This window comes from Sorex fumeus, unplaced genomic scaffold (genome assembly GCF_029834395.1).
Source record: "Sorex fumeus unplaced genomic scaffold, SorFum_2.1 ptg000054l, whole genome shotgun sequence".
NCBI lineage: Eukaryota > Metazoa > Chordata > Mammalia > Eulipotyphla > Soricidae > Sorex > Sorex fumeus.
In genome coordinates this window covers 41,102,107-41,156,125 of record NW_026606111.1, presented here as the reverse complement: position 1 = coordinate 41,156,125, position 54,019 = coordinate 41,102,107, and the positions used below count along the sequence as shown (strand labels likewise).

General features: G+C 37.7%; 1 protein-coding gene and 2 non-coding genes across 5 annotated transcripts; all 3 read right to left on the bottom strand.

The window, feature by feature from the left end:
• Positions 1 to 5,890: 5,890 nt before the first annotated feature.
• On the bottom strand, positions 5,891 to 44,498 carry HSF2 (heat shock transcription factor 2). Of its 3 annotated transcripts, none has more exons than XM_056124976.1 (13): positions 44,244 to 44,498; positions 27,472 to 27,580; positions 27,200 to 27,327; positions 25,940 to 26,064; positions 22,822 to 22,897; positions 20,416 to 20,477; positions 19,759 to 19,846; positions 16,857 to 17,005; positions 15,911 to 16,144; positions 15,172 to 15,277; positions 10,562 to 10,615; positions 7,685 to 7,769; positions 5,891 to 6,903 (listed from the first exon to the last, which is right to left on the bottom strand). In XM_056124976.1, exons 1-13 carry the CDS (start codon positions 44,334 to 44,336, stop codon positions 6,605 to 6,607), a joined length of 1,608 nt encoding a protein of 535 aa, XP_055980951.1. In that variant the 5' UTR covers positions 44,337 to 44,498; the 3' UTR covers positions 5,891 to 6,604. The 3 variants fall into 3 exon arrangements, with proteins under 3 accessions (XP_055980951.1, XP_055980952.1, XP_055980953.1); XM_056124977.1 differs by lacking the exon at positions 44,244 to 44,498 and adding an exon at positions 42,425 to 42,539; XM_056124978.1 differs by lacking the exon at positions 10,562 to 10,615.
• Positions 38,881 to 39,014, bottom strand: LOC130033906 (U4 spliceosomal RNA). The gene has a single exon (XR_008794010.1). It is a non-coding gene; the product is annotated as a U4 spliceosomal RNA (small nuclear RNA).
• A 2,281-nt stretch (positions 44,499 to 46,779) lies between the features above and the next one.
• Positions 46,780 to 46,941, bottom strand: LOC130033800 (U1 spliceosomal RNA). Its single transcript, XR_008793983.1, has one exon. It is a non-coding gene; the product is annotated as a U1 spliceosomal RNA (small nuclear RNA).
• Positions 46,942 to 54,019: the final 7,078 nt, after the last annotated feature.

The window sequence follows — 54,019 nt, the reverse complement described above, 5'->3', positions numbered from 1 at the left end:
ATTTCATGAACTGTCAAGTTTAAATACTTTATTCAGTAAATCATTTAAAAGTCTTAAGTTCTGAGCCAGAGAAATTGTACGGTGGACCCTGGCAGTCTTCTGAACACTGTCAGTAGTGATTCCTGAGCAGAGCCAGGAATTGAGCATTACAGAGTATGGCCTGAAAACCTACATGTACACCAAGTTTTGGACCTAGCGAAATAGCTTCACATGAGGCCAAAACAGGTTTGACACTCAGCACCCTGTGTGCTCCCATGAGTCTACCAGAAATGACCCCTGAGTGCAGAGCCAGAAGTAGTAAGCCCGGAACACTGCCAGATGTGGAACAGGACAGAAAATAGTCTGAGTGGGGCTAGAGTGACAGTGTAGTCGTTAGGGCATTTGGTTTGCATATGGCCGACCCAGTTTCAATCCCTGGCACCTCCATATGACCTCTGATCCCTGCCAGGTGTAATCCCTGAGTGCACAGCCATCAGTAAGCTCTGAGGATTGCTGGGTGTGTAGCCCTAGAAAAAACCAATATATATATATATATATATATATATATATATATATATATTGTTTCTTTGTTTTTCTAAATTTCTGGAGGAAGTAATACAAGCACAATGTTCTTAACGCATGGGTATTTGTCCCGGAGAAACAACATTCAGGCAAACACCTTATTACTGCTTCATTATTTTAGCTTAAACTGGAAACATTCTTTGGATGATTGATGACTGAAATAATCACCTCTGTAAACAAAGTAATAGAGCTTCATTTCAAAAGTTTTCTGAGTGTAAACCCAGAGTTGCAGTCACCAAATTATTCAGATAAACTGCCACCACCTTCCAGAGTTTAGGCTTCAGTTCTATACATTTATAGAAAGTAGGTCACATGAGAAACTGGACATTATTCTGCATCACAGGCATTGTTTTCTAATCGGTTAAGGTGAGTTACATTGGAATTCGTAAGCTTTGTGGGTAATAAAGTATTATTCTCATTTTTATCCTAGAGTGGTGGTATCCAACCACTGCTCTCTGGACTGGTGCTTGTTGCAGGTGTGAAAAGATTGGAAAACACTGGTCTGCCATCTTGGTTAGAAAACTGCCTGTGGGGCAGTTCTGCAGATGTAAACTGATTGAATACTGCTGTCCTAGAGTCATGAGCTGTTAGGTCTTCACTAATTAACCTCAGAAGCTGTAGCACAGCACCAAGGGGTTGCAGATGCTGACAAATTGGTGTATTAGGCCTTTAATAGACTTTCTAGTCTTTTCCCATCTCCAGTGTCCAGAGCTAATTTTCTCAGCCTACTTAAAAAACACTGGCACATCCATGTCATGATATTTTACTTAACAATGGATGAGCGTATTGGTGCAACACCTTGAATTGATTTCTAAGGATTATACTGGTTTTAAGAAAATGATAAAACTTACACCACATAAAAATTAACAAAATGGGTTAAAGAATTAAAATTTAAAGAGAAAGCCTTAGAAGAAAATAGAGGTTCTTGATATGGGTCCTGATGAAGACTTGCATATGAAATCAAAGGCACAAGCAGCAACAAAACTACACCGAGTTAAAAATTTTTTGCACCAATATTTAAAAGTGAAGGTACTCTGCAAAATGGGAAAAATATTTGCAAGACATGTCTGATATGTGATCAACAACTCCATAGCAAATATACTTTTAAAAGGGCAAGGTAGGTGGACACAGGGATGCTAAGTAATGCCCTCATAGAAACCTTTGACAGATGCAGTTTCTGTAGGCCCAATGTCAGGGCACTTGTCTTCAGCTCTTTTAACTCTTTTTATTTTTGTATTTTCTATTGCTTCACCGTGAGGTAAAGTAACAAAGATTTCTTGTTTGAGTTTCGATCATAGTCATCCAACACCCATCCCTTCACCAGTGCACATAATCTCCCACCAAAATCCCCAGTATTCTGCCCCTCCCCCCATTCCACACCTCCCCCTGCTTGTGTGGCAATTTGCACAATACTCTCTTTAGTTACCTTTGGTATTTCGAGACCAGACCCACCACCACTCATACCTGCCGAAAAGGCAATGCTAGACAATGCGTTTTGTATTGTTTGTTTTGGATGCAATATATTGTTGCGGTCATGCACTCTAGGAATTCAAAAATTTTAATAGGGTCTGAAGAGACTGTTGGAGCAAGTTGCTTGCGGCTGAGGTTTGTGTCTCTGGATCCTGGCTGTGTGGGAACTTAAGTAGACGGTGGCCGGTGTTACATCTCAGAGTCTCATGGGATGGGGTGAGATGGGGTGGGGTGGGGGAAGAAGTGCCCACTCCTCCCCACGGCTTGTTCTTGGAGCTTATCGCTGACATCTAGAAAATGGTGGTCGCTGGAGTTCCTAGTGGGTAGGCGGAAGGACGGCACCTACCGCCGTCTGGAGCAGCCCAGTGGAAACGACCTATTGCAAAGTCCAGGGCCATCTCTATGTCTGTATCGAGTTGCTCAGGTCCGAGGTTCCTTTGTGTGTCGCAGCTCTTTCAACTCTTATGGGCTAATCTACATTAAAATTTTACCTTCAAGCTGTTGTTCCTTTACCACCACTTTGTTCCAGATGTAGATAATGAAGAAGGAAACTTTGCTTAGGCAAAATGCCAAAGCTACATGCTCCAAATTTGATATAAAAGAGTTTTCTGGGGTACTTGCTTCAGTGGTATTTTCATTCTTTTTGTGTTTACTGCTCACTAGTGCTAACTAGCAAGAAACTATTCAGACACCGAAAAATCATTTCTAACAGCTGTCAAGGTGGACAACAGAATCATACACTGATATTCTCAGGCAAAAGAAGGGTCACTTTTAATCTTTCTGCATGCAGACTTCCCAAACTGGGATGGGTGCATAAACACAGCTCTTTTCTGATGCTTTTTTGGTGCGACAACTGACAGCTCTGAGGGCTTACTCCTGGCTCAGTGCTCAGGGACCATACACAATGCTAGGTATCTATCCCTGACCTGCCACATGCAAGTTAACCTCTGTATTCTCTCCATCCCCTGATGCTTTGGAAGAATGACTTACAGGCTCACAGCCAAACCAATCTATACTATTTGGACCTTCCTACCAAATATAAGGTAGAGAGGATTGTAAGGGAATCTAGCTGCAACATGTCACCCCACTGATGGCCAGAGTTGATTTGCCTGATTTGACTGGTTAGGTTGGTATCCCCTTCCTCATTGCTCCATGTGCTTCCTCACCAAGCTGTGCACTCCAAGAGACAGCGCTCCCTCCCCACCACCACCGAGTTGAAGCTGTTCTTTAGTCAAGAAGCTGCACTCCCCTGCCTGAATCTCCAAACAAGTTCTAAAAAAATTGAAACTGAATTGTAATATGATGCAACAATCTCACTTTGGGGAACATATCCAAAGAAAATGAAAACAAACAGAAAAATACCCACTTTCTAGGTTCAAAACGTACAACGTTTTTAAAAACGCAAACGGAAGCAAATAGCCACTGTTGTGCATATATGCATACAGTTGTGAGTTGCTTAATGATGGGGATGTTATAAGACCGTCATTATAAGCAATTTCATTGTGCTCATGTCAGAATGTCTAAACACAATTACAGAAACTTAGATGGTACAGCTTTACTACATTCCTACACTTTCTGATCTATCCTATTGATATCACCATTGTATATGCAGTCTACTTGCTGACAGAAACTTAGTGATACTGACTGTAAAATGAAATAGTCATAAAAAAAGCAAGAAACTGACACCTGCATGAGCTTGGAAGTGATTATTCTACATGAAGCAAGTGAAAGATAAATAATAGATGGTTTAGCTTATTGTAGAAACTTAAATAACCCTCACTCCTAATTAGGGTTCTTAATTACATGGAGGAAAAAAAATTTCATTTTATTGTAGTTCTGTCATGACTAAGGTAAGAGTGATAATTTCATGATATTTAAATTAACCATAATACTGTGTACATATATTGTGTACTATAGCAATTCGTAGTTTATTTCTCAATAAGATGGAGTCAATCCCAAAGGCAATACTACTGTACAGAAATGAAAAATATTAGTGGTACACAGAGTTAGGATGGAAAAAGAGGGATACTTGTGGAGAGCAGAATGCTTAGTTTTAAAACTTACTGTCAAATAAGAACTGGGAGCTGAAAGAAGGTAGGGTGATATGCATGATACCCTTAAAGTAATAGGACTGCAAACCTCAAAGTCTAAAATGAAAAAAAAATGAGATGAAAAGTGTCTGCCATAGAGGGCAGGCTTGGGGGTGGGGGGGTGGGTACAGGAGGAAAACTGAGGACATTGATGGCAGGAAATGTACACTGGTGAAGGGATGGGTGTTGAAACATTGTATGACTGAAATTCAATCATAAACAACTGTGTATCTCATGGTGATTTAATTGAAAAAATAAATCATTTTCCAGAGTGATTTTTGTCACTTTATATTCACACCACTGACATGTGAACAATTTTCTTTGCATGCTCTCTAGCATTTGAAAAAAAATGAGATGAAAAAAGGCAGACACTTTTCATCTCATTTCTCTTTTATTTCAGCCACACAGGAATGTTGTATTTAGTTGGATTTCCCAGACGACTAACGATATTAAGTATATTTATATGCTAATTTGCTATCCATGTCTTTGAAACACTTTTTTGTACTTTATATTTTGATTTCTTCATATAATCTAGATATTTCTATCTGATATGTGGTTTGCAAATATTTCCTGTTTGTAGCTGCCTTTTCATCCTTTTTACAGGGTCTTTTTGTTTATACTTTGGGTCGCAACTGGTGGTGCTCATGGCTTATAACTTCTGGCTCTGTGCTCTACGATCATATCTGGTGGTGCTCACGATACCGTATGTGTTTCAGGGTATCTACCTGGGTCAGCTGCATGCAAATTCTCCAGTCCCTTAACAGGGTCTTTTGCAGAGAAAAAGCATTTCACTTGGATCAGCTTCAGCTTCCCAGTTTTAAAATTTTGTTTTTTGGGCCAGAGATAGCTCAACTGGCTTTTTTCTTAATCCCCCCGTATCCTTCACTTCCAGGTTTTTTTGTGCCATACTTAGCCAGTACCTTAGGGCTTACTCTTTGGTTCTGTATTCTGGGATTACTCATGATAATGTTTAAAGGATCCTATGTACTGTACTACCTTTCCACCCCCAAAAAGATCTTTTTTTTCTTTTTGGGTCACACCCAGCGATGCTCAGGAGTTATTCCTGGCTTTGCACTCAGGAATTACTCCTGGAGGTGCTTGGGAGCCCATCTGGGATGCTGGGGATGGAACCCAGGACAGCCGCGTGCAAGGAAAACACTAACTGCTGTACTATTGTTCCAGCCCCCCCCCCCCAAATTTTTATGATGAGAGAAAGAACATGGCCAAGAAGAAAGAAATCCTGGTAATTCCTCATTAAATAGTTCTATAAAACAGTCAGATATTAACTGTGTAGCTTCCAGCCTTCTGCCTGAAATTATAATTCTCTTAAGTGAATCAAAACAAACAAAAAAAGCAGGTGCCTGAAACTTGTATTAGGTCTCTAGAACCCTCCTAAACAACTGTTCTAAAAAGAGCAGATTTTAATATTTCTCTTATCTTTAATGCACCTTCACGTGGCATTTGGTTCTATAATATTCCTACCTCATTTGGAACAATGAGAGGCATACTTTTCTGAGTTCTTTATTAGATAAACACAGAAAGTCAGTGTAATTTTAAACAAAGAAGTTTAAAACATCAAGTTTTAGAGACATATTCCTACCTTATTGCAACACACAGTTTATCTTTTAATATTAGGCACAAAGATCTTGGTGTGACTCACAGTGAGAATAAGGGCTAACATACAGTTTACAGTTAAGTATCTACTTTCAATGAAAAAAAATTGTTACATGACGGTGTCATCTCCAAAGAAAGCACTTAACAGACACTAGTACGCAACAATCATTATATTTATTTTACTAAATAGTATGGTTCAAACATACAAACAAAGAAACAAACCAGAAAACTAACACTTAAAACTAGTCCAACAAGGTGGATATGATGATGCCACTTACCAACTCTTTTCCATGTTTACAGACCTGGAACCTAGCAGACAGCAAGCACTCATGTATACTTTGCCTTTCCTTCTGAACATGAATTAACTTTTCTGACCCAAGACAAATGAAGTTTTACAAGTTACAGGCACTTTATGTTCCCAGTTTTAAAAGTAAGCCAAGTGAAAAATCTAATTGAAAGTAAATGGAACAGAAAAAGCTTTAGGAGTTCTACCATTAGGTCTAGTAACTTAACACCCAATGCAAACAGCATTAAACAAGTAAAACAGAAGTTTAACTGGGGTTAATAGGCATATATGTAAAAAATCCAAATTTAGTACAACTAGGGAAAAATGGTCATTTGAATTCAACTCAAAGATATGCCAATAGTGTGCATTAAATCCTGTATACCTATGCAGCTGAATAACATCTGAGAGCTTTTCAATAGTATGTGGTTAGTGAAAAAAGCAAAAGGTGCTTTCAATTCCACAGTATCTGGTTAAATAAAACAAAGCAATTTACCAAAAAAAAAAAAAGTACCAAATGATACTTCAAAATAAATAGTTCATCATTTTGATGAATATATACATTTAAAGTCCACTTCCTGAGGATCTAGCTATCTAAAAGTGGCATATCACTATCCAGCTGTGCAGGGGCAAGTTCACATAAATAAAACAGTGTGGCTTCACTAGCTTCTGCTTCAGTCAATGGCTCCAGACGAACAAGCTTACTTTGGGTGGGTTCTGGATCCAGGCTGCCATCCAGAAGCTCATCAACTTCTATGGGTTTATCTACAGAGGACATAACTTCTGATGATGCTGTATTCCCCTGTTCAACAGTGGTGGCAGGGTTAGGGTTCCCATCCAAGAACGCGAGAAGTGGAAAGGCAGTATACTGGATAAGCTGTTTGTCTATAATAAAGATTAGAAAAATGTTATTTTATCACTAGCTCCAAAGTTTAAGCTGAAGGCAGAAAAATAAAAATAAATGTGTATTACGTGGCCAAACAAAAAGATATACTTTGTCAGGAAATTTTAAAATGGGCAAGACAAAAAATTTAACCATTTACTCAACAATTAAGAAATGAGAATCCTTTCAGTTCTAATGCAACATAAGAAATAAAAATGAAAGCTTTTAGTAACGATTATATCATCAATGTAATTTTTTCTACATACTAAGCTTTTAGATATTATGCACAAAACTGAAAACAATACAGTCTGTGTTTAATTAAATTCTCTATGTTGTGAACAAGTTCTTAAAACTCTGATTATTAAGTGACTTCTTTCTTCATCAATGTTTCAAACAATGCCAACTAAATAATTTTCTTCCAGATCAGCATATGGTTAATACTTGGTTCACTAGTAGTTTCTATGTCACAGTCACGGTCCTCCCATTGTTTATCAATTTTCTCGAGCGGGCCCAGTAACATCTCCATAGTGAGACTTGTTGTTACTGTGTTTGGCATATTGAATACGCCATGGGTAGCTTGCCAGGCTTTTGCCGTGTGGGCAAGATACTCTCAGTAGCTTGCTGGGCTCTCCGAGAGGGGCGGAGGAATTGAACCTGGCTCGGCCGGGCCAGCTGCGCACAAGGCAAACACCCTACTGCTGTGCTATGGTTCCACCCCAGTTTCTATGTAGAACTCAATTTTTTAAAACAGGCTACAAAAACTGATACTACGTTTATACCTACCCGTTTTGGATTTAGATTTTCTTCCCTCTTCTGAAACTGGCTGTACTACATTGTTCTTAGCAGTTTCTAATCCTTTATTTTCACACTAAAAGAAAAAAATCATACAAAAATACATTTCATTCTGTGTTATAAAAAAAATAGGAAAAATCAAAACCTATATAATATGTGAATAAAATTAAAACCTGTGCAGTATATAGCAAGTTAATAGATTCTATCATACTACTTCTGCTTAAAAGTTTTGGCATACTACCTGAGAAACATGGGAAGAGAGAATTTAAGGAAAGATGGACTGAAAAAAGACATTTTAACAGACATAACAAGACTAGTTAAAAAACCAAATAAACAAACACCTATTGCTGTCATCAAGTGGATGAAACAAAGAACCTGAACTAGGATGATAGTAAATATGAAAAGGAGGGGTAATTCCAAAAGTAGAACAGACAGAATTTGTTAATGGTAAAAGATAGGAAGGACCACAGATAGCTGCTTTCAACTCTAATTTCAAGAGAAATTCATTAAAACAAACTCATTTCAAACAGTTTTCATTAAAAATGCTTTACATACTCTCTTCACTCATGAACAATATGTGAACATATATAAAGTAGCTCAGGATGACATAGGGACAGCCTTAAATTTATTTATCCCTATATCTGGAAGCCTCAAGGTTGAGGTGGTATTTCTTCATTTCCTTTTTGTGGTTCTTCCAATCTGTTATTTAAACTGTTTCTTTCAACGACTGTCTTCTCTCCTTATATATTGACTGTAAGGGGATTAAATCTTTAATGTTGTTCTTCAGTTCTCTTTTCAGCGATGTTCAATCTGAGATGCAGAAGTTCACAGTATTTCCAGAAATGCTGTATGTCTGATATTTGATGCTACTTAATTTTATATGGTGTAAACCAAAAAAAAAAACTAATTCCCCTCATATTCATATGAAACTGTAACTTTCCTTGATTCAAAGATGAACCCAAATATAGTAAAATCTAAACCTTTTGTAAAATGTATATAAAATAGTTTCACAATTATGAATGCATAATAAACACTGAAACAATCCTACTTTTACTTTTATACTTCCTAATACAGGTGCTTTCAAAGATGCCACCGTTATTCTAAAACATATGAAAACCAGGATAAAAGGGTTTCATGTCTTATGTAAATTCCTATTCTTCAGTAATGGCCTTAAAAATAAGTGCTGTACAGAGAAAGGAGCATTATAAGGCATCCCAATTAGAAAAGCGTTGTATGTCAGATGAGCAAGAACTATTCTAAACTGTAAGACATCACTTTCAAATTTAATTTTTTCAAATTTAATTTTTATTTAGTATAGAAAAACAACAGGCAATTTACTGTTTATTATTTCTGAAAACGATTTAAGCTAATATCTAGACTAAGCAAACAGCACATTCTCTAAATCAATGTATGGTAGGAGTTCATTTAACTTAAGGTCTAACATTTAATATTCTCATATTTATTGAGGTTCAAGTGATCTACAGAATCTTGTGATATAAATTAGGCAAGTAATGGTTCATAGGCCAGATTTAGCTACCTTGTTCTCATAAAATTTTATTATGAGCATAGTCAAGCTCATTCTTTCATGTACTGTTAATGGATGCTTTTGCATTGCAATTACAATTAATTATTGTTAACAGAGAACCTACAGCTTGCAGATAAAAAATTACTAACCAGCTTTCACTAACTGCCAACATCTGGTATAATTTATTCAAATACTGAATTTATAATCCATCTTCCAGTTCATAATTTAATATTCTCTATTAAAAAACAAGTTCTGGGCCCACAATGGCTGTGCTCAGGGCTACTCATTCACTCTACATTCAGGGATCACTACTCCTGGCATGGTGGCACTATAAAACCAGATCAGCAGTGTGCAAGGCCAATACTTTATCAGCTGTTCTATTGCTCCAGTACCTCTTTCAACTCTCAAATTACCAAAGCTACAATTGAAATTGCAGAAAATAAAAATACAGTCAGGCTACATTAATGAAAATCAGAAAAATTCAAACCTCTTATTCTGATTAGTCATTTATTTGCTACGTATTCATATTTAGATGGCTGATTCAATTTGAACAAATTTCTGAGGGTTTGATTTTGAACAAATTTCTGAGGGTTTGATAATTTTCATATTTAACGAAAAACAAGGATTACTCAGCAATTTGGTACAAACATAAGATAAAGGGAGTACAATACATTACTGTTCAAATTATAGTGTAAAAAATATTTCTACACATTTGCTAGAACTTCAAATTGTACTTGTTACTTAGTAAAAAAGTCAATAATTTCTTTTTAATACCAGCTAATCCCAACTGAATTTTCTACACGTTTAACAATAAAACAATTACTGCAAAAGAGAATCCAAAAATCTGTATTTCATTTCTTTTTCAATAATTATTTTTACCTATAGTTACAAATTTCTAAGCATTTGCTGTTTACTAACAAAATAAAAGAAATTAAGAGTTACGACTATGGATACCAGTACATTTTTGATAAAAAAAAATTTCAGCTTATATAAGTGGATAAGAGTACAAAATAAACACAATAAACATGAATAAATCAATTTTTATAATTCATCTCAGTGATATACCTGAACACGCCAAGTTCAGCCAGGTGTGCTCTCAGTATTTGAAGGGCTGGTTTCATATTGGCAGGTAATCGTCAAATGCCAGTAGAATTGGGTTATTTGTTCATCCCATACCCAAAATGTACTTTGTTAACCTAGAACCTTATACTATCTTGATCACACAAATTAGGTGAGAATATAAAATGCTTTTCATAACTGGGAGTGATACTGCTCTCAACTTACTAGATTTTTTTTCATTCTTACAGCTATGGGTCCTGAATTTAATATGAATTAAAACTTACTTTTGTATTATTGATGTAATCTGTGGGATTCATCTGCACAGAACTAGTGAAAAGCTGAAAGACCAAACGAGAAAGATGATAAGTTCAAAAAATATTAAAAAAAAATAATTAACTGTGTGTTCAAAAATGTTATACAGCCATGTTGGGTGAAGATATGTAGTTCCTACACTAAGAAGTTTCCATACAATAAAACAAGTTTGGAAGAGAAAAGCAGGAAAACAAAGTAAAACAAACAATAGCAGAGCCCATAAACTTATATATAAGAATTTCTCTAACTGTGATTGTGACTGTCTCATATAAGACAAATGGTGGTTTATCCATCTCCTGTATGCCTTCATTTTTTTTAGCCTTAAATGTCTCTGGCCATTAGTGGCACCTAAGGCTGAGTTTCTTGTCCTATCACTAACCTCCTCCAAGTATTTCACAATAAATTTATAGAATCAGCTCCATGATAGTGACTCCTGGAGTAGTGCTCAAGCAGAGCCCTGGGAGGAGATGGTGTTGGTATTTTACTTTTCAATTACAAGGGACATCAAAAAAATGTTAAGACCACAGCTTACTGAATTTCGTAATTCTAATTAGTTACAGATAAAACTTTTTTTCAAGTCATAAGATTCAGTCATTCACTTCACAAAAATTTATTGAACATCCAAGAAATAACTAACATCATAAAGAGTACAGGATGAAGACACTATTCCTGCTCTCCAGGAGCTTACAATCTAAAAGACAAGAACAACATTAAATAGCAACATATGATCAAATACAATCCAGTATTTTTTAACACAGTGGGATTCAAAAGTATTGAGGAGTTTCAAGAAAAAGATAAGAAAGGAAATAGAAAGACAAATGTATTCATATGTAGTATGAAACAAAAAGCCTAGGTGTATTGTTTATCTGTCCCTACAGAACTGTTAGGACTTGGAAAGGAGAGAACAGAGGGAAAATAAAATCATGATTGGGTTAGCATAAGAAAAGAAGGAAGGAGTGTCTGGTAATTTTCAGAAATAGATGACTCTACAAGTCCAAATAACATGAAGTTGTGTTAAATAGTAAATTATACATACATATATATATATGTAAGATTCAAAAAGTAGAGCAAGACCAGTTAGTAGACAGGTCTGCATTCTGACAGCAATGAGGTTTGATGATTCTAGGATAATTAAGCATATCAAATGGTTACAGCATGAAATGCAAAGAGGGTCAGAGTATTTACCTCTTTTATTACTTATTCCTCTCTATCTTCTATGTTCAGAGTAAACCTACATTCATGGTAACTTTTCCTTCCATTTCATCAACTCTTCCCTTTTGCAAACCACCTACTGATAGAAGCAGCAGAAGAGACTGAGTTTTTTAAGAACAGATACATGACCGCCAATCTTTACAAGTTCAACTAGATTCCACTACAGATTTTTTCCTAATAAGAATGGCGTCAGAGGAAGGCCAGTAGTTCCTTATCACTCCTTTTTTGCTGCATTTGCCCATCCACTGACTCAGAGACATCTTCATGGATAGTAGACACAATGGTGAGGTAGAAAAAAAACAGTTAACATGAAAGGAATTAACACAATTTATTTCTAAAGTCAAGTCTCTTCTGCTGATTCAGTATTGAATGCCACAGGGAGAATCATGAACTTCCTTGGCAAACTTATTCCTAGTTTTGCCAGCCCTGCCATCTTTTTTTTGCTTTTTGGGTCATACCCAGCAATTCTCAGGGATTACTCCTGGCTCTACAATCAGGAATTACTCCTGGCAGTGCTGGGGGACCATACGGAATGCTGGGGAACAAAACTGGGTCAGCCGCATGTAAGGCAAATGCCCTACCCGTTGCACTATTGCTTCGGCTGCGATTCCTGCCATCTTAAGAGAATAATGCAACCTATAGATAGATTTTTAAAGTTTATGACAAACACCATTAATTCAAACATGGAAAAAAATAAAGGTCTTAAATAAGAAAGGAAACAAGAAATGGGGAACACTTATAAATGTTGTTTTTGAAAATACACAGAACTTGGGTGAATAATGAGACAGTTTAGAAAACCAAGATGACTGTGATCACTAACCTAGATATGCAAAGAAATCTGATAAACCATTAAAAAATTAAGAAAGTTTAATGCCTTAACTCATAATACTAAAAGGAAGAGAAGAGTTCAAGCAACTTTTACTTTAAATAGAATTAGGAGCAAGAGAAGCACATTTGATAATACAAGTCAAAATACAAGTTCCCTTCATAAAAAAAAAATAGAAAAAGAAACTGAAAAATAAAAGATGTTGCAACTGGTATCTTGAAGAAGATATACAAGTAATAGAAAAATACTCTGAGAGAAAACAGAAAGGGGTACAAGAAAAAAAAACCAAGGTTTATGGCTTTAAAAAATCTCCCAATTAAAAACAATTGTGAGAAATCAAGTGTTAATAATAAAAATTAATAGTGTTAATTACAATTCTAATAACAGCTCTTTCAATTAGGATTTAGCCACATTTAACAGATGGTGAAACTAAGAAAAAGGGGATAACTTTACCAAGGTTAATATCATAGCTGGTAAGTAACACGAGCCAATAATGAAATCCAAGGCTGTCTGATTCAAAACAAATCTTCACTTGCCCAGTGGCCTAATTGGGAGGGAAAAAAGGCAGCATACAAATGTATGGATAAACAAAGGTAGTATATGCTACACAGGCTTAGAGTGAGTAAACAAAAAACATAAGCTCTCAGAAGAGATAATATAGTGAAAAACAGACATAACTACATATTTAGAGTTTTGTAGAGAAAGGATTGGAGACACCAAATGATAGGTGAGCAGATCAACACTTTCAAATTTTTTTTTTTTAAATGTGAAAGGACTACAGATGGTGGTGCTCAAGATCTACTCTTAGCTCTGCGCTCAGGGGTCAGTCATGGTACTGCTTGGAAGATGATGTATGGTGCCAGGGACTGAACAAGAAGTATACCAAATGCATGGAAAGCATCAGCATCTGAACCTCTGTACTTAAGCTCTGGAACCCTCAATATTTTAAGTCAAGAGAGTAGGGTTGGAGAGCACAAAAGGCTAGAGCATCTGACAACTCCTAGGAGAGCAGCCCCCAAGCATCATCAGATGTGGCCCCAAATAACGGGCAAATGGGAAAGATTAAGATACAAAAATAGTGAGGCTGAGGGCAGGTATGTAAATTTGGCTTTACAGACACAATAGTTCTTCGAATAGGACAGGATGTAAACTTTCATAGACTGTAAGAATTCCACAGATAGGGTAAATGAACATGCTGGCTGAAGAGGTCTTGTACACTAGCAAGTATTACAAATGTGTCCAAACTGAACTAAAATAAGGAACAGTTTGTAGAGGGTCAGCACAGTGGGATTTTATTTTCTTTTATTAATCTAAGAGATTGAATGGTCACTGGATTCATAAGGGGGATAGAGACTGATATAATTAAGCACTGCAGTCACCTTTGTTAACAAGTTGGTGATTAACCCTTGGCTAAATTCTCTTAAAATGGTAATATAGGGGCTGGAGCAATAGTACAGCAGGCAGGGCGTTTGCCTTGCATGTGGCCTACCCGGATTCGATTCCTAGCATCCCATGTGGTCCCCCAAGCACCGTCAGGAGTGATTTCTGAGCGCAGAGCCAGGAGTAACCCCTGTGCATCGCCAGGTGTGACCCAAAAAGCCAAATAAATGGTTAACATAAGTAAAAATGGAAGAAAATCTTCAAAGAAGGTGAAATCCATCCTGTTAAAACACAGATCATTTGGAAAGATATGTGACACTCAAAAAAAAACTGATAAAAAATCAGAGGGTAAGGTGGTAAAATTAATATGATTAAAGAATAAGGAAAAAAATGTTTTACCCTCATTGAGAAGATCTTAGGAAAACCCAAATGTAAAATTTTTTGATGTGAAAAAAGGCAATACGGGGCAAAAAAGTAAGAAAGCTTTTCAGGATAGAGAGAAACATTCACAACAGAAAATCTAAAGAGTGAGATCACCTGAATAATTTACCTGGGTGGGACTCATATGGCCATATATGAAGCTTAGATTAGGGAAGAAGGATTGGTACAAATAAGAAGAGCGAGAAAGCTGGTTAGTGCCAACAATGTAGTAGAGTCAGGGTTGATTGTTGGAGTCAAGTTTCTAAGAGGTAGTGGTGAGAACTAGAGGAAAATCTTAGTACTGAGGATATAAATTTCTGAAACTTAACAAATTTCATAATAAAAAATAAATGAACAGAAAATATTTATTCTCAAGGTATTAAAAAATCACCATTCTGATTCCTGGCTAATAAGTTTCTCTACTACTAATTTTTGCCAATTTCTGTTCAGTGATAATTTGTTCTAGACTAAATCACCACAGAAACATGACTAAACAAAACCTGAATTAAATATTTAATTTGATAATGTTATGGGGGGATTGGCTAAACTGCTATTCAGAGACTGGTAGTGATCAATCTCCTTCACTGTATAAAGTCCATCTGTTTAATTCTTTCTGATAAGCAATACCATTCTGAGAAAAAAAAAGCAAATATAGTACAGAATGTAACAAAATGATGTACGATTTTATAAGTATACATAAAACACATAAACTGCCAGTAGAGCAAAATTATTAAAAGTACCTACATCAACCAGAAGATCTGGGTCTATGCTAAACTGTCTTCCTGACAGCATGGCCTGGAAATCCTCTAAACTGCAATCAATACTGTCAAGGTAATCCAATAGTTCAACCCTAAGGAAAAAAAAAAAGATTTAAAAACAACAACATTAGGTCTTTCTTTTTTTATGTTTAAAATCACAGTGCGATGATCCAGATAGGCAAAATATTCTTAACAAGTACTGAATCCTGACCAATAAACAGTATTAGAAGATTCTATGTGATGTTTTAATTTCTGAAATTATGGTTAACTAAGAACTTACCATCTTTTACTTTGCCATCAGATCATTCACACAGAAGTAACAGAGAAAATATACTTAAATATTTACATTAACAAGGTAAATATTAACCTTGTCTGTACCATAAATTAGAAGATGCTGAACTTTTTATTACTAACCATTACAATTTCTGGTTTTCTTAAGCTATAATTAAGTTCCTTAATAAAGATTATTCCATGGTTTTGAGAAAAACACTAATAAATAATCACCTTCTTTGCTGACATTAAAATGCCCATTTAATTAAAGATATTTGAGGAATTATCCAAAATATTATCAATATTGTTCTTATGCTGATTGAAACCTCCTCAAAATAACACTGTGAAGCTTAGTCCAACTATACCAGAAAGGTTGTCTACATAGGTTAATCTGAAAGATCTGAGAAACACAACAGGTAAACAAAATAAGCAAGTAAATTTAGATAAGTACTCACTTTCCCAAAAGATTGATGTTATCATTTAAAATAGAATCCATCATAGTAACAGGGTCATCTGTGGTCAAACCAGATGTGCCATTGAGCTGTACAGCACTAGACATGAGAGGGTTGGTTCCATCACTGCTTGAATTTAGGGATTCTCTGGCAGCTTCATTTTGCTCTCCACTCTGAATGACAGGTGCATACTCATCTTCATTGTCATCTTCAACAATGACAATATCAGGATACGGGCTACAATTATGTTGGCAATATGAGAAAGAAACCAATTACATTTTCAGACCAATAAACTTAATTTGTTCACTCATTCTCCATAGAAAGTTTCCTCAAACCAGATAATTCCTCAAATTTAGTACCAGAAGTATTAAATTCTGTAAATTTCTTAAGAATGTAGAATATTCACAAATATGGATATTTCATATGATAAAAACTAAAAGAAAAACTCAATTAAAAAGTTATCCACCTCCTTCCTAAATAATTTGGTTTCATTTTCAATTTACTCCATATATGTTAGGTAATAGTTTTCAAATAACAAACTTGTGGGCTCTCAGAAAGAGAGCTCAATGCACTGAGCTTCACATGCTTTACCTGAAGGTCTTGGTTCACTCCCGAGCATTGCATGGTCCCCTGGGCACTAAGCTGGGAGCTAAAAGTAGCTCTGGAGCACCACCAGAATTACCCCACTTCCCCCCCCCCCAAAAAAAAGAACAAAATATTTTTTAATTTAGCATTTTTTTTTTTCTTCAGGAGTGGGGAGGGAGTTGGGCTGTATTCAGTGGCTCTCATATGCTGTTCCTGGCTCTGTGTTCAGGTCTGTGATCATGCTCAGGAAACTATACATATGTAATGCCAGCCACAAGCAAGGCAAGTGCTTTATTAGCCTTTATTATTCTCTGGCCCCCAATTTATCTCCGACAAAATAACAAATTTTATTTCATAATCTTACTTGGAGGGATCAGAGATAACATCCTCATGAGATTCTGGAATAACTGAAATATTATCCTCATCTGCATTATCATCAGTTACATCATAAATAATGATGTCGTCTGAAATACGTTCCCTTGGTTTTAAGCCTTCAGTTCGACTGTGTGGAACCTAAAAGATAAAATCTAAATTAAAAAAATTGAAACTGTATTACAAAAAGAAGAATTTTTAACAAGGGTAAGTGGACACTGTTTACTAATGCTGGAGACAAATCATAAAATTGTTTCTATGTTTATAGGACATGTACAGTAACTGATATTAGTAGTACCAATTCATAGAGGTAAAAATATAGTATCTGCTTTTTTTTTTTTACTGAAAGGGACCTTAAAAATGACATGTTTTGCATCTCCCTGATGATTAGTGATGCAGAGCATTTTTCATGTGTCTTTTAGCCGTTTTTGCAAACCATAATGCCCAAAAGGACAGGGGCTGTATAGGGAGAGGGAAAGGTAGGAGACGGGGAGAGAAAAGCTGGAGAGGGAAGGACAGAGAAAGGGAGAAAAGGAGAGAAGGAGAGAGAGGGAGAGGGAGGGAGAGAGAGGGAGAAAGAGTACCTGCCAGAGATGAGCTAGGGGGAGGGTGGCAGAAGGGAAACTGGGAACAATGGTGGTAGGAAATGCACATTGGTGGAGGGATGGGTGTTGGAACACTATGACTGACCATGAACAGCTTTGTAACTCTGTATCTCATGGTGATTCAACATATAAATAAAAATTAAAAAAAATAAAGAAAACTTAGACAAATGCTAAAAAAAAAAAAGAAAAATGCTTGCCAAATGTCCACTTAAGCGTGCTCATAATTTCAATTAGCTAATTAATATTTGTTTAGGTTCATAGTTTTCCTACAAATGAAACACTTCTAGTCAAGATTATAATCACCTCTTGGTGCATCCTGTAGAGCCACGTTGGCTCATAGCTTGTAATTATTTATGCTAAGAATCAGCAATCAGAAGTTGAAAATTTTAACAACCCTGGGAGGGGGAAACAAAAAAGACATGCCCACAACCCCAAGTGCTTTTGTGGAAGAATCTTTACACTTTGTAATAGTTAAACCAAGAGGGTAAACATGTCCTAGAACTTAATTTCAAAGTTAATGAGACAGCTACTTGTTCTGGTAGGAATTTACTTGGTGGAGGGTAATCTGAGTCATACCCGGCTGTGCTCAGAGGGCTTATTACTAACTTTGTGCTCAAGGCTTGCTTCTGTTTTTTTCTTTTCTTCTTTTTTTTCCTGTTTCAACCACCTACCCTCCACCAGAGGTTCACTACTCCCCTCCTTGAACAGGAGATAAGTTTCTATTTACCTGTGTCTTATTTTAGCCGTGATTTGTCATTTTCTTTACACAAGTCATTCACCTGTTCCGGTAAGCTGATTCACATCTATCTTGATTATTTTTGAGGTTCACTTGCAAATGGAACGTTTCTCACTTTCTCTTCTATTTCACTGTTTGCATATAGGAATGCCATGATTTCTTTGTGTCAATTATGTAGCCTGTCACTTTACTATTAAGTTTATTGTTCCTAGGAGGCTTATTTATTAATATTTTTGTAGAGCTTTTGGCATTTTCAAAGTATAATGTATCAAGTCATCTGCAAATTGTGCTATACTGATTTTTTCTTCAATTTGATTACCTTTATATCTCTTTCTTGCCTTAAAATGCTATGGCTAGGACTTCTAATACTATAATATTCCAGTATGTCTGAAAGAATAGTTGGAAGAAAATCACCAGATATCATGAATAACTTTGACTTGCCTAAAACCAAAAATATCTGTATTTTAATAATGAATCTGAAGCAGTATTTGGAAATACAAAAAAAAATAAGTAGCAGTGATAATTTTTAAATACGATGGGCTGGACTAATTTGCTACTGGATATAGTTTTACAAATTATCCAAAGAGACTGCTCTGTAATAGAAGGTGACAGGGTCAGAAAGATAGGACAGAGTGGTGAAGGAAGATGCTTGACTTGCATGTGGGTGACAATGGTTCAATTGCCAGCACCACATATGATCCCCAAATACCACCAGAAGTGATCCCTGAGCATAAAGTCGGAGTAAATCCTGAGTAGAGCTGGGTGTCCTGTTCCTCCTTCCACTAAAAGTGGAGGTAAGAATGTTTCTTTAAATTGGTATAGCACAAGCATAGCCTACTTTATAATTATAATTAAAGTCAGAAAGAACAAAATAACCAATTAAAAATAAACAAATGCCATAATATTTGACTAATACAAGCTGAAATCAATTAAACGTGTTAATAAATCTGAAAAGGCCAAATAAAAAAGTCACTGCGAAATACATAAAAATATGAAATTATATTTATATGTAGTTTAAAACATGTAAAACAATAAATTTAGCTGATGGAATTCACACACATAAAATGGCCGAGGAAATGATAACTACTGATTCAGCAGGGTGAACATCTCTAGGTCAAAGGGAGACAGAAGGAAAAACAAATTTGAGGAAATGTGAGACTAACATCTGAGGTTTGTTTTTGTTTTTCTCAGTGTTCTAAACTTGCTTAATTTACTCCTTGGGGTGCATAGGTACAGTTCCAGCTTAGTGCTTGAGGGACCATGGTGGTGTGGATTAAATGAGGGGCTCCTGCATGCACAGTATGCGCCTCGGCTCTCACAATGCTCTCTTGCCATCCTTTTTTTTCTAATGAGAAAACCAATTACTGCTTTAGATCATTACATAAGTTTTTTGGGTGTACATCACTGAAAGCAACATGAGGGAATCATGTATGTACACGGCTATTTCTTTAATTATCTAAAGTAAATAAAAAACATGAATTAATAAACTGAAGATGAATGCAATATCTAGTCACTACACTTCTTGAGTTAGAAATATTGCCATAAAATATTACTTTGTGGTGGTGATTGTCAGCTGGTTCTTTTACTATGTGCTGAAACAGATTCTTCTTTTGTGCTCCATTAGTGTTTAGAAGCAAAGGTCTGAAAATCAGAACATATAAAAGTTTAAGTGAAGCAAACAAGTAAATACACTAAATTGCTTAACACAAACTCACTTTAATAATAATTTTAAAAAATCTCAGTATAAAATAACTTGAAGAGTTATTTCATTTTAGGGACAGACACTTGGATATGAGTGAATTTTAGACTTTAAAAGAGGATTAGATACTAGAAAGAGCAAGTAAAAAAAAATGCTTTTGCACCATAGGACAGTGAGGAAATTAGGAAAAAGAGAGCAAAGAAAAGGAATTTCACTCATTTGAGACTTCTAATGCTACATTTAATTATGAGTGTAAATTAAAAGTGGATTCTTTAAGTAAATGGTATGTCTATAAAGTGACTATTTATGTTACTCTTATCTTTCAAAATCATCAGTCGGATGACAGCAGTAAAAACAGTATCACTCTTGAAATATACGAAATATAATTTCATAAGAGAGGAATGTTTATCTGGAACAAAAGACATACTCTCACAAAGAAAGACCATTCATGGTTAAATACTACAATGTTTGGTTGTCTACACTTAGCCACAAGTATCTTTATAAAACATACCTTTTACGTTTTAGACTCACAAGTTGATTATTCTGAACCAAAGTAACAATAAACTGAACAATCTAAAAAGAAAATATAAATTACAAATTTCCATCATAAACTTCTATTACTTCAATCCAAATTACCAACTCTTCAAAATACTATTAAATTCTCTACTATTTCATTATTCATCACATATTAACATATTTAGCATTTAAGATATTTTCTTAGGGTTGTTATCTAAAAAAACATCAGTTTTCAGCTGAGAAGTAACCTGTGGTAATATGTTGGTGCTTACACCCAAGAAGATCCACTCAACAACCCACTCACTATTCATCTATCAAACATTCAGTTCTGTAGTGTTGGTGATAAATACAAACCATGACTGAATATATATTCAAAATTTTTAAAATTCTTTCAAAATTATGATAATGCTTAAGGAACAACATTTCTTATACCAGGAAATACAAGGAACAGGCAAACAAAACAACATTTCAATTTAGAAAGTTTACTGGTTGTTCTAGAAAACTGACTGAAGTACTATTAAAGCTTCTGGCTGACAAGTTTTTAAATCTTCAAAACCTGATTACATTTAGAAAAAAAAAAAGGCAATATACGGGCCAAGACAAGAAATGTCTTGTCACGTCATATTGTCATGACAGTGACATTATTTTTAAAAGTATAGGCTATGGATCAGCATCACAGGATTAAGAAACTTTCAGACATAAAAATACTCAAACCCCTCACTCTAGCTTATAATACTGCTTGTCTCTACAAATGATACTGATGTAAATGAGAGAACAGGTTATGCTGTGAAATGATACTATCAATTTCCTAATAGAGCTAAAAAAGTGAGAATCACATGGTAACAGCATTGCCACTGAATGGTTTTCTAAGTTCCATGTAAGTTGCATGAAAAGCAATTATATAATTAAAATAGTAAAACTATTAAAAACATTGTATAGCTTTAATATTGTATATTCTCCTACTAAATAATTTACCTTATGACCATTAATAAACATTTCTATAGATAAAAATATTTTTTCTCAGTTAACATTAGAGTTGCATATTAATTCTATGAAAATATATTTTCTCCGTCTTGACTGTAGTCCAAAGGCTGTTAGCCACCGTTCATCTCTATGTCTGGTTAACTATACTAAGATTCTGTCTGTCATAATTATTTTTAGCTAAAGGTTACTCAGCATGAACAAGTTTAAGCTGTCTCCTAGTCACCCTCCCAACAAAAAAAACCTGTTCCTTAAACTTAACAGTCAAGTTTACTCATGAGCAAAAAATAGCTACCTAACACTCCATATCAACAAATGAAAGCTGATGTGAAAAGGGAAACTATAGAGAGACAATATAACAGATTTTAAATTCTCTAAAATTTCCAGCATAGGGACAAAAATCAAAGATTTACTTTACAACTATAATAACTGCTTTTCTGCAGAGAAAATAGTATATGCTAATAACTGATTTGAAAATATCAGTCATTCAAAACATACTCACACAGTAAGGCAGTTTTCAGCTGTCCCCCCCGCCCCGCTTTTTCTTTTTTTCAACAGTGCAGGGGACAATCCCAGGGTACCTGACCAAGTGTCAAATCTTAAGTTACAAAAGTTAAGAAATTGGCAGCTCATGTGTTTAATTCCTTCACTCACATGTAGAATAAAGAAACAAAGTGAGGGTACAGACAATCCTCAACAAGGACAAACCCTGAGAGACTGCCAAAAGAATGGCAAACTAAGGCAACAGGGTTGGGGCTGGAGTACCATGGGACAATAGGAGAAGTATGCTAACACTCTGGGGAGGGGTATGCTGTAATTGCACTCTAAGCATAAACCAATAATATTAATACTACCATAAACCAAAACTGATTGTATACACACACACACACACACACACACACACACACACACGGTAGTAATTATTCGCGAAAGTATAAACTATCTATTAGAGAGCCAGGAGAGAGAGCTCAATGGGCTAAGTATATGCTTTGTATGAAATGCATCCAAGTATGATGACCAGCACACATGGTCACCTAAGCACAACAAGTACATGGCCCCTACAACAAGAATCTGAACACATCCCAAACAATGGACAAAATAGGCCATTACTTGAAACATCAGACACTAATTGGGAGCAGAAAAGAACGTATTTAGCTGAACTGCTTTATATTAAATATTTTTGTATAATAGAGCACAAATATATATACACGTGTATCTATGTAGATATATATACACTGATAAATATATATATGTATATAAAAACACATTGTTTCATTGATATTGTTTTACTTTTTTGTAAGAAACGTAAAATGTATGCAATATATAAGAAATTTAGATTATCTACCTGTTCAATAAAGACATTTTTGGGATCACAAACAGCACATAATGAATATTACACTCATAAAAGAAAAAAGCTTACCTTTCGAATAACTTGTTGCTGTTGTGCGTGTTTTGCTCGTAATTCTGATACCTCTTTCCAAAGAGACTCATTCTCACTGTATTGAATTTATTTAAAAAAATGACAAAAAATTATGACAGAAAGGAAAATCTCAGTTCTTTAATTTTTGGGCCACACCCAGTTGTGCTTGAGACTTGCTCCAAGCAGTGCCAAGGGTACCATGCAGTGCCCAAGACTGAAATCTGAGCTTACTTCATGTAGACTATGTGCTCATTTCTTGGAAATCTTCTCTCCAGACCAAGATCTCCGTATCATTAATTAGAAATACCTAGGGCATAGCACTCAGGGGCACACAGCATGTGCCAGGACCAGAGATGAAATCCTGGCAATACATACCCCTCTTTCGAGTACCACTGGGATGGTGCTGGAGGCCCCAATCACTGCTGGCAGGACCAGAAGCCCCTCTGCACCAAAAGGTTCAAGCTGCTCAACAACCTTGGGATCTAGCACTGAACTATCAAGCTTCATCAGCCAAGTATTGCCTCCCTCCTCCCCCTCCCACCCTCTCAGTTAAACACTGCTTGAGAACTCCTACCCTACAAAAAGAATACTAGAGAACTGAAAACTATTCTAGTTTTTATTATATAATTTCATGGCACTAAAAACTTTAATTCAGTTACACTGGAACTACAGTACTTAGTACAATATCATTCCTTAATTATATCTTATATGTGTGTGTGTGTATATATATATGTACATATGTAAATGCATATATATAGAGTATAAAAATATATATACAAAAAACTTAAGACTCATACATCAATAGGCAATTTATTGATTCATTATATTTTGTTTTTTTGGGGCCAATCCTGGCAGTGCTCAGTGTTTACTCCTGGCAGGGCTCAGGAGACCTAAGGGGTGCTATGGATTAAACTTAGGTCTGTCATGTGCAAGGCACTACCCACTGTATTATCACTCTGGCTCATTTCATTACTTCTTGTTTAAAAAATAACCTAACCTTTCAACTGTTGGTACCAAGAGAATTCCTTAATTCCTTATATTTTGGAAACAAGTCTCAAAGGTGAGTGCCAAATTATTAGGAACAGCTATGCTACAAGTAATGTGTTAAAAAGAATTTTATATGTGTTTTTACTTAAACTTTCCTAAAATACAGCAAGAAAAAAAACCCATTTTATTTCAGTTTTACAGATGATGATACAAAGACTCAAGAGAACTAATGAGACCTTGTCCATGATCACACACAGATAACCTGTTTACTGTTGAAGTTAAATTATAGTTTGTCAGATTCTAAATATGATAAACCAAAAACCATCTATTAGTAGTATTTCTTCCCCCCTTTTAACCATTTTATTAAAATCAGCATTATTTATTAAATGTTAGAAGAACCATTAATGATGAGAAGGCATGAATGATAACAAATGTTCTAATTTTCAATTTTTGCTAATTTCTGCATCCAATTTTCTGCATCTAATTTCTAATCCAATTTTTATGAAAGTGACTGAATTTTCACATGTAGAATGTATTGAGGGTGAGACTTTAGGTCAAACTACACAACAATAAACACACAAAAAAAAACACAGTAAAACTAATATTAAGAGATTACAGAAAATCTACAAAGTTTGAAAAGCCTAAGATTACAGCTTATTCAAAAAGGCTATCAAAGTCCAAGATTGCTCTTTTAATGGAGCTGAGTTAAAAATAGCTAAACTAGGGCCAAGGAGATGGCTCAAAGGTCTGGAACACAGGATTTGCAAAGGTGTGGTTTAATACTCTGAACGAGCACCACCAGGGAACAAACCCAGTCTTCACTGGGAGCAGCATCCAACAGAGCAGGGTGTATTCCAAAAATCAAAACAAAAAAATTAGGGAAAAAACAGAACAGCTAAACTTGGGACAGGGGAAAATGGATTAAGTGGTGCACCATAAGCCTAGTTTGATCCTTGGCACTGTTGGAATTGTCTTAATGACCTATGACCACCTCTAAGACCCAAGCATTACTGCAGTACTGGGTCCAAGCACCAAACTGTCAACCTGCTAGAACAAGTACTGTGCAAAAGTACTGTGCAAAATAATGGCCTTATTTGAAGTTAGAATACATGAAATAACTACTCTTAAATTGCTGGCATCTATTGGGCTAAAATTCATGTATTTACTAAGTAGTATACATTTACATATAAGCTGTTCATGGCAAGTTGTAATAATAGTGTCAAGAACTGCTGCATAGCAAAACAAAGTATATTTCTATAGAAAATAAAGTCTGAATAACACTTTCCAAAGTTTGCCAAGTATGAAGTAGGGAAATTCCCATGTGACATTTCCCCCTCATTTTTGTGTTCTAATTTTCCCTAAGAGAGGACTCAGAAAAGTCTTAAACTCCAAAAAGAAGGATAAGACATGTAGAATTTTTTCTGGTTTGTGACCCAATTTGTGTTTTACCATGAAAACTAGACAAGTAGAATATTTCCTACACCAAATTAAAGATCTACTGTTTTATCGGTATGATTTGTAGCATCACGCAGTTCTGAATCCATGCCCACATTCACACAGTACTGACACCATGAAATAGAGGCAACCTTCACTAACACAGGTCTGAACTACATGGGTCCATCTATAGGTAAATTATTTTTCAATAAATACACTAGAAAATTAGGAAAATTTTCATTTACTACCACAAAATCAGAATTTACTATAAAAAAAGCTAGCTATATTTCACCAAAATGTAGGCACACATGTCAAGAGAAATATAAAAAATCATAACTGCAGGAAAGTTATGTGCTGTATACTGTATACAATTCTTAATTTCATATATCTAACTTATATTACTATTGTAACGAGCTCAAGTATTGTGAGTAGCTCATCTATCCAGTAATAATAAAAAGCCACAGTGGATTTTCAACTATAGTGTGCAATGAGGTTGGTATCCCTTACTTTTACATTGTTCAAAGGTCAACTGTTTAATTTGTGGGTAAATTCTAGGCCACAAATCAAAAATAAAGAGAATTTACACAGAGGAACACAACCCTTAATCTTGGCTTTGACTACATAATTTAAGTTATGGAGCAATCCTCCAAGACTCCCACAATCCCACAAGGCAATATATACATAAAGGACTTCATACCTTTTTAATTCAGAAAGCCTAGACTCAATAGTTTCTTGTTTTATTTGAACCTTCTGAGCACTACTTATAATTTTTGTTAAATCTTCCTGACGAATTTTATTTTCTTCTGGTTTTGAGGATGAAACCTTCAAAACAAAAATTTAGGAAATTAAATACTGAACACCATGACTAATGGTATAATTTAAAGCTTATTTTTAAGAGGTTTTTTTAGTCTGTTCTAGATGTGATATCTAGGTTCCAAAAACCCAGAAAGGATAAGGGAAAGAATGAACTTTCCAAGAAAGGATAAAGAAATAAGTAGTGCATATGTATGTGTATATATAATCAAAATACATCAACTATACATAAAACATGTGTTAAACTAGAGTTAATTATAAATAATATACGACCTATATATATTAACATGGAGATGTTGCCAAGGACAGAAGCATCCTAGGGTTGTTTCTTGATTTCCTAGTGTAAAACTCCCTGCAAATTCCTCAGCCTCCTATCACATTCCATGTTTAATTAAATTTGTATAGTAATAGCTATATACTTGGCCATTTTCTTTCATGGTTCATTACCTTTTGATTCCTTTACTCTTTCACAAATTTAGTAAAACTATTTTACTCCAAAAACCATATTATTCAAATATGTACTACTAAATGCATTTATTCTGAGTACTGGATATGCAGCAGTAAACTATAGTACTACTACAAGGATCTGACATTCTAGCACTTTATATTTTGTAAACTAAATTAGTAGTAATAAATCCCAATATGTATGATTTCTCACTCTCAATCAGACACAGAAAATGTTTTTCTTCTTCCTAGGAAGTATCTGAGGAGTACAATTCAGTATGGGGCAGTGTGTTGGGTAGATTGAGGAGGCAAAAGGAAGGTGGATATAAATATAATTAAAAAAAACTTTACTAGCCTAGGTCATCCCAAGAACAAACATTATGTATTTAATTTTAACAGTATAAAGTTTTGCCTTGCAAGCAGCCAACATGGTCAACCCAAGTTCGATTTCTCTGCCCCTCTCGGAGAGCCAGGCAAGCTACTGAGAGTATCTTGCCCGCATGGCAGAGCCTGGCAAGCTACCTGTGATGTATTCGATATGCCAAATACAGTAACAACAAGTCTCACGATGGAGACGTTACTGGGCCCGCTCGAGCAAATCAATAACAACGGGAGGACCGTGACCGAGTATGAAGTTGAAATCTTGGCCAAGTATACTATATGAAAAAGCTCAAATTAAATCATGTTACCAGTAGCTCACCTTCCTTTTAATGTTCTCCAACAAGTCATCCTGGCCTTGTTTGAAATAAGGATGCTGGAATTCAACAGGTCCATCTCGTTCCTGCTTCACAATTCCAGAATCAATATGTACTACTTTACGGAAACCATCTGAAAATATTTAAAATTGCAATTGTTAAGCAAACTAATAAAAAAATCAATGATGCTTCCATTAAGTATATTTCCCTTGATCACCTGAATGGGAATAAGATAGTTTAATCAGTAGCCAAATCAACTACTTTGGTTCATACTTACACATATTCAGTTGTCTCACAAAACTTGCCATGTTATTGTGTTTGAAATACTTGGGAAGGATTTCTTTTGCAAATCTTTGTTCATCCAAAACCAGAAAACTTTGTCCATTCTGAAAAAGAGGAAAAGATAGTTAAGATTTGATGACACCTGGTGACAGACATAAAACTCCAAAATGGGTTTTCCTTCCATATTTTCAGACCAATATCTTATTCCAGTACCTGGGAACAAGAAAAAACACTGCACCTAAACATTAACTGCAATTAAGCTCCTTGCTATCAACCTCAAACGTTTAGGACTTTCTCTCTCTCCAAAACAAACATTATATTCTTTGAGATGAAATATTAGAAATGCTATTAAAAAAGAAATGAGAAATACAAGCATGTAGACAGCATCACTATTTAACAATGTTTTAAAGCCAAAGTAACTGGGAGGATTGAAAGAGATAGCACAGCGGGTAGGGCGTTTGCCTTGCACGCGGGCAACCCGGGTTCGATTCCCAGAATCCCATATGGTCCCTTTAGCACCGCCAGGAGTAACTTCTGAGTTCAGAGCCAGGAGTAACCCGTTTTACAAAAATTTCAAGGAAGCAATATTTTATCAGTTTTTACAAGGACATAAGAGCTTTGTATAGTCAACCAAAAAAACTGATAATTCAATAAATACCTGATTATTAATAGAAGTCAATGGTATTCTCCCAAACTCCCCCAAAATGTTGAAAACATTATAAAATATGGTAATTAAAACAACACTACTGGAAAAAAAAAAGGTAACAAAGAATAGAATAAAGAGCCCCCGAATAAACTTTTACATAGATAGTCCAAGGATTTTTGACAAAGGTTTTAAGACCATTCAAAAGATAATCTTCAGGGCTACAGAAAAAATACCCCAAGTAGGGTGCCTATCTTGCACAAAGCCAATCCAGGTTCGATGGTGAGCACCCCACATAGCCCCAATCCTGGCCAGGAATGATCCCTGAGTACAGAATCAGAAGTAAGCTCTGAGTACCATCGATGTGTACCTCCCCTCCTCCTACCAAAAAACAAAACAACAACAACAAAACAACAACAACAAAACAACAACAACAAAAAAAAACCAAAGCCAACAACAAAAGATAGCCTTTAACAAATAATTCTAGGAAAACTGAAAACTTAGATGCAAAAGAATTAAGATTAAAAAAAAGAGAAAAAAGAATTAAGATGAACCCTTATGTAAAAATTAACTTAATATGAATAGAACAAAATTATGAACTAAAATTATTTTTTAAAGTCCTCAGCAGAAATGAAGAGTATCTAATAACACTTGAAGAATTATGCTATGCAAAATAGGACAATCACAAAGGAACAAATACTGAGGACCAGATTTGGCCCTGAGAGTGCCTAGAGATGGTGTCAACCTGCAGCAACACCCTGCCGCTTCCCAAACTGCTAACTTCCCAGGTGAGCATTGGAAACGGACCAGGCGCCAGGCTAAGTCTGCCAGAATGGAATTCCCCACTCCACAACAAAACACTAAACACAGTTGAACTCTAACAATAAATTCACAGCCCTGCAAAAAAGGATCAATAGGAAAGCAACAGAGAACCCCAAAGCAATCCTTGGGAAAGGAAGATGAGAATCATCATTTTCCCCAACATCAAACTATACTACAAATCGGTGTGGTTACTAGAATACAGTGTGGTACTGGTATAAAGACAGACCCTCAGGGGTTGGAGAGATAGAACTGAGGGTAGGGCATTTGCCTTGCACGTGGCCAACCCGGGTTCGATTCTCAGCATCCCATATGGTCCCTTGAGCACCGCCAGGAGTAACTCCTGAGTTCAGAGCTAGGAGTGACCCCTGTGCATCGCCAGGTGTGACCCAAAAAGCAAAAAAAAAAAAAAAAAAGACAGACCCTCAGATTAATAGAGTAGAATTGAAAATGAGAGACAGATCCTCAGGTATACGGTCAGTTAATCTTTGAAAAAGGAGTAAAAAAAAAGTAAGGTGTAGAGCAAGGAAAGCCTCCTCAACAAATGATGCTTCTGGGAAAACTGATTGATGACATGCAAAAACATGAACTCTGATTTCTTTCTAATACCATGCACAAGTCAAATAAAAACGAACTAAAAGACCTCAATATCAGTCCTGAATCCAAAGGTACATAAAAAGGAAAACGGGCAGAATTCTCCATGACAATGAAGCTAAAAGCATGTTTAAGGATGAAATGCCCAGTGACTGACCAGTAAGTGGAAGCAAAAATAACCAAATGAAACTACATTAAATTAAGAAGCGCCTACACCTCAGAGGAAACAAAGTCTAGACTATAAAGACAGCTCACAGACTGGAGAAATTACTTGCATACCACTCATTTGATAAAGGGTTAATATTCAAGATTAGAACTAAGAAAAAGGAACTCCAACGCCATCAAAAAAGTGGGGAGAAGAGATTAATAAAAAGTTCTTAAATACAAATGGCCAAAAGGCATAGGAAAAAATGTGATAGATCACTAATCTTTAGGGAAATGCAAGTTGAAACAATGAGATATCACCTACACCACAAAGATGGGCACTCATTAAAAAAAAGAACAACAACAACAACAAAATCAAAGGCGAGAAATGGTATAGTGTGTAGGGCACTTGCCTTGCATATGGTCGAAATGGGTTTAATCCCTGGCACCCCATATGGTCCACAAAATCCGCCAGGAGTGACAGGTGGGTTTTATTCATTACTAATGGGTTTCTCAACTGAATCTTTTTGGATAACAATATGGACATTTCTCAAAAAATTAGGAATTGATCTTGTATACAACCCAGTTATTCCAAGTTTGGGAATATAGTTCATGGGCCCAAAAACAAAGTAAGGAAGAGACATCTGCACTCCTATGTTCACTGCAGCAATGTTGACAATATTTCATTCTCGAAAAAACCCAAGTGCCCAAGAACAGATGACTGGATAAAGAAGCTATGATACAAATACATAATGGAATATTCGGCCTTAAGAAAAGATGGAGTCATGCAATTTGCTCCTATATATATGAATCTGGAGAGTAACATGCTGAATGAAATGAATCAGAGGGAGAGGGACAGAAACAGAGTATCATCACTCACATGGGGGATATAAAGAAACACAGTGGGGAAATAATGCCAAAAAGGAATAAAATGAAGAGCAGGAGAACTTAGTCCTTAGTAGAAAACTTGCCCCTGGGGAGCAGGGAAGGGACATAGGTCTGAGAAGGGACCACTACAACAAAGATAGAAGGAAGTGGTCAGTCTGGACAAGGACTGGGTGCTGAAAGGAGGTAAACTGAAATGCACGATGCTCTATTAGTAACATTATCATAATCCACAATGCCACAGAGGCAGGCTGAGGGATGGGAGAGAAACTGAGGACATAGGCAGAGAGAAGTGGACACTGGTGATAAGATTGGTGTTGGAACATTGTACATCAAAAACTGAATCATGAAGAACACTAACTTTGTAAATCAACAATGATTCAATAAATAAATAAAATGACAAATACCCAATGATTCTACTTACATGTGGTATTTAAATAGTGAATCAACTATCACTGGCTACAGGAGTGGGAAAGTAGAATTCTGTAAGAGCAAAAACCTACAGTTTCAGTACAAAAGCTTTTCGAAGACAGGTAATAGTGATGGTTGCATATCAATGCTAGATATACTGAATAAGTATTCTGAATTTGGTATTTTATCTTACAACATAAGATTCATAACAGATCTTTCAAATAAAACCCTATGAGACAGAAGACAATGATGATATACAGTACCAAAAAAACAAAGATCAACAAAACACACACCTGACAAAGAACACTCTATCCAGCTAGTCATTATCATTTGAAGGAATGACACAGAGCTTCACTGACAAGCAACAGCTTAGGGAATTCATAGCCCGAAAAACGGTTTTGCAAAAGGCCTTAAAGGAGCTTCTTTAAAGGACAGGGCAAATTTCCCAGCACAAGGTATTGAGTATGGCACTCACTTATGATACTTATGGTTGCCTTTACTAGATTCAGAAAGTTATGTTAACTCCTAGCTTAATATGAGATACTGTTATACTGTTATATTCACAGTTTTGCCTGACCGATGTTGCTGTTGTCCCAAAATTCCAAACGGGATAGGACCACTGTCTCCTTCATGCAAAATTCTACTTCACAGAGCAGGGAGAAAGGGCTGCAAAGTTTAAGAAGAGAACTCCCAGAACGACCACCAGAGAGCTCTTTGGCACTATTGCTGCAACATGGGAAGAAGCCGTCGTTGACAACATTGATGAGGAATATGATCAACTGGTTTAGCACCTACAAGACTGTGCGAGGAACGCCAAGAGATAGCCACAAGAAAAATGCCTGTCTTCAAAAACTCTTGAGCTTATTCACCAACGTTGTTTGGCGCATGCCTCAGGCAACTGCAAGCGAACCTCTGAGCTTGCAAAGCAGTGCAGAGAAGTAATCAAGGAAAACCTCAAAGAGAGAAGAGCAGAAGTACTAGTAGATACGGCAGAAGCCAGGAAAAGCATTCTTAACACCCGCCTGTCCTTCGCCAACTACAAGACCAAGATGACTGCCCTCCGACGTCCTGATGGATCTATCACATCTTCCAGAAGATGGCAATGGAGATTATCCATGACTTCTACTCAGATCTCTTCGACAGCCACGTCCACCTGCCCACATGCCAAATTCCGCAGGATGGATATGTTGTTCCCAACGTTCTCCCTTCCGAAATCTGAAACACCAATTCGTCAGTAAAGAAACGAACAGCAACTGGCCCAGATAAGGTCAGACCTGAACACCTGAAGAACCTGCCATTAGTACTCATCAATAAGCTGGCTCGGCTCTTCACACGCTGTCTGAATGCAAGGTTCCGTGCCAATGGAAAACCAGCAGGACTGTACTATTGTACAAGAAGGGAGACATCCATGACACTGGCAACTATCGCCTGATATGCCTACTGTCTGTCATCTACAAGCTGTTCACTCGAGTCATCCTGAATAGGATTGGCAGAACACGAGATGAAGGACAACCATGCGAGCAAGCCAGGTTCTGCAAAGGATTCAGCACCGTCGACCATATCCACACAATAACCAAGCTCATTGAGGTTTCTCGGGAGTTCAAGATGCCACTCTGTCTAACATTCGTTGATTTAAAGAAGGCCTTTGATTCTGTTGAGACTGAAGCGGTCATCGAGACCCTAGCCAAACAGGGTGTTCAATGTCAATACATCAGGATATTTTGTGAGCTGTACTGTGGATTCACTACAAGGATCTCACCATTCTAAAGGGAGGTGATCATTGAAGTCAAGAGAGAGATTCGGCAGGGTGATACCATTTCACCAAAACTCTTTAGGGCCATCTTCGAGAACGTCATGAGAAGACTGGGATGGGAAGGAATGGGAGTGAAGATAGACGGTCGGCAACTACACCACGTCCGCTTTGCTGATGACATTGTTCTAATAACACCAAACATTAGCAAAGTGGCACAAATGCTGGCCGGATTCGACCATGAGACTGGAAAGGTCGGACTACAGCAGAATCTCACGAAGACAATGTTTATGAGAAACAGTCTCATTCCTGACGCTCCATTCACTCTCAACAGGACGAACATCTCTGAATGCAACCGTTATGTGTACCTAAGTCGAGAAGTCAACATGACGAAAGATCTGGCACCTGAATTGCGCATAAGGAAGAGAGTGGCTTGAAACGCCTTCAAGAGCGTAGAAGAAATAGCTAAGAGGATGAAGAACCTCCAGCTCTGGGCACATTTCTTCAATTCCACTGTTCTTCCTGCATTAACATATGCCTCAGAGACCTAAAAAAGTAAAGTCAAGGCCCTCCTGTTGATCGTCGATTTGCTCGAGCGGGCCCAGTAACGTCTCCATTGGAGACTTTGTTGTTACTGTGTCTGGCATATTGAATACGTCACAGGGAGCTTGCCAGGCTCTGCCGTGCGGGCGAGATACTCTCGGTAGCTTGCCGGGCTCTCCGAGAGGGGCGGAGGAATCGAACTCGGGTCGGCCATGTTGGCTGCGTGCAAGGCAGACGCCCTACCCACTGTGCTATCGCTCCAGCCCACCTCAGAGACCTGGGCCCTACAAAAACAGGATGAGGACGCTATTCGGGTCTTCCAAAGAGGAACTGAAAGAGCTATGCTTGGAGTATCACGTTTCACTCAAATGAGAAAAAGAATCCAGAGTTCCTTCCAACCTCTGTCGATGGTCAAGAATCAGGGATGCTGTCTCATTTGCCAAGGCGTCAAATATCAGATGGGCCGGACATGTAATGATATTTGGAGACAACTGCTGGACTAGAGCCGTTACCAACTGGATTCCACAGGACATCAAAAGACCGTGTGGCTGCCCACCTACCAGATGGTCCAACTTCTTCAAGACCCTGAACAATCGGTTTGAGGCACTTCGTGTTCCTAGAACAAACAGACGCCATTGGGCTACACTAGCACATGACAGGGACAAATGGAGACGTTACTGGCGCCTACTCAAGCAAATTGATAATTAACAAGAAGTGATCAAGTGACTGTTATACGTTTTCAATAATGAATTAGCATCTCATTTATAGTGGATGTTCTGTGTAATTTATTACACACAATTGAGCAGCATCTATAATATTTTTCAATATAAACCAATATTCCCTTTCTTAGGATAAAGTATCTTGTGCTTTTTGTAAGCCTATTCATATTTCCCTCTTTAAATTTTTTGAATTCTCTCACTCTTAATAAATTTTACATGTAAATTCTAAAATATGGTAGCATAGAACAGTCTTCTTATGATAGGGAAGACATGATAATTACCATAAGATCGAATTACAAAATAAAATTTAGTGCAATATATTCTAGATGCCAGGGTTGATTATTTATGTCAACGAGAATAAGCATTTCAGCATAGCTAGGGAAAAAACAAAACTAAAAACCCAACAGGAAAAAAAAAACTAAACAACAAAAATCAATACCCAAATTATAAAGAATATGTTGATAAATCAAAGGCAAGAACAAAAACCACCAAATTGAAAAGTGGGCAAAGGACCTAAATAAACCTGTTTCTAAAGAAGCCCAATTGTTAACATTCAATTAATCAGCAGGGAAATGTAAATAAAAACCTCATTAAGATACTACTTCAGGGGTATGGTGCCACCAGCAGATCAATCTGTACTTGTGAGGCGAGTGCATCAGCAGCCTGATGGTGCCTTTAGACTTCCAGATACCCCCAAATTGCTGCTGTGCCTTTGGCCAGACCCCAAAAATATGGGGCAAAGTTTACCAAGAAAGTAAATGGCCAGAAGTTAGGTATATGGGAAACACACCCACAAACCACCTCTGGCTCAGCTATATAATTGGAGGCATGGCCTCTCTGGTTCCTGATTGAACTGCTTAACGGCCATGATCCCAGAGACTCAGAAACAAATCTCGAAACCCAGTGCCTTTTGGCAGAAATGCGTCCAATCCCTGCAGTAGGTTACCAGTGCTGGGCCAACCCAGGTGGGAATAGGTTTCGTGCCTTGGCCTGTTCCCCCTGGTGAACTGGTGGCCACCATCCTCCAGAGGCCACTGGACAGTCAGGTTTGGGCCCGCAGTGATGAGACATTTTGGGCCTCACAGGATGGGGGTGGAGCTGGTCCTGTCCTCCCCACCCCAACGAGATCCCAAGTCATCACCCACGAATGGCCTCTCTGGCTCCTGATTGAGCTGCTTAACGACCATGATCCCAGAGACTCAGAAACAAATCTCAAAACCCAGTGGCATTTGGCAGAAATGCGTCTGGACCCCACAGTAGGTTACTGTCGCCGGGCGACCCCAGGGGGGAAAGGGTGTTGTCACTCTGCCTGCTCCCTGTTGGCGGCTCGTTGGCCATCATCTGGACAGTCAGGCTTGGGCCCGCAGTGACGAAACTCGTTGGGCCTCACGGGATGGGGGTGGAGCTGGTCCTGTCCTCTCTGTCCCAATGAGACCCCAAGTCATTGCCCACGAACGACCTCTCTGGCTCCTGATCAAGCTGCTTAACGGCCATGATTCCAGAGACTCAGAAACAAATCTCGAAACCCGGTGGCTTTTGGCAGAAATGCGTCCCGTCCCTGCAGTAGGTTACCGGTGCTGGGCCAACCCAGGTGGGAATAGGTTTTGTGCCTTGGCCTGTTCTGCCTGGCGGCCCGGTGACCGCCATCCTCCAGAAGCCACTGGACAGTCAGGCTTTAGCCCACAGTGACGATACACTCAGGGCCTCACGGGATGGTTGGGGAGCCGGTCCTGTCCTCCCTACCCCAACGAGACCCCAAGTCATTGCCCACGAACAGCCTCTCTGGCTCCTGATCAAGCTGCTTAACGGCCATGATCCCAGAGACTCAAACAAATCTCAAAATCCAGCGGCTTTTGGCAGAAATGTGTCCGGACCCCGCAGTAGGTTACTGCTGCCAGGCCACCCCAGGGAAGAAAGTTTGTTGTCCCTCCACCTGCTTCCCCCAGGCGGCTCGGTGGCCGCCATCCTCCAGAGGCCATTGGACAGTCAGGTTTGGGACCACAGTAATGAGGCATTTTGGGCCTCACAGGGAGCCGGTCCTGTCCTCTCCACCGCAACGAGACCCCAAGTCATCGCACACGAACGGCCTTTCTGGCTCCTGATCAAGCTGCTTAACGGCCATGATCCCAGAGACTCAGGAGCAAATCTCGGAACCCACGAGGTTTAGGCAGAAATCCCTCCAGATTTAAGTGTTAAAATTTCAGAATTTCAAAATTGTGCGGCCACTACTGCAGCCACACAGCATCATATGTTATTCATAACCAGCAATAGAAAACAAATTGTCTACTGTTGCCTTTTCAGCAGATCTGAGTGCTGGGGTAAAATCTCAAATAATAATGGTGGGTCTGGTGTCAAAATATTGAATGTGATCAAAGTAGAGAGAGAGAGAGAAATGTGGAAATCATCTGCCCCACAGGTAGGGGGAGGGTGTGGGATGGGGGTATACTGGGGTTGTTGGGGGTGGAGAATGGGCACTGGTGAAGGTATGGGTGTTTCATTATATGACCGAGACTTAGACCCAAAAGCTTTGTAACTGCTCTCACAGTGATTCAATAAATAAAATTATAAAAAATAAAAAAAAAGGTAAGGTGGAGTTCATGCACAATTCTATCAGCTAATCAGTGGCTGAATAAATAGCAGTACTCCTACATTAAAAAAAAAAAGATACTACTTCGCAGTCTAAGCATGGATACTATAAGAAAAATAAAAGGTTAAATGTTGACGAGGATGAGGAGAAAGAAATATTTATACTGTTGTTAAGAATGTAAACTGGTAGTTATTTTGAGAAATAGTAGAAAGGTTCCTCAAAAAATTTAAAATAATAGTGTCTCATATGATTTACTAATTTCACTAAATCAAGAGTGCTTCTCTTTTCACAGTGGCATTGTCTATCTCAAAAAAAGTCACCTGTGTTCCTGTTTTCATAGTGACACTCCGTGACACTCCACAGTACTAGATGTGAGTAAAAAGTATCAAGGGATAAGGAAATTTTGAGAGGTATAGCTAACAAAATTTATTCTTTAAAAAGAACGAGATCTTACCATTTACAACATTATTAATTCTCTGTAAGAATAACAACTGTGTTTAATGCCTCAATAACATTTCTCAGTGTGACAAATTCACCTGGCCTATAATACTCCAGGCAGATAAGATTCACATTAATTGAACTGAGTTGGGTTCCAGAGAAATTTTTAAAAAGGGGAAAATTCAAACTGTATCAGAATCCTATACTCAATATAACTGAATGAAACTTGGAGCTAAGAGTTACAAACAAAACTTCAGCAACTACTGATGAAGAAACGAGGATATGAGCAATCAAAGCTGAATTATCTTCAGACTTAAAATATATTTCTCCTTTGGTTAGCTCAGGTTGTTTACATTTCCTTAATCTTAATTGTAGCTAAAAGTTTAAAAGGTATTCAGTAAATCTGAAAAATTCTTAGCATTAAACAAAGTTTATACATTTGATGTCAATGAATGATATTTAAGCTTTGTAACACTGTGAAATTTAAAATTTAACAATCAAATGTGACACTTAAAATAAAGTTTAAATAACATAAAATTTAAGAGGTTCCATCTTATTACAGACTGAATTATAAAGCAAAACCTTGTTTTTATTTCAACTTAAAATTAGGTAAAACTACTGAATTTTTAAATAGATCTTTATTTAAAGTTATTAAAATAAAGTTGGTAAAGGTAGAGGCCCTCCTGTTGATCATCGATTTGCTCGAGCAGGCCCAGTAACGTCTCCATTGGAGACTTTGTTGTTACTGTGTCTGGCATATCGAATACTCTCGGTAGCTTGCCGGGCTCTCCGAGAGGGGCGGAGGAATCGAACTCGGGTCGGCCATGTTGACCGCGTGCAAGGCAAACGCCCTACCCACTGTGCTATCGCTCCAGCCCTTTTACTTAACATAAAATTTAAGAGGTTCCATCTTATTACAGACTGAATTATAAAGCAAAACCTTGTTTTTTATTTCAACTTAAAATTAGGTGAAACTACTGAATTTTTAAATAGATCTTTATTTAAAGTTATTCTTTGTAATGTCTCCATCAATTTAACTACCGTATTTGTCTTTTCCATCAAAATCTTGTAAATATTTTAAATTCCTCTTTCCTATTCATGACCATCTACTTAGATTTGATTTAAAAGTGCTCTTTTAGAAAATTTACCAATGCTCTGTCAGGTTTGATCTTATTACATGACTCTGGAGCATTAAATTCCTCACTAAAGACAATGGTCTAAAATATTATTTCAACTCTGAAACTCCACACCAATAAGTTTCATATTTCATAATTTTAAATTTTCTTCCACCTACCAAGAGATACTGTGTTATTACTAATCCTGACCATTTCTTCTTTACACTCTTTCTTCAGGCAATCTCATTCATACCATGGTACCTAAAGAGATTTATTGTGTATGACTGTCACTTCTACACCTGCTGAGGTTCTGCTGAAGAATAAATTGCCCTCTTAGAAGAAATTCTTTATAATTTTATTAAGACATATGATATGGGCTCAAAGACAAACTGAAGGAAAGTAACAAAATTTGGAAACAAAATGTAGTAATTCTAAAAGAGGCAGCTATACATATTATCGGGCAAAGAAGTAGCTATCCAATGGAAATAAAAAACAGGAAAACCAAATAATACCATGGAAAATGGAGTAACTGAAATATTCAAAGCTCCAATACACAATATACAAGGGTTGTCACACATAATAGAAGATGTATTATCCAACAGAAAATCATCAAACACACTGATAGGAAACACAAATAAATACTAAGAGAAGGTTCTTAAGCTCATTAGAAACAGAACATTTAAATCAAGAGCCCCACTGAGATAATACTTTACATCCACTAGGTTGAAAAAAATATAAAGAACTGTATTGTTTTGAAGAAGTCATGGAATAACACTACTCTTGTCTAACAGTTGATCTCTTTGGAAAACAATTTTGGGAAAAGTTTTCATTAGCAATAATCGTGCCTTGGATAAACCTCACTGGCTACGATACTGCCACTGTGCAAAGCTTGGAAAACAATTTTGACTGTCCTGTGTTTAAATGTTTTATATCTTAATATTCAGCAATTCCATTACCAAATGCTTAATTTTATATGCCAGAACGAAATCTTTACCACTTAAACTCCAAACTCTGAGTACAACAGTGAGATAAATATCCAAATATCAAATATCCAAATATCTACATTTCCACTGGATATAGAAAGTCATTTTCAAGCTACTCAAAAACACACTTGTTTTTCTTCCTTGAACTACAATCCTCACCTCCTTTGAAATCAGGAGTGGCATGAATTCTGTTCAATGAAATGTAAAGCAAAATAATTTTCAAATAACATTAGTTATCCATTTGTAATCTCAAATTTATACGGTCAAATAAAATCTTCACTTGCCTTTGAATCTTTCATACCATCATTAACCCCATTGCATACATCAAATCTATGTTAATTATTCATTGTTCCACCTCCAACTTGTCAATTTATCAATAAATTCTGCAGCTCTTTCTTTAAAGTAAATGTCAAATAGAATTACTTACTACCTCCACTATTACCCTAGTCTCACCCACACTTATTTTGCAGTGAGTCCTAGTCATAGCACTCTTTATAGTTGCTCACAAGTATTTTGGTTCAACTGAATAGATGAGTGGACACAGTGGACCAAATATTTCTAAACTTTAAATTAATGTAGATTATATCAAATTAAGAGTGCCACCTGCTTACATCTTTACTCTTTCACACAACCCTTTTTGTGACTCATGTTGTTATTAGTATTCAATCTAAAGTTGGTTAAAAAAAAAAAACTCTTTACATGCTGAAATCCCACCTTGCTGCTGTTTAAACTGGTAAGATTTCAAGAATATAAGACTTACAAGACTTATAAGGAACTTACAGTCTTATAAGGAACGTTTCCTAATCAATAGGGACAGAAAGTGAGTACTAGGAAGATATGGGATGCTCTCAATAACCCTTACCCATAAATGCGGGCAAGCTTTCAGAGAGTAGGAACAGATGTTATAGCTCAAATTTATCTTCTGTACTTGGTTAAAACCATTCAAAATAATCTCACAAATCATCTACAACTTCAGCCTCATTATATTAAAACTTTTCCAAATTAAAATTTGTAGTACTTTTAGCCAAATCTGTTAACTTATAAATCTGTAACATTCCTTTTACGTTTACGAGCTTATTCTCTTATGTATACCAAAAATGTCAATGAATCTTTTGAACTTTTCTGTAGGTTCCTCTAAAGTGAATTTTACCACTATCTGCCATACTTGTGACCTCTTGTTTTCACTTGAGAATATCCTAATAATGCTATCTGAATATCTAAGAACCTAGCATTCAATCAGGTCCACAACAGCTAGAAAAACCCTCTCCAGAATTTTCTATTACCTAATTTCTCTCTGGGCTGGAGCTATAGTACAGTGGTTAGGGCATTTGCCTTGCACGCCGCCGAGGCAGCCGACGAGAGCTGGATTCCTCCACCCCTCTCAGAGAGCCCGGCAAGCTACCAAGAGTATCTCACTCGCATGGCAAAACCTGGCAAGCTATCCGTGATGCATTCGATATGCCAAACACAGTAACAAGTCTCACAATTTGTCGTGAGATGTTATTGGTGCCTGCTCGAGAAAATCGATGAACAATGGGAGGACAGATCTATCCCTGCTGATTTAATGATAGGGAAACAGTGAAATGCCAAAGGGCCCAAAAGGTGAAACAGATGGATAGATAATGTGAACTTCCTAGAAATCACTTCCTAGTCCTCCAAAGCACAGGGAAAACAGAAATCTAAGACATAGCACTGGCAAACATAACGACTTTCCTTTTCTTCCCTTCTTTATGGGGTTTCACTTGAATATGCACTTAAACTAAGCATCAAATTTCAGTAATAGTAAAAGCTATTCTTTCTCATCAAGGGCAAAAACTTCATTCAACTTCTACTAAATCTTGTCTATGAGGAGGTATCAAATTTCTTCAGTTGTGTCTAAGCTAAGCTTGTGTATGCCCTTTCTTTAGAACTGTTACATTTAAAACATCTTTAGGTTGCCCATCAGAATTGTCTTTTTGAACACCAATCTGAGTCAAATAGATCTGTAACAATTTGAAGTCATAGAAAATATAAAAACAAAGGAAAATAAACTCCCAGGGGAAGAATGTGAATAAAGTTTGTGAATTATAGGAAAAAAGAAACTATGTATAATGTTTTCAAGACTACATGAATCTAAAGACATTTTTAATTTAGTCAGCAACATTTTGCATAATTTAGAATGCTCAGAATATTGTTTTAATAATTAGCTATTTGAATGGGATTGCTTCATATTTAACACAGTATTCTATATCATAAATATTCAAGGACACTAAAGTTACGTTAAATTTTTAATATTGTAACAGTTTAAAAACGAATCAGTAATTTTCTCTATCTTACACTCAAGCTAGAGTAGTAAATTATTTTCTACAAATGAGAAAAAAATTGCATAAAGAATTACTGCTGCTTCTAAAAGGTTTTAATGTTTTTAGCTCAGACAAAAATGCTAAATTAACAAAAATAGCAAAACAAGTTTGAAGGAAAGCAGTAATAACCACAAATATCAACTTTTAAGTAACTTCATTTTGTTTCTTTTCACTCTAACATCATTGTTTAAAGTTTCAGCTATCATTGTTAATAAAGCTTCTGGAAAAATCTGTGACAGAACAAGAGAAAACTTTTTTAAGCAATGAATCCCTAAACAGCATTAATACAGAAGTATTCACTGATTTATAAAGATGTTAATATTTTCGAGTGCTATGGATGGAAACTTGATTTTGGAAATCAAAAATCTGTTGGGAGTTCACCAATCTTTGTAATTATGGATGAGAATTTAACTCGAATTAACTTAAATGTCAAGCACTTATTTATATATAATCATCTAAACAAAAACTAAGTTCTTATCAAGCATCATTCCTACCACTGTCATTATATAGCCCAGGATCTCACTGATTCATCAGACATAAACTACCATGTCCCTAGCACACTGTACCTGCTCATAGAATTTTATTTTGATTGTTCCATCACATTATTAGAATGTGAGCAGGTAAAACACAAATTTACTTGTCTTAATAGGATTAAGTAAGAATAACTTTATGACTTTATTTGTCTTAGAACTCATAAAATGACTTTAAATTAGCATGAAACTTCACATTTGATACTGCTCAGAAGAACGCTATTAAAATATTTTGGCTAATGAGGATTTATTAGACTTGCTACCGACAGATTCGCCGACAATGAAAAGTAATTACAGATTTGGGGCAACAAATGCAAGAAGGCCCGTCCAAATCGAAAAAGGATGTGTAAAGTTAGGCTGGGAGCAGATTGGGTGGGAGCAGGCACTCCATCCAATCGCTAACAAGAAAACAAGACAGAGCAACCATTGCCTCGGCTGATCCAACCTTGTCAACTTTTAATCCTTCTGACTGATGAAAAGCATGAGACATCTGTTTATTTTTAAGTGTGTGCTGGTGGCCGGCTTCTTCCTTATTTTCACCTTTACACAACTGTACCAAATTATCAAACGTTTATATATACACACCATCCAATTCATGATACTCATCTTTAAGACCTTAAGCCCTACAAGATAAAAACAAAAGAACAAGTGACAGTAAATACAATGCGGTAAGTAAGTCCTGCTAGATAAAAACCAAAGAACAAATGACAGTCAATACGGTGTGGCAAGTCATCAACATCTCATGTAATCCATACCCTGCTCCCGTGTTAGAGAGAAGTAAACGACAACAGCAGCCCCTAGCAGAGGAAAAAAAAGAAGGGAAGGGAGAAGAATGCTCAAGATAGAAGAGGAAGGGAGAAGAACGCTCAAAACCCCGCACTGAACAGGTGCCAGCTACCCTGCAAGCCTTCCCTCTCCCCTCTCTTATTCTGGTCCAGGCCTGTAAACAAGAAACTACTCCAAGGAGCTGCTCAAGCACAGTCGAGTAATCCACACCTCCTCACGACAGCGCTGCAAACGCTCTCGGCTTGGGGATAGAGTTGAACCCGAACGTGCCGTTTACGTAATAATCCTGAGGCTTAAGAATCTCCGCCGCTGCAACCGGCAACCAGACAGGGTCTCCTGTCACCTAGGCAACCCGTTGATCTGCTCGCTAATGAAAACTTGGCCCAACCCGACAGAGGAGCGCGAAAGCAGGCGTTTCTGTTCAGTGAGCAAAGTGGGGGTGACATCCACAGGCATTATACCTCCCCTCACCTAACCCTCAACCCCCCCCCACCACACACACACACACACACACACACACACACACACTCTCTCTCTCTCCAATCCCGGTAGCGGGAAATTCAGAAATTCCTTTTAGTTCCTAAGTTCACTGGACACCTGTTATGCAAATATCTAAAGGGGGAAAAAAAAACACTCAGTGGACACAAACGGTTCAGTCTCGTGGAAGTGGGGGATGTGGGGAGGGGAGACAACGGTCCATCTCCTCTTCCCGATGAGATCTGGCGGTGTCCAGGGCCTTCGACACGCCGGACGAAGGCTCCATCGCCGGTCCCACGGGAGCGGAAAAAAAAAAAAAGAAAAAAAAAGAAAAAAAAAGCCTATGGCGAAGCTGGGAACCTGCCTGGCAACCTCTGCCCACTGGCCCGGCCTGCTCCGCGCCCGCGACGCCCAGCGCTGGGTTATCATCGTTCGGAGCGCCGAGAAATCAGGTCGCGGGGAGGCAAGATTTGCCTCCCAGAACCCGTCGCGCAGGGGAGCGTCCGCCCGGGGAAGCGCTGCTGGCCCGCGGTGCCCTCCGCGATCGGTTCCCCCCGCCCCCCACGCCCGCCGGGCGGCAGGAGCGAGGATGAGTGCGCAAGGACCGCGGCGGCTCCCGCGCCCGCCGGCCCCGCGTCCACCACCGCGGCTGGGCCGGAGCGGACCGTTACGGGGCCTCTCACGGGCCTCGGCGCGAGCCGCCCCTCCCCCACCGGAGGGCCTGAGCGAGCGCTCGCTCCCGCCGGCGGCCCGGGCAACCCCCGTTTCTCCCGCCCCCCCCACCCCCAACCAGCCCCGCGGCTCCCCCGCGAACAATACCGGAGACCCCGGGCCAGGCAGGGCCCCGACTCGGCCGCGCCGGGCCGCCCGGTGTTTCCTCAGGCCGCCCGCTGTCCAGAAGGGCAGCGAGCCGCAGGCCGCGAGACGAGCCCGCGGGAGGGAGCGAGAAGGCGGTTCTTCGCGGGGTGCCTGCCCGAGGCCGCCGCGGCCGGCCCCCGTACCTGGCTCCAGGTGATGAACTCGTTCGTGTGCGTCTCTTCCACCAGCGTCCACAGCTTGCTGAGAAAAGCCGGCACGTTGGAACTCTGCTTCATTGTTGACGAAGACGCCGGGATTCCAAATTCGACACCCGAACGCGGCGGTCGCGGCGGCGACGGCAGCTGCTCCCCGAGAACGCAGCCACGACGCAGGCGCAGCAGCTGCCGGGCCCCGCCCCCTCGGCCCCGCCAGGCGCGCAGCGAGGCGCAGAGGCCCGGCGGCCGCACGTGACGGACAGGGCTCCGCTCCCGGCTCCGGAGCACAGGTCCCGCGCCGGGGCCCCTTCCTGGCCAATCGCAGGCGCCCGTCCCGGGACGGGCGAGAAGCGATTGGGTGGTGTGGAGGAGGTGGGCGCAGAAGGGGGCGCTGCCTTTCTCATTCGCCTTTTATACCCGTGTCTCATTGTAGCGGGACTTGAGGCTTGGGGTGAGGGGGGTGGGGGGAGGGAAGGGGGGCAGTGTTTGGTGGTTTCACGTGGAAACGGCTTCGTGTTCCTGGGTGGTGACTGAGAGCTTGCAAAAAAAAAAAAAGTCCTCGGAGGCCTCTCTGAGTCATGACTTTGGCAGCAAACGGCCGGTTTGCGCCAGACTGGAGGAAGAGCTTTAATGATGGGGGGTGGGGGTGGAGAGGTGAAGGGGAGGTGGCGCTTAAAGAAAAAAAAAAAACCAAAAAAACAGTTTTTGTACGTGAAGTGCTAGGCCCCAAATCGAAACTTAGAAATAATGAAACTTGACCTTAAATTTCTCTTTCTTACTCTCTCTCCGTCTGCATGTTTATGCAAAGGAGTAGTTTGTTAATGCTACTAAACGCATGAACATAAGTATTTTTAATTCGACTTTGAATGCCCATTGTATGCCCACCATAAAAATATTCTCTTGCAGGTACTGCTCTTGCAGGTACTTCACAGCTATCTTCTTGTGATTACCTAAGCTAGTTAGGTGTGTTGGAAAGGGAAAATAAAAATCAGTGGACCAGGAGTCCGCATGTCCAAGGTTTGCTTGACCCAATTTCCAGGACATTTTATTTATTTTAAATTAACACTACAATGTAAAGCAATTCTTCACCTTGTTAGTGCTTCTCCCCAGCCCCTCTCTGGGAATTTCTCTTTTTTCCCTCCAATGTGAGAATGGATTTAATTTCAATGTGAAATGTTTTGAAAAGTTATTTTTGATAAAAACCACAAAATTAAATGTTTATTTTTGCCAAGTCAGCATGGAATTTACAGTTAATTTTTAGAAGTCATATAATTAACACTTCATACAGAATTCAATATAGTGTTACTTTACTCTCTGAGAATATAAAAAAATAATACACTGGCATTACACAAAAATTTATAAGCAAATAGTCATTAAATACTGACTTTGTGTTCAGCGGGTTCTATTTGTGGAAAGCAAAATCATATGTATGACAGGAAATATCTTGTACAAATGAAATATTTTATACAAATGCATTTGATAGACCTTTATATGTGCCGAGACTTTATGTATGTTTTCTCAGTTTATCTTTAACCTTGGGGTATTTCTTATTATCTCACTTTTCTGGTGAAGATTCTAAGGCTCAAAAATAAATGAATTTACCTATGTAACAACTTGTAAATGGGAAAGGATACTTCTCAAAGCTTTGTTGAACTCGAAAATCTAAACTCTTTCCATTACATGATGATGGCCTTTCAATGTTTAAAAGGCCTATATACTAGTTTAAGAAACAAGCTGGAAACAATGATTAGCAAATCATTAACATTAAAAAAAAAAACTAAAAAAAAAAGCATGAAAAAAGCATGAAACTAAAAAACTAAAAAAAAAAGCATGAAAAAAGCATGAAAAACTAAACAAGTACAGGTACTTGTACAGTACCCAATTAATACACTATCTGAAAGTAGAGTGATCTGTGAAACACTGTTGTACTGAAATGGCATAGAATGAAGAAACAGTTTATAAACTTATTTCATTCCCACTTTATTCAAACACTGTGGTTTAAAATGTTGCTCGTAATTTGTTACATTATTTTCCCAACATCCCCTCCAGCCTGGCCCCATAGCAGACCCACAATATATTTTTGTTATATTGCTTGTTACTACTAAGTGGCTAACTTAGTGATCAATAAATATTTTAGTAGAAGAAAATATGTGAAAATTGTTCCATCTTACCATGGGGACATTAAGTTCTTGTCTAAGGGTTTACTAATAAACGGCTGTTGGAAGTTAAGCCTTCTATGTTAATGCTTTTGTTAGTTGAGATTAGTTGGCTTCTGTGTTATAGTCCCATCCAATCTGGTATGCTACTACTGGGATGTAAGTATTGGAGAGTTTGGAGATGTCGCTCCAGAAAATCCAGAATAATTTAAGTGGGCAGTCAGGCTGGAGGCGTGCAGGTGGTTTCCGGGTGTGTGTGTGGCTGTCAGGGCTTTGGTAGGGTGAGAGTTGAAATGGCCCTCTCTAGAGGTTTCCCTAAAGATCTCAGCCAATGGGTATCAGAGAAATGTCACCCCCACCCCCCGCCCAAGAGCGCGGATGTAGTCCCCCACTACCATACCACAAATTATGTAATCAAATTTCCCAGATTTGGGGAAATCACACAGGTAAGTACACCTGACTACAATGGATAAGCCTTGCCCTGGGAAAACCACCTTCTTGATCATGGTTCTCCCCTACCAGGTAAGAAATTTTCGAGGCTAGTTAATATCTTTTGAGATTTATTCTTGAGTCCCTGGAACAAGGCTGGTAGATGGTGGCGTAGAAGCTTACATGGTGGTGACAGTGGAACATGGGTGTGGCTCAAAGTTATTCGCGTGCCAAAAAGATTTAAGCATTCCCAATTTCCCCTCAAAGTAAAAAAAGAAAAATAAATCACAGCAAATAATGCATAAAACCAGAGTAACTGTCATTGCCACTGTCCTCCCAGTAACGTCTCCATCATGAGACTTGTTGTTATTGTGTTTGGCATATCGAATATGTCACGGGGAGCTTGCCAGGCTTTGCTGTGCGGGCGAGATGCTCTCAGTAGCTTGCGGGGTTCTTCGAGAGGGGTGGAGGAATCGAACTCGGGTCGGCCATGTTGGCTGCAGGCAAGGCAAACGCCCTACCTGCTATGCTATCGCTCCAGCCCAAAACCAGAATAGTAAACATAGAAAATCAATAATAAATACATAGCCTTGTAAATTCTGGGAAAGGACTTTGATGTTGTCACTATGGTTGACCCAAATGTGTCCTGCCTCTAGGCTAGATCAATGAAAAGACAAAACTAAGGACTTACTCCACTTCCACTTCTATCTTTTGTCATAAAGGAAAAATTTCTCTGAGTTAGCAAAAGTAGTTACTAATCAGGTTTCTCATAAAAGCAACATTTTTAACTATGCTTTTGAAAGTAGGTGACTACCTACTAGAAATATCGATAAAGAGTTAAATGAAAAATGAGAATTCATGGAATATGGAGATTTGTTGCTTTTTAAGGAGAAAATACATTTGAGTAGCTAAATGGAAGACAAGAAGATAGTAGGCTAAGGATCCTGGTCTAACAATTCAGGTTGTAAGATTGGTAGTGACTGAGAAAATAAGGCTTTTTTTGACTGCATTGTATTATTTCCATTTAGAATAAATAGGTGTGGTTAGTTACAAGCAGAAACCCCTCTGCGCATTCACCTGTACAGAGAACAGTGTTTTGCTGGGCCAAAAAGTTGGTTTAATATTCTGTTGTTACAATATTGAAACACTTAATATTAAATAAGATCCCATATGTTTATTTTTGTTCTGGGATCTTTAATATATTACCGGTTTCCGATGTAGTATGCCTGATAGACAAGTGGTTCTCCAACTTAAGCATACTTTCAAATCATTTGAATGGGAGAGTTGGTGAAGGAAGGAGAAAGAAACTGCCAATATAATAGATGAGCAATTAATCACTTAACAGAACTTACTACTTATCAGGTTGTATTACTTGTATTTGCAAAGCTAGTAAAGGTACTATTATTAACCATGTAGCCTGATGATGGTGGAAAAGACATGATGTGGCTAAAATTATATGGTTAAACTTACAACAGGAACCATATATTTGGTATTCCATATATTTAGTAGTAGGGCTTTCAATGGAACAAATATTGGAATCCTGGAACTACTACAAGCAAATTAAGTGCCATAGAGTCTCATACTTAAAGTCATTTATCTTTGAAACAAAATGGCGTTTTGGTGGGAAATGGATATGCTTCAGTAGTCTTTTAAATAAGTTAAGAGAAGACTTTGAGATTTAATTTCTTAAAATTTCAATGTCAAAGAAATTTTCTTTTCTAAGGCTGTAACTCTCCAGTGCAAAGGACACTGACCCAGAGGAGTTTCTTCTTTAATATGACAAGTGCATTAATACCACTTTTTTCAGACTTGGGTTAAAACTGATAAACTGATATAAAAGTTCATTATATGCCAAATTTGTTAGAATCTGATTAGCTACCCAATTGAAAATCTACTTCAAGTTTATGCAAGACTTTCCTGGTTTAGTACTGAAAATTCTTTGCCTCAAGCACTCCTTTAGCCTCAGGAAAACCCAGATGTTTGATTCATCTAACTCTAGGGGTTCTAATTCTAGGGTTTTCCAGTTATTAATGTGTGGAAAGGAAGCAGGTATTCATAAAGTAAACCAGGCATTCATATGGCAAATAGTATATATGAGGGATCTAAAATGTTAGTACTGGCTTAGCTGTTCTGGAAGCAGTTACTCTTTTTTTATGTAAGATAGTTTTATTTAGAGAAAATTTTTTAAAGACAAATTAGGGAATACACAACAATTCATTCAAAAATACATATGCACACCATTATTCTTTGTAGCACATAATACATAGCTATGATTTAGAATCATATTATATCATAGAATCAGGTATCTATGATAAACGAATAGATAAAAAGCTAGTACTATTGGGGGCTGGAGCGATAGCACAGCAGACAGGGAGTTTGCCTTGCACGCAGCCAACTTGGCCGACACAGGTTCGATTCCCAGCATCCCATATGGTCCCCCAAGCACCACCAGGAGTAATTCCTGAGTGCATGAGCCAGGAGTAACCCCTGAGCATTGCTGGGTGTGACCCAAAAAGAAAAAAAAAAGCTAGTACTATTCATACACAATGGAATACTATGCAACTATCAGGAATGGTAAAACCATGCAATTTGCTGCATCTTGGAACTAGAGGATAACATGTGAAATGAAGTAACTCAGAAGAATGACAAATGCCATACTGATCTCACTTATCTATGGTATATAAAATAACTATTTCAGGGAATGTGAAGTATCCAAGTGGGACCACCTAGATTATCCTTGACCCTAGATTGTAGTAATAAGGACAGAGAAGGAAAGAAATCAAGGTGGGTGTGGAGTAAGAAGAGACAGAAGGGAAGTAACAAGGGCAGGGATTGGGAATCTAGGCACACTGGTGGTGTAGAGGTGAGGCATATGCATATATCTAAATCACAGAGCCAAGCACTGTAATTCAGGGACCCAAATACAATAACCAAACTTTAAAATGTGCCTGTTAAGGAGGTAGACTGTGCGGTGGGAGGGAATCCGGGGGTACTGGTGGAGGGAAGCTGACACTGGTGGTGGGATTAGTGTTGGGACACTGTATGTCTAAAATAACTCTTATGAACAATTTTGTAAATCACAATACCTTAAAAATTATAAAGTCAGATATGAGGAAATAAAGATATGTTCAAGATAGAACCAGAGTGAGGGAAAAATCTTGAATTACTTTTAGAAGGTTATATAAATATATAGATTTTCTACAAATTGTCTTAGCTCTCTGAAATCTTCCTTCCTTCCTTCCTTCCTTCCTTCCTTCCCTCCCTCCCTCCCTCCCTCCCTCCCTCCCTCCCTTCCTTCCTTCCTTCCTTCCTTCCTTCCTTCCTTCCTTCTTTTTCTCCTTTCTTTCTTTCTTTCTTTCTTTCTCTTTCTTTCTTTCTTTCTTTTTTTCTCTTTCTTTCTTTCTTTCTTTCTTTCTTTCTTCTTCTCTTTCTCTCTTTCTTTCTCTCTCTCACTTTATTTTCTTTCTTTCACTCTAAACTGAGCATCAAGATAACCTTGAGCTAATAAGCCTATGGCTTTTCGAAGGTGTCCTACTTCAAATGTAAAAATGGAGATCCTAACTCCATCTGCTTCATCTTCATTGTCTTTGGCCTGTGTGCACACAGGACCACAGGCTGATTGAGGTCAAATAAAACTTACTACAACTTAAAAAAAAAAATGGAGACCCTATATATCTTTTCAAAAAATTAAGATCATTAAGCTCATTAACTTACCAAGATTGCCAACCTGTTAAAAATATTATATCTTTTAAAATTACTGCTCAAATATATCTTTATAGTCATAGTAATTTGAAAGATAAACATAAATGTCATGGTTTTATTAAATATCATGTAGACCAAATATCCAACAACAAATTTAGCTATTATCTGGTTTTGAAAGAAAAGTGGTATGTTAGATGACTAATAAAGTTATATGTAAATCATACACTAATGAAATATTTTTCTTGCCTTCATTTCAACTAAACAAGTAGTTAGGTATCATTAAGATTTTCATATCATCTGTGTTCTATTTTATATTAATGATCATAATATTGAAATGTAACTATTCAATACAGAATTATGTTTAAAATTCAACATATTCTAAATATATTTAAACATAAATATACATATATAAAATATTTAACATACTTTGTAAAGTTATTTTATAAAGCTATTTAAATTAGTGTTAATAAATAAAAAATATTTAACATACTTTGTAAAGTTATTTTATAAAGCTATTTAAATTAGTGTTAATAAATAAAAAATATTTAACATACTTTGTAAAGTTATTTTATAAAGCTATTTAAATTAGTGTTAAAAGAGAAATTAGTTATATACCTGTATTCAAAAAATTATGAAATATGAAAAATATTAAATGTAAACTATAATCAATAACTTTTAAATTTTTATACCTTTTGGTTACTGTGACTAAAACTGCTATGGCCATAGTTGTGTGCACATAATTTTAAGTATTTTTGCCTTTTCATTTGACAACACACAATGGAAATTGTTTCAAGGCAACAGGCATAGCTATAATTTATTGTTTTTGTTTTGCTTTTGTTTTACTTTTGGGATCATACATAGGGCTTACTTCTGACTCTACACTCAGGGATCACTCCTGATAGGGATCAGGAGGCCATATGTGGGGCTGGGAATTGAACCCAGTTCTGCTGTGTGCACAGCAAAATCTCTACCAAGCTGTAGTATTACTTTGGTCCTACTTTTTAAAATGACTTCATGGTATTGCACAGGGTGATCACAATAAACTTAAGCATTCTGCTACTGGTATCTTTTTGTTTCTTGTTATTTGTTTTCTTTTTGAATCGTGCTGCAATAAAAGAAAACCCTTAAATATAAATTCTAGAATATTGGTGTTTTGATTTTCCTAAATTTGTGAGTTCACATTTTCATATTTAATTTGGCTATTTTATCTGGACTTTTCATTATTTTCTAACTTTCAAAAAGAAAATTTTGCTGAGTAAAAGCCCACAGAGGAGCTAACAGAACAGTATTTGATATGTTTCCAACACTGTGATGCTCCTAGCAACCAGAAATGTCAACATCATGCTTCTATGGTAATAGCAAATGTTTAAGCTTGATAGAAAAGAAACTAATATATGGTATTTAGGGAGTTGCTTTGCTATTAGACAAAGATTAAAGAAGGTAGTTTTGTTCTCTGCTAATTTATAGTACATTTATTCAAAACCACTGTACAAAATATTATGAATAACATTGCTGGCTGAAAGCATATATTCCATTTTGCTTCTGGCACCATTTAGTTCTTACTTAACTTTTACTGGATTAAATTTATAATTGTTAGTAACTATCTTCTCCAAACCAATTTAGCTATGTGAAATTATTAAAATTATTAAAATTATTGTTTACAGGAATATTAATTACTTGAGAGCCTGAGAAATTTTATGAAATTCTCTTAGATTTCGATTTGCTCGAGCGGGCCCAGTAATGTCTCCATTGGAGACTTTGTTGTTACTGTGTCTGGCATATCGGATACTCTCGGTAGCTTGCCGGGCTCTCCGAGAGGGGTGGAGGAATCGAACTCGGGTCGGCCATGTTGGCCGCTTGTAAGGCGAATGCCCTACCCGCTGCCGGAGAGCCCAGCAAGCTGCCAAGAGTATTCGATATGCCAGACACAGTAACAACAAAGTCTCCAATGGAGATGTTACTGGGCCCGCTCGAGCAAATCGATGATCAACGGGAGGGCCTTTACTTTACTTTACTTTACTCTTAGATTTTAGACAAGTATGTTATATAGCTAGTGTTTTCAACCACTCTTTATTTCGAAACTTGTTTTTCTACCACCTTTTTCAAGATAATTACTCTCCAATGATTTGATAGGAATTTTTAATAAAATCTGATACCCCAAATTCTCACATCCATTGTGCCTAGCTAAAATGCATCTTTGGCATTCCCAATCCAAAGTGGCTACCTTCTCTTCAGTGTTTTAAGCATCTCTGGATTTAATTACTCTGATTTTCTTTACTGATTTGGACCTTGTGACTATGATTTAGTTATGTTGGTTTTCCAATTCCTGTGCTAGGTAAAGAGCCCTACCTTTTATGACTACCCAATTGGTTAAACACACAGGGTAAGGCTAGCCATAGGTCAGGGTCACTTAGAAAGACCTTGTTAAAATAAGTATTAGAAAGTACAATAAAGTTTTGCTTTTTCTATGATGATTGTTTCTGGTTTTTGAAAATATTGAAATCCTCAATAAGCAAACAAAAACACATTTTGGTTTTCCTGATTTGCTTAGTCCTTTATCACTTGATCATTTGACTTCCCGTTAATCGTCGATTTACTCAAGTGGGCGCCAGTAACGTCTCCATTTGTCCCTGTCGCGTGCTAGTGTAGCCCAATGGTGTCTGTTTGTTCTAGGAACATGAAGAGCCTCAACCTGATTGTTCAGGGTTTTGATGAAGAAATCTGACCATCTCGTAGGTGGGCGGCCATGTGATGTTTTGACATCTCGTGGAATCCAGTCGGTAACGGCTCTAGTCCAGCAGTCATCTCCAAATCGCATTACGTGTCCAGCCCATCTGATTTTTGACACCTTGGCAAATGAGACAGCGTCCCTGATTCTTGACCACCGATGGAGGTTGGAACTTTGGATTTTTTCTCTCATTTGAGTGAAACGTGATACTCCAAGCATAGCTCTTTTGATTCCTCTTTGGGAGACCCGAATAGTGTCCTCATCCTGTTTTTGTAGGGCCCAGGTCTCTGAGGCGTATGTTAATGCAGGAAGAACAGTAGAATCGAAAAGATGTGCCTGGAGCTGGAGGTTCTTCGTCCTCTTAGCTATTTTTTCGACACTCTTGAAGGCGTTTCAAGCTTTTCTCTTCCTTCTCTGCAACAGGTGCCAGATCATTCGTCATGTTGACTTCTTGACCTAGGTACACATAACTATTGCATTCAGAGATGTTTGTCCCATTGAGAGCGAATGGAACATCAGGAACGAGACTGTTTATCATAAACATTGTCTTCATGAGATTCAGCTGTAGTCTGACCTTTCCACACTCACGATTGAAGTAGGTGAGCATTTTTGCCACTTGGCTGATGTTTGGTGTTATTAGAATGATGTCATCAGCGAAGTGGAGGTGGTATAGTTGCCGACCGTCTATCTTCATTCTCATTCATTCTCATTCCAGTCATTGCATGATGTTCTCGAGGGTGGCACTGAAG

Coding starts and splice junctions, on each gene's coding strand:
- HSF2 (XM_056124976.1), bottom strand. CDS start 44,336: ATGAAGCAGAGTTCCAACGTGCCGGCTTTTCTCAGCAAGCTGTGGACG. Junction 27,328..27,471: donor TGTGAGACAACTGAATATGT/GTAAGTATGAAC, acceptor AAATATTTTCAG/ATGGTTTCCGTAAAGTAGTA. Junction 10,616..15,171: donor ACCCAGATCTTCTGGTTGAT/GTAGGTACTTTT, acceptor TTGGTCTTTCAG/CTTTTCACTAGTTCTGTGCA.